The sequence below is a fragment of the Papaver somniferum genome, chromosome 4 (assembly GCF_003573695.1).
Source record: "Papaver somniferum cultivar HN1 chromosome 4, ASM357369v1, whole genome shotgun sequence".
NCBI lineage: Eukaryota > Viridiplantae > Streptophyta > Magnoliopsida > Ranunculales > Papaveraceae > Papaver > Papaver somniferum.
Genome location: NC_039361.1, coordinates 11,769,287 through 11,841,375, shown reverse-complemented (window position 1 = coordinate 11,841,375; position 72,089 = coordinate 11,769,287). Strand labels below are relative to the sequence as shown.

Here is a 72,089-nt window from a genome sequence, read left to right as displayed (position 1 = left end):
GTCACATAAATAAATAAAATATACTAAACAATATGAAATCCAATCCAGCACACGGTTAGCAATTCACATGAATTTTTACAAAGCCATGATACAACTAGTTAGATGAAACAAGCAATAAACATTCAAATCATACAAGCCGCATATCAACACACGAAACAATTTTTTACGCTCCCATTCAAGATCTAAAGCCTAGATCTCTGATACCAACTTGTAACACCCCGAGTTCCGGACCAGGGTCAAACCCATATGGAGATCCGAACTCGAAGCGTTACGGGTCGGAAAGAGACTTATGCACATATTTCTCTTAGTATATTTTTTTTTATTACAACAAATATTATTTTCAACAAATCATTCAATTCATTTGTTTAATCATGAATTCACAATGAAATATTGTTTCTAACAAATCATCTTAAGATTTCAAAACAAGACTTCACAATATTAATATTATATCAGCAAATCATCCTTCAATCACGAGTTCATAATACCAATAATACTTTCAATAACTCATCCAATTAGATTTCACACACGAATTCATAACACTATCAATATTTTCTATAAATACTTCAAATCGTATTTCAGTGCTTGAGTTCATAAAGCCAATAAGGTTTCCACAAATCAGTCAATAGAGATTTCAACAAACGATTCACAAATTAATATTGTCACCAACAAACCATGAGTTTACAATACCAATATAATTGTCAAATATTCATTCATCAATGATTTAATACATCTATTCACGTATTAATATACACAGAGAAAACATGAGTTCACTAATCATCCATTTGGGATTTAACACATCAATTCATAATTCATCCATTTAAGATTCAATTCATGAGTTCATAAAACCAATTATGTTTCCAACAAATCATTTAATCTATATTTCAACACATCTCACCAAAAAATCTTGAGTTCACGGTACGAAAACCTTGGTTCGTACACCCACCTATCGTTTAACGGCACGGAAAGCCTCCATCGATGGTCAGGAACGAAAGTTCCTATGGGGATCATACCCATTTGCTCTCAGGGATCATTACCCGTTTCATTAACAGTACGAAAACCTTGGTTCGTACACCACCTATCGTTTATCGTCACGGACAGCCATCATCGATGGTCGGGAAACCCAATTTCCCATGGGGATCATTACCCATTTAACTCCGGGGATCATTACCCGCCGTTATCATGAAACATGTTACATATAACGGTAAAACATGAACTCATTTAATTTTATAAATCATTTTTACGAACAACACAAGCAACCATGGCTTAACAACATGAATTTCTTTCAACCATTTAACCAAACACACTAATTGCAGACATTTTACATCATTGTTTCAGGTGATAACATTTCCGATCTCCCTAAATTTTTTACTGAACATTCCTGATACCATAGTGTATAACCTATCCAAATTTCACGTCAAACTAACGGCTCAATAAAAAGATAATGATTTTACAAACGCATCACAAAATCTGGGCAGATAACACCAGTTTACCATAATATTCACCATAAATTGATATTAGTCTCAAATTAAGCAAACCCAAAGTATAATGAAAGATAATACATTTATCTACAACTTTGGTTAAGACTCCAAATCATTTTAGCATCATTAAGACTACCTAAGAGCATCAAAACCACTGTAAAATGAAACTGTCCAGAATTTCAGAAACTATGATCCAAATTACAAGAAACATTCACCGTTGAATTTATGCTGGAAAATTCTCAAAATTTAACAAGAGGTACCTAATCATGTTGTCTATGAAAGGAAGATGCCTGATCATCAATACAACATATATATTTATTTAAATAATTTACAGAAACCTAATTATACAAAGACATACGAAGCAAACACCAAAGATAAACAACAAAAGAGAAAGGATCTAGCATTCTACCTCAATTGAGTTGATCCTCCACTGATTTTTCTAATTAATCTTCCTCCTCAAGAACCCTAGCTCCATCTCCTTCTCCTCTCTTTTTAGCCTTTTCTTCTCTAACCTCTAACTCTCTCTCCTAATTTTAATTATAATTATAAAACCTATACTAATACAATGTTAAAACTATCACTAATATACAAATTTATTATTTTGTTTATCTTTTCATTTTACCTTAATTTTATGTATTTATTAAAAGGACTCTATCTCCACCTATAATTTTCCTAGTTCAAGCGACTCACCTATGATAAGGCCAAAGAACAACAATCTAAATAACAAGTTCGAGGGTATAACCCGACCCGAAACCGTAACAATAATACAGGGTATTACATTCTACCACCCTTGAAAGAAATTCTGTCCCGAAATTTAGATTATACCTATAAGTTCAAAATGTCACATAAATAAATAAATACACTAAACAATATGACAATACAATCCAGCACACGGTTAGCAATTCACATGAATTTTTACAAAGCCATGATACAACTAGTTAGATGAAACAAGCAATAAACATTCAAATCATACAAGCCGCATACAACACACGAAACAATTTCTTGACGCTCCCATTCAAGATCTAAAGCCTAGATCTCTGATACCAACTTGTAACACACCGAGTTCCGGACCAGGGTCAAACCCATATGGAGATCCGAACTCGAAGCGTTACGGGTCGGAAAGAGACTTATGCACTATATTTATCTTAGTTATTTTTTTTTATTACAACAAATATTATTTTCAACAAATAATTCAATTCATTTGTTTAATCATGAATTCACAATGAAATATTGTTTCTAACAAATCATCTTAAGATTTCAAAACAAGACTTCACAATATTAATATTATATCAGCAAATCATCCTTCAATCACGAGTTCATAATACCAATAATACTTTCAATAACTCATCCAATTAGATTTCACACACGAATTCATAACACTATCATATTTTCTATAAATACTTCAAATCGTATTTCAGTGCTTGAGTTCATAAAGCCAATAAGGTTTCCACAAATCAGTCAATAGAGATTTCAACAAACGATTCACAAATTAATATTGTCACCAACAAACCATGAGTTTACAATACCAATATAATTGTCAAATATTCATTCATCAATGATTTAATACATCTATTCACGTATTAATATACACAGAGAAAACATGAGTTCACTAATCATCCATTTGGGATTTAACACATCAATTCATAATTCATCCATTTAAGATTCAATTCATGAGTTCATAAAACCAATTATGTTTCCAACAAATCATTTAATCTATATTTCAACACATCTCACCAAAAAATCTTGAGTTCACGGTACGAAAACCTTGGTTCGTACACCCACCTATCGTTTAACGGCACGGAAAGCCTCCATCGATGGTCAGGAACGAAAGTTCCTATGGGGATCATACCCATTTGCTCTCAGGGATCATTACCCGTTTCATTAACAGTACGAAAACTTTGGTTCGTACACCACTTATCGTTTATCGTCACGGACAGTCATCATCGATGGTCGGGAAACCCAATTTCCCATGGGGATCATTACCATTTAACTCTCGGGGATCATTACCCGCCGTTATCATGAAACATGTTACATATAACGGTAAAACATGAACTCATTTAATTTTATAAATCATTTTTACGAACAACACAAGCAACCATGGCTTAACAACATGAATTTCTTTCAACCATTTAACCAAACACACTAATTGCAGACATTTTACATTATTTGTTTCAGGTGATAACATTTTCCGATCTCCCTAAATTTTTTACTGAACATTCCTGATACCATAGTGTATAACCTATCCAAATTTCACGTCAAACTAACGGCTCAATAAAAAGATAATGATTTTACAAACGCATCACAAAATCTGGGCAGATAACACCAGTTTACCATAATATTCACCATAAATTGATATTAGTCTCAAATTAAGAAAACCCAAAGTATAATGAAAGATAATACATTTATCTACAACTTTGGTTAAGACTCCGAATAATTTTAGAATCATTAAGACTACCTAAGAGCATCAAAACCACTGTAAAATGAAACTGTCCAGAATTTCAGAAACTATGATCCAAATTACAAGAAACATTCACCGTTGAATTTATGCTGGAAAATTCTCAAAATTTAACAAGAGGTACCTAATCATGTTGTCTATGAAAGGAAGATGCCTGATCATCAATACAACATATATATTTATTTAAATAATTTACAGAAACCTAACTATACAAAGACATACGAAGCAAACACCAAAGATAAACAACAAAAGAGAAAGGATCTAGCATTCTACCTCAATTGAGTTGATCCTCCACTGATTTTTCTAATTAATCTTCCTCCTCAAGAACCCTAGCTCCATCTCCTTCTCCTCTCTTTCTAGCCTTTTCTTCTCTAACCTCTAACTCTCTCTCTTAATTTTAATTATAATTATAAAACCTATACTAATACAATGTTAAAACTATCACTAATATACAAATTTATTATTTTTTTTATCTTTTCATTTTACCTTAATTTTATGTATTTATTAAAAGGACTCTATTTCCACCTATAATTTTCCTAGTTCAAGCGACTCACCTATGATAAGGCCAAAGAACAACAATCTAAATAACAAGTTCGAGGGTATAACCCGACCTGAGACTGTAACTAAAATACAGGGTATTACATTCTACCACCCTTCAAAGAAATTTCGTCGCGAAATTTAGATTATACCTATAAGTTCAAAATGTCACATAAATAAATAAATATACTAAACAATATGACAATCCAATCCAGCACACGGTTAGCAATTCACATGAATTTTTACAAAGCCATGATACAACTAGTTAGATGAAACAAGCAATACAACATTCAAATCAGACAAGCCGCATATCAACACAGGAAACAATTTCTTTACGCTCCCATTCAAGATCTAAAGCCTAGATCTCTGATACCAACTTGTAACACCCCGAGTTCCGGACCTGGGTCAAACCCATATGGAGATCCGAACTCGAAGCGTTTCGGGTCGGAAAGAGACTTATGCATATATATTTCTCTTAATTAATTTTTTTTTATTACAACAAATATTATTTTCAACAAATCATTCAATTCATTTGTTTAATCATGAATTCACAATGAAATATTGTTTCTAACAAATCATCTTAAGATTTCAAAACAAGACTTCACAATATTAATATTATCAGCAAATCATCCTTCAATCACGAGTTCATAATACCAATAATACTTTAAATAACTCATCCAATTAGATTTCACACACGAATTCATAACACTATCAATATTTTCTATAAATACTTCAAATAGTATTTCAGTGCTTGAGTTCATAAAGCCAATAAGGTTTCCACAAATCATTCAATAGAGATTTCAACAAACGATTCACAAATTAATATTGTCACCAACAAACCATGAGTTTACAATACCAATATAATTGTCAAATATTCATTCATCAATGATCTAATACATCTATTCACGTATTAATATACACAGAGAAAACATGAGTTCACTAATCATCCATTTGGGATTTAACATAAATTCATAATTCATCCATTTAAGTTTCAACTCATGAGTTCATAAAACCAATTATGTTTCCAACAAATCATTTAATCTATATTTCAACACATCTCACCAAAAAATCTTGAGTTCACGGTACGAAAACCTTGGTTCGTACACCCACCTATCGTTTAACGGCACGGACAACCTCCATCGATGGTCAGGAACGAAAGTTCCTATGGGGATCATACCCATTTGATCTCACGGATCATTACCCGTTTCATTAACAGTACGAAAACCTTGGTTTGTATACCACCTATCGTTTATCGTCACGGACAGCCATCATCGATGGTCGGGAATCACAATTTCCCATGAGGATCATTACCCATTAACTCTCGGGGATCATTACCCGCCGTTATCATGAAACATGTTCCATATAACGGTAAACACATGAACTCATTTGATTTTATAAATCATTTTTACGAACAACACAAGCAACCATGGCTTAACAACATGAATTTCTTTCAAGCATTTAACCAAACACACTAATTGCAGACATTTTACATCATGTGTTTCAGGTGATAACATTTTCCAATCTCCCTAAATTTTTTACTGAAAATTACTGATACCATAGTGTATAATCTATCTAAATTTCACGTCAAACTAACGGCTCAATAAAAAGATAATGATTTTACAAACGCATCACAAAATCTGGGCAGATAACACCAGTTTACCATAATATTCACCATAAATTGATATTAGTCTCAAATTAAGCAAAACCAAAGTATAATGAAAGACAATACATTTATCTACAACTTTGGTTAAGACCCCAAATCATTTTAACATTATTAAGACTACCTAAGAACATCAAAACCACTGTAAAATGAAACTGTCCAGAATTTCAGAAACTATGATCCAAATTACAAGAAACATTCACCGTTGAATTTATGCTGGAAAATTCTCAAAATTTAACAAGAGGTACCTAATCATGTTATCTACGAAAGGGAGAAGCCTGATCATCAATAGAATATATATATTTATTTAAATAATTTACATAAACCTAACAATACAAAGACATATGAAGCAAACACCAAAGATAAACACCAAAAGAGAAAGGGTCTAGCATTCTACCTCAATTGATTTGATCCTCTACTGATTTTGCTAATTAATCTTCCTCCTCAAGAACCCTAGATCCATCTCCTTCTCCTCTCTCTCTAGCCTTTTCTTCTCTAACCTCTAACTCTCTCTCCTAAATTTAATTATAATTATAAAACCTATATTAATACAATATTAAAATATCACTAATATAAAAATTTATTGTTTTGTTTATCTTTTTATTTTACCTTAATTTTATCTATTTATTAAAATGACTCTATTTCCACCTATAGCTTTCCTAGTTCAAGCAACTCACCTAGGATAAGGCCAAAGAACAACAACCTAAATAACAAGTTAGAGGGTATAACCCGACCCGAAACCGTAACTAAAATACAGGGTATTATATGGGGTGTTACACGTTTTCCTACTAGTAAAGTATGGGTACCTGGTATGCGAACCTCAAATTCCAGCAGAAATTTTCGGAATTAAGTATGCGTATCCGTTTCCATACTTTACTGTCTTCGGTATTCGATAAAAACTTGTTTTGGCCACAACTTCTTCATCCAAACTCGGAATGACCTCATTATTTTTGCATTCTTTTCCTCTTTAAATTCTCTTCAAGATGATTATGAGAAATCCTTAATTTGAATGAGTTAAGATCGGTTTTTGGCCCATCTCTTGATTTTGAGCGTTTTCCTCCGTTTCGTCGCACTTCTTCCACTTCTCTTGGACTTGGGCGCTTGGATAATTGGAATAATTCTCTTCTTAGCTCTTTTCAGCACTTTGTAGCTCCTTTTTGGATGATTCACCTATAGAGGCAAATAAGAGAAAACAATAGTAATAACACGAAAATATGCAAGAATAATAGCTTAAACAAGTATGGAATGGACACTAAAATCATATGAATTATGCACTTATCAGAACCCAAATATATTATTTGTCTTCAAATCTTCTTTGATCTTCAATAAACACATGCACATAATCAACTTGAATCTTTTGTGATCAATCACACACAGAACGGAGTTTGTTAACAATGGATCATCACAAGACATCTTTAGAACTACAAACAGTCTAAATATCCCCGTCGAAACTTCTATCTAGTTTGAGTGAATCTTATATCAGAAGAGAAGATTCTCAAGCATAAACAAACGAGGTGCAATCAAAGTTCAACAACTATTAGTCAATCAAATCAATCGAAAACTAATAATAAACTGCAATTATCTAGTTTCCCACCAACAGTACTAATAGAGCTTCTCAGTCCCAAAGAAGTCTTTAAACCGAGCGGCCGTAAGAGATTTCGCCTAATTAGGTTACTTTCCTCTCTGAATAGGCGGCTCCACCAGTAACAACACAACTAGGTAGTTTTGCTGGCTCTGAGGATTAGTTTGCTTGAATTGCAAACTTCAATATTTATAGACCAAGGAAGTTTGGAAACCAAGGAATTTCCAAAACCGAATATTCTCAAAGATATGTAATAAACATAAAATCAGTTTTCATAATTCCTGGAAATGCTCTGTACAATTAATGACCGAAATCTCAGTAGAAAATCTCCAACTAGTAACACATTACTAATTTTTATTTCTAAAGATATGCACTTTAATTGATGGAAATTAAAAGCATATAAAAACTAAAAACCTTAATTAAAAGATTCTCAATTTATTTAGATCCGGGATTCTCCTTTAGCTATTAAGGAATATCTTTGAACCATAAATGATAAGAGTTATTGCACATGTTTAAAGTATGTCGACATCTTTACTTTGTAAATCCTTTTTCATATTTACAATCTTGGAATCGATTTTCCACACTTCCAAACAAGTTTAGAATTGGTTCATCTGACTTCCAAGAACTATGTGATTGATTAGGGTTTCAAGGTTCTACCAAAACAAGTTTCGGTTCTACCTCCATGTGGGTACTAGAATTAGTCACGTTAGTTACCAAAACTTGGTTGACTAGGTACTAGGATCGGTTCCCACATATATATGGTATCTAACTTGTATTTGTTGCACATGTTCATAGGATCGGTTCCCAATAACTAAAAACGTGTTGCACATGTTCATAAGATCGGTTCCAAATAACTAAAAATGTGTTGCGCCTCTTACAAGGATCAATTCCCCTTTTGTGATCGGTTGCACCTCTTACTAGTATCGGTCCCCCAATGTCTAGAGTTGATCATACAAATTACAACAAATCGATCATACCATCTCAGGTGATTACTTAAGATCGGTTTCACTAATAAAAGTCATACCAATACAAAAGTCAGGCCTTGTGAATAGTTTTACCAAGAACATAAGCAAGTCATGAGCGGTTATACTAAACACACATATTGCTAATCCAAAGGTTTAAAATGAATAATAATACCAATAAGCCTAGCAATTTTCCTTTCGATTCATAAAACAAGTTTATGAATTGTACTTCCTTTAAACTAATGTAAAACATTGTTTCCTAGGACGAAATCTTCACCCATACCCATACATAATCACAATAGCATTCATACGATTATGTCAATGTCTTATATACGAAGTTCAAAAGATAAGTGTTATACTTCGTATTGTATTCCTTAATACTATGTCTAACTAGAGTATAATCATTAACAGCTTCGCATTTATGTTTTCAATATGCACGACTTAAAAGATACGTTAGGGAATGAAACAGTTCAAGTCAAATATTACTAACCTCAAGTGGAAGGATGATATCGTCGTTGTAGCTCCTTACTTCTTCACATTCTTCAAGTCTTCACATAATACTTGTAATGTCTCATATCATAATACTTTTAAGCTAACTTATACGAAGTTGACTCTAGTAAATAATCAAGTGACTCTTTAAATGAGTTTTGGTTCATTAAAATATGACAACCAAACTTGACATACCAACATTTGGTGGGTTCAACCGAGCTATGCTCTAACACGAAGCTCATCAGCTTTCTTCTCTTGTTGGGACAAATGTTTCTTCTCCTCAGCAAGCTTCTTTTCGAGATCTCGAATACGAGCACCAGAACTTGTTAATTATTCACGAGGAGAAATAAAAAAGAAATTAAGAGAAAGATTCAAAAGATACTATGAAAAGAAAAGTTAAGACTCACAAATCCCATTATCAGAGCATGTTGCTGAAGAGACAGATTCAGCGAAGAATTTACTACGAAAGATTGATCCACAGCTAGGAAAGTGTTAGAGTTGAAAGAATCCAAAGACTCAAGATCAGGCGATCTAAGAGAAGCATTTCACAGAGCCGAAACAAAGATTTTCCTCAAGAAATCCATGTCAGGGATATATGCAGGATATTCCACTTCATAAACCTTCTTCTTATCCCTTTTCTTCACCTTCTCATTATTGGAAGACTTGTCCGGAGAATCTTCCACGTTGATAGTGGGAATAGAAAAGAAAGGCTTCATACTTTCTGTTGATTGGGGAGGAATAACTTCGTGAGGAAGATCAGTCGGTTGATGCTTAGGAGGAGGAGGAGTAGTAGACTGACTCGAAGCTGTTTTAGAATCCTTGACTTGGGTCAAAGCAGCTAAATCCAGGACCCGTCGTTGACGCTTCGGGCGAGTAGAAACACCGGGGGAAACGGTAGAGCCACCCTGCAAAGAGCGAAGATTAGACAACCACCTGAAGGAAAAGAGTCGTGAAATAAAGAAGATGAAGAAACCTCGCCAGTAGAAGAAGGAACCAGAGAATGAACACGCTTCTTGTGACCCTTTAGTAGACCCCGTAGCAGCTTGAGGGCCAGCAGACTCGTCATCCTACGAAGTACAAAGTTTGAAAATCATAATACAATGAAAGAAGCGAAATACAACGCCTAAACAATACCTGTTCAGAAGCAGGAGACTCAGCGGTAGCTTCCTTCTTCTTGCGATCTTTGAGTAAAACAGCAGGAGGAAGTGGATACTATAACACATAGGATAGAGTTAGAGTGCCGCAAATAAGAAGTAAGCGAGATAGAAGGAGAACATAATTTACCCCAGTTGGCATCTCAGACCATTGGAATCTCCCAGGCTCGTAAGCCGCGAAATGACTATGCTTAGAGAGAGGACCAGAGCGAGCAGAGCCGTCACTAATTAAGCCCCAGACCAAAGGACCTTCCGCGATCAAGGGGAACATCATCCAATCTTCTTCATTAGAGAAACGAAGACGGTCATTCCTCACACGACAGAACGGCTCAACATCTTGGATAAGAGCTTTAAAAGGGTCATCCATGGGTTTCCGAGCAAGCTTAACACCCAACTCTTGATATTTCCTCGTAGTCATGGTTTTATCAGTGTAGTTCACTACAATGGAATCTATTTTGTAATCTTCAGGATAAAATTCCTTCGCGACTAAAGGAATCTGAGAAGGTCCACCCTTCGAGTGTATCACGAATTCATTCGCAATACGAATTTCATTCCCACTTAACTGAAAAACACCTCGCTGGAGCTTGGTCAGTATCTCATAGAATAGGGGATTAGCTGGATCGTACAGAGGAAAGGAAAGGCCTACCTTCAGCTGACCTTACGTCATGATAATTCTGGTAGAGGACCAAGATTCCGACTGAATCCATCTGTAGTTCAACTTCATGTTCTTGGTCGTAGTAACGGTAGGAGTAATAGATGAATCGATCGTTGGGGTTAGGGTTTAACCTTTTCTCTCGAATTCTGCTTGAAATTCCTCAAGTATCTTAGAAGATGTTGGAGATGGAGTCTTCTTGGGAGCCATTGATCTAAAGTTGAGAAGTTTTGAAACTCGAAAACGAAAAGAATGTTGAAGCAGAAGAAATCAATAGCAGAAAATAAAAACTGCAGCAGTAGCAGGGAAGAAGATGAAGACTGAAAGAAAGTAAAAGAGAATCGAAGTATTTATAGTAAGACAACTAATCACCGGCTATGACGGGTCATCAAAATGTTGGAGGAAGTGGAACCGGTTGTGAGCGATTACAAAAGAACGTGGCAACGTGGATGCGAGAATGACGGAGACGTGGCGGTTACAAATTTATTACGAGATTATCTTTCCATCCTTAATCCTTGCGAATGGAACGAGAAAAGGCAAAATATAGGTACAGAAATCCTACTCGCCACGTGGTCGAACGAGGTTGCACGAAATATACGAAGTAAATCTTAAGCAGAAGATCTTTTATCAACCCGAGAATGAATGTCAGTGATAAGTCAAATAAGTTGTCAGAGTTACTTTTACGAATATTAGATCTGCGAAGTATGAATCCACTCTGAATAAGTGATCTGCGAAATACATATGGATAACCAACAGGTGAAGTAAAGATGATCGAGCAAGAAAGCAGTTAACGAAGAAACAGCAAGACGAAGTGAACAGTAGTTTCAGACGAAGATGAATTGTTGCGCAAGAAAGTCACCTAAATTATCGGCGAGAAGAATGGAATAACTTTATTGAAAATGGCTTGGGCGAAGTATAAAGCAGAATCACGTGAATTGTGTGATTGTCGGCGAAGTAAAATGATATGTACTCCACTACTTAGTTTTGCCTATAAATAGAGACCTTGGTTCATTGTAAATGGGGTTGGATATTTTGTATTGGGAGAGGTCATGTTGAGAGAAAGTAAGTTAGGGTTCTTGTGAGTTTTCATACTTGTATTATCATCATCTCAACTTATTTATAAAAGGGATTTCTATTTTGTATTCAATTACAAAGGAAGTGTTTGATCTTATTCTCATAATCTTGTCTTAGATCTTGTATAGTTCGTTACTTGTATATTTCGTTACCTGAGATCTTGAGAGGAAGTTGAAGTTTTTCTTGAGTTTTTGTTATTTGAAGTTTTAACGAGTTGTTTTTCATGAAAGTTTGATTTCGTAAACCTTGGATGTTTGGTTCTTGTTCGAGATCTGAAAAGTAGAGTAGTTTTGACTTTTATTTTGAAGAGTTCATTAAGATCTTAAAGTAAAGCTTATCTTAAAGTTTATAGCAAAGTTAACTTTATTTCATTAGCTAAAGATCATCAACGAATCGGTGAGTAGGAATTGATTCGTAGATATCAGTCGAAGTTGGTTGATGGCAAGAGTTCCAAATCGAGCAAAGCACATAATAACGTCAAGGAGAAGCAAGGGTTTAGAAGCAAAAAGAGGAAGAATAATGGAAATAGGAGAGAAGAACCAATTGGTGTGAATCAACGACAGAACGGCGGTCCTGACGGGAACAACTTTAGAGAAGGATCGATCCATACTAATGATACTGAAACAGTTGTAGGAGAAGAACCAATTGGTGAGGAAAGGGAGGAAAATGTTAATGAAGAAAATATGACGTTGGAGCAGTTGAGGGAAACGCTTCGTCAGGAAAGAGAGAGAGAAAGAGACCTAGTGGAGCAGCAAACTAAACTTAATCGTAACGAAAAACCAATCAGCGCTCGAATAAATAGATGGATCAGAAGCAAAAATAATTAATCATAACCAAAAACCAATCATCTAACAGAGTAATGTTTCGAATTGTAGTTTTAAGGAAACTTTAGTATATAACAAGAAGCAGGGATGGGGTGTTTGGAACTGAGTGCCTTAAGGTCAACCAACAAATGTCACGTATTGACCAGCCACTTCAGAATTACCCACCTGTTGGTTATCCTGCCCAAGTAGTTTTCTAGTTTCTCTGAGTATAGATGCTGCTGCTAATCCTCCCATCATTAATTAAGATGGAGGCCTTGACTGTGATCTTCTCTTATTTCTCCATTTTTTTTTTTAAATCTTCTTCTTTTGTCGATCTATGCTTTCTTGTGCTCAATTGGACATAATCCTGGATTTTGGAACTTTGGTAGTTATTTACTAAAATTGTGTTTGATTGTTTTTTTTTATACGAAAAGAAGATTTATTAGAGAAGCAAAGAATTTACAAAGAGTTCCACCAGAAGTGGAAAACAAAAGAGTTCAGAAAACAACAAAGTTACACAAAGAGAGCATCCCAATTGTTTTGAACTGTACTGGCAAAATTTAAATGAACTCTTTTACCAGCTGCTCTTGCCCAAGCTAGAATTAATGACTTCACTTCTATTCCCAGGTCATCATCCGTTTTGAAAGTGTAATTCTGCTCAAAGATGCGCTTGTTACGCTCCGTCCAAATAGTATGCACGACTGTAGCCGGGATTAGATCCCATAAAAAGTTTCCAGCAACAGAGAAGTGGACATGATGCCATCCAAAAGCAAGCATTCTTAGATTTCTTGGAATCACCCAAGACCAACAGACAGAAAGAAGAACCGAAGACCAAACTTTGTGTGCAATTTTACAATGAAAGAAGATGTGGTCCTGAGATTCTATATCATCACCACAGAGAATACAAGAGTAATATATGTCTACCCCTTTTATCTGCAGCATATCTATTGTGTTTAGTTTCTCATGCATTAAACGCCAAAGAAGAAAGTTGATCTTAGGTGGTACAGGCTTCTTCCAAATGAAATAATGTGGAAAATTATCAATACCAGATTCTGCTATGAGTTTAGAGTACAGTGTTTTGACAGTGAAAACCCCTGAGTTGTGCAGAGACCAACGCCTTGTGTCAGGAAAGTTGTCTAGAGCCGGTGGGTTACTTCCAATTACGAGGAGCATGGCAGCAAAAGTGTTGACTTCGGCACCTGTAAGATTTCGTTTGAAAATGAATTTCTAATTTCCGTCTGTAGTAACCATGTCAGCAAACTTTGAATCTTTGTCGGTGGCTAACTTGTGCAGGGAAGGGAAGGTAGATGCAAGAGAAGCATTACCCCTCCAGACATCATTCCAAAATGAAATTTCAGCTCCCCAGTGAATAATCAATGTTGAATAAGTACTCACCAGATGTGCAGTTTCGGCTATTGTTTTCCAGCAAGAAACGCCAAGCGAAGTCTTCACTTTATTTGGAACCCAGCACGAGAAGTTTTCTCTGTGTTTATCCACTATAATTATGTACCACAGTCTGTTTTTTTCCTGACCAAACCTCCAGCACCATTTCGCAAGCATGCACAGATTCATCTTTTTCAAATTACACACCCCCAATCCGCCTTTTTCCTTATGAGCGCACACTAAATCCCAATTTACTAGATGTGAAATTTTTGAAGCACCATTATACTCCCATAGGAAGTTTCGCATGTTTCTTTCTAGAATTTTGATGACTGATGCCGGTGCCTTAAATAATGAAAAGTAATAAACCGGTAGAGAACATAAGATACATTTCCAGAGTGTGAGTTTACCTCCCTTTGAGAGAGAAATTTGCCTCCAAGTGGATAGCCTTTCTTCAAACTTCTCGATAATGGAATTCCAAATTTGCTTTGAAGTTGGTTTTGCTCCCAGTGGCATGCCCAAGTAGATGAAAGGAATATTATCAGTGGTACAACCAAATTCCGCGGCCCATACTAAAATCTATGGAACATCTCCGATAGCTATAAGTCTAGTCTTCAAATTATTGACCTTTAAACCAACAATATATTCAAAGCATGTAGGAGTTAAATATCGCACACGTTAATAACTACGCGAAGTAAAGAATACAACCTGGGGGAAGGGAGTCGCACACAGCAAAGTTGAGATGACGCACCAGATGAAGTCAGCAAAGTCACGAGTAAAGTGTGAAGAATCATGCGAAGAAGTATGTTATGCGAAGATGAGCGATTGTATATGAGCGAATATGTCGCATAGTGATCCCGAAATAATGGGATTCTTAGCTGTCATCCACTATGTAAAATTCTATATAAAGGGGAAAGGTCATTGTTTCTAGGAGGATTCTAGGATAAGTATTGGAAAGGAAATAGGAAGAGAGAGAAAGTGAGCTTAGGTTTCAAGTAGAATTGTTGTAATACTTGAATCATTCTTGTAAACATTCTTAATCTTTAGTTAATAAAACAAGAATTCATGATGATCACATAGAGATTGAATCAGTTATAGTGGAGTGTAGTTGTAAGATTTCTTACAACTACATTTTTGGCGCTAGAAACAGCTCTGGATGTTAATTCCTGATAGTATATCATAGGTTTTAAGGAAAAAAGTGAGATCTAAAATTTTAGAAATGGTAAGGATCGAGTTTGTTGTTGAACAAGGAATGATAACTAGAAGAAGTAACAAACTTGCTGAACGAAGAAGAATTAAAAATCTTGAGCAACAAGAAGAAAGAATGGAAGAACATCAAAGAACAGAAATTCCAATTGGATCTCAGTGAGAAAAAGGACAGAATAATGATATAGATTATGATGGAGTGAGTGTCCATACTGCGATGACGAATTCCACAGAGGAAGGATAGAGAATTGGGAACGAAGAACCAGTTACAGCGAGTGAAGGAAATATGACGATTGAAGATCTTAGGCAAAGATTATTAATTGAAAGAAAGAGAGAAGAATAAGAGCGTGCGAATCTAATCCGTCAAAATGATGATTTACGAGAAGAGAATCTTAGACTACAAGAACAAAGATCAAGGAGAGATACACGTTCAAAGTCAAGATCCGGTAGGAGTTCTTCTAGACAGAGCCAATCTAATCGAAGAAATGATAGACGAAGGCAACATATAGAAGTCATTGAAGAAAACTCGCAAGAAGATGAAAATTTTGAAGATCAAAGGGAAAGGAGACGTGTAATTTACTTAGCAACTAATCGATATGAACACCCACGCGAACTTCTTCGTCGTGCAAATACTAATTGTGAAAGGGAAGAAGAGGATACAAGGCAAGGACAAATGATATTATATGATAAAGAATTTTGAGAGACGAATATGAGCGCGAACGAGAGATTGCATGTGCGAGAAATAAACAGAGAAGAAGGGAAGAATTAGAAGAAAGAGAGTTACAAAGCGGATTGCGTCACATTGATAATCGAGTAAGGGGACGCGAGTGTCATCGCATAGATGATATAGATCAAGGTCGAATTACTCCACAAGAAAGAGAAATATCAATACATCGATATGATCGCACATGCAATGAAGAAAGACTTGATAGAGTACAAATCGAAGCAAATACCGAAAGGCGTAGGCGAAGAAGAGATGAAACTGAACAACAGGAGATACAAGAGGCAATATGCCAAAACAATCATGAGAATAGATTGAGACAAGAAATATTAAAGATACCCATGCGAGAGGATTTGGATAAATCATTAAGCGAAGAAATTCTTAAGGAGATGGCAGAATTAAGAGAAATGATGACTACTAAGAGAAATGATGGAAGAAGACAACTAGAGGAAGCAGTGGAGGAAGCTGGAAAAACTCCATTTACAAAAGAAATTAAAAGAGCATCGATACCATCTAAGTGCAGTTTACCGGCATTTACAAGTATATTTGATGGAAGCGCATGTGCGATACAACATGTAAAAGCTTATTCTAGATGTTTATTGCGGTGGGAAAATTATGATGCAGTAATATGCAAATATTTTGCTGCAAGTCTAGCAGGAGAAGCTTTGAAATGGTTTGAAGGCCTACCTGTAGAATCCATTGGTTCATTTCATCATCTACAAAATATCTTTTTGGGGCAATACATAAGTAATAATCTATCAAGACCAGGAATTGAGACTGCATTCGGACTTCGCAGAAGAACAAATGAGAGTTTGCGTCATCTAACGAATCGTTGGAGAACAATGTGTAGTGAAATGGGAAGACGGGTGGATGAGAGACATCTTATTCTTGCATTCATTAATGCTCTCTTTGCGACAGATTTATTATATACCCAAATCTTCAGAATAAAGGATACAATAACAATGTCGGAGCTGCGCGAATTTCAAGAAGAATACATAGCACTTGAGGAAAAGCAAAGAGATATGGAATCTTACCCAGTTGCAGTATCTGATTTGAAAGTTGGAAATACAAGTCTACTTCCGAGGTTGACAAATGTTGTTGCGAGTACATCGCAGGGAACTCAAGGAAGGAATAATGCAGAGATGGAACAAAAGTTAGTGGCTATGGGAAGTGCAGATCAAGTAGAGTTTAATAAAGAGTACAGAGACAAGCAACTTCAAAATTATGGAGGTGCTGATACAGTTCAACCAGCAAGTTCTGCAGGACAGCAAACACATTATAACAAGAAAGCTGGAAGAATAGTGTGGGAACAGATAAATTTGCCGAAGTTGAACACTACAGTGGATAAAGTATGGGAAGTTGCTCTCCTAATGGATGATATTCCAGAACCACATAATGTAGGCGAAGAGCCACCACCAGGAAGGAGGAGTAAAGAATTTTGTGTCTATCATAGATTTCATGGTCACACAACAAGCAACTGTAGAAATGTTAGGAAGATTATATTGCAAATGATTGAGCAAGGAAAGTTGGACCATTTCTTACTAAAACAGCCAAGGAATTTACCACCACCACCACCTCCACCTCAAGGAAATACATATGAAAATGAGAAGGAAAGAAGTACATTTGTTATTGAAGTGGGTGCGAAGGCAAAGAATTTATATTGTAACTCGATCATACACTCTTTCAGAAACATAGAAGATTTTCATGATAATGTCTTAAGTCGAGTATATGAGAGAGATGCTTAAAGAAGGGAAATTCTTAACCTGGTAAAAATATCACCCTTGAAAGAATGGAAAAAGAAGAAAATCTCGTTCAGCGCAGATGAAACACCAGGAGGAGGAGAATCACATGAATGTCCATTGGTGGTGCGGTTGGGAATTAATATGAAGCCGTCGGAAGAAAATGAGGAAGAAAATGAGAGAAACACCTGGGCGATAAATAGAATACTTATAGATACTGGAAGTTCTGTAGATATTCTGTTTTATCATACATATAAAACCATGGGTGGAAGAGATGATGAGTTAGTCCCTTCAACATACAAAATCTATGGCTTTAATGGTTCTGCAAATAAACCAAAGGGAGAAGTGACTATGCGAATTCTTTTACAAAATTTACCAACATATATCACATTCTGTGTAGTGGATATCGAGTCGCCTTATAATTCTCTCATTAGAAGACCATGGCTGCATGGAATATTAGCTGTTGCATCAACATTTCATTAATGCATCAAGTTTCCTCTACCTGGGGGTGTTGGCATTATAAGAGGAGATACAACTGAAAGTAAAAATTGCCAAGAAATTGATGTTGACAAATGCGAAGCAAGAGAATCCAAGCGAAGAAATTTCAAAAAATATGCAACAGATAGTCGAAGAGCAGAGAGATTAATGGTTGATATTTGATGTTGTGTACAAAGTTGGGGAAACAATGATGCGAGGTGCTGGAATAGATTCTTATGCAAATAAAATTTTAATCAAGATTACCAACACAATTTCTATGGAAAGAAAAAGCATAGAGGAAAAATATCAAAAGATGGAGGGCACAATGACTTTCACACAATACCGATTGAATGGTTATGCGAATGAATATTCTGAAAAACATATGCGAACTTAAGAAAATTCAATAAAAGCATTTATGTACGAGTTAAAAGATTTGAATTAGAAACTTTAGTTTCATAAAGTAAATCCATAATAAGAAAACAAAAAGAGAAATCTTTATAATAAGACCTTTATAAAAGGCTACATAAAATGATATTTATTATCAGATTGGCTAGGAATCTGAATGTGGCGTGCACCCTAGTTCGCTCATATGCAAGAGGCAATATAGTAAGACCTATCGCACGTCATAATCGGAAAGACCTAAAAGGTGTGACTCAAGGGAAGGCTATACCGACCCAGGAACTTGAGTTGTGGAGATTTGGGGTGAGAATTACACGATAATGCCCATCCGGGAGAGATACCTTAAAATTTCAGTCTAAGATAGAAATCTTAGATTGCGAGCCTAAGGTGAGAAAGACTCTCCTAAGGAGTGCAGAAACTCGATCAGGGCACCGAAGTACACGGTTGAGTCAAGAGTGCCCGGGATGTCTGGAGCGTACCTTGCCACTCTTGACAAGTCCTGACTATGATGCACTCGGTCCGAAGATACCCCACTTAGGGTGCGATCTTGCTGCCATAAACCCTATAGGTACCATATGCGAGATTGCGAAATGAACTGGTTGTTGAAAAGCCGGATGGGAAGAGCCATAATCTTAGCACAATAGAGTTAAGCTTCCTTGAAGAGGAAGCCAGGGGGAAGATAAGGACGGCGCCCTCCATTAAGGAGATGAATTGTGTCAAAAGTCGTAAATATCACGAGGCTTTTACTCATGGGAGTATTAAGACTTGTGATATTTATCCGACAAACCTGAAGAGGAAATAATAAAAGCGAAAAAGATAAGACGAGATCAATAGGTCGGTGTACTAAAATACAAAGACTTCATGCGATTGCGTCGCATATAAACAGAGGCAATGATGTAGTTTTTAAGTGGTAGTAAAGTTCGTTCAACTCGGATTGTGTGGAATCGATTTTAGACTCAAATTAAAATATAAAACTTAAAGAGAAATTGTTATCAATATTATAAAAAGCACCGAGACTCAGGATTCCACCATTGACCAATTAAGTGATTTAATCTAATCAATATTCATGCAATTCTTTGCGTTTAAAGTGATTCTAATATATTGCCTCTAGTAGATTTTTGAAGTAAAAATTGTATACATCAAGCATGAAACATCAAAAGTCTTAAACTAAGCATGATCCATCAAAACGTATCACAATCATTCAATAAAAATCAATTTTCCTATATTAGTTCCATGCAAATAATCATAAAAGAAATTGCAAGAATTAATGAAAATAGGAATATACCACTTTTCATGGAACAATGGCTTCCTCCGTTGCCTCGGATAAAGGGTTTAGCTCCTCATATTATTCACATACTCAAAATAGGTTTTCATAGCTCAAAAGGGTGAAAAACAAGAGAAAACTAGTTAAGCAGACAGTTTGCAACAGTGTATAAGCGTTACAAACAGCTGTTACAGAAACGATATATGAAAACTGTTGTAGAAGAAACGACTGTCTCTGGGAGTAGTATGTTCTTCGTGTTCTTCCCCTACACCAGCAGAACTGAATGTCCGTAATTTTAATTTTGAGCTTTTTGTGGTTATCTAAACTACCCCAAACTGTTCGTAACCCTTCTATGACTTGCAACCAACCTATATATAGGCAACAGCTCTCAAGTAAACCCTAAACAACTCAAGTTTATCTTGATTATTCTTTCACAGCAAGTCCCGAGAATAATTCTCTCTAGCTTTCTATGCACGTGTCTTCCAAGTTTAATCCAACGTACCAGAATCTCTCAATGATGGTATCCTCAATCATATCCATCAGTATACTGTTAATACTTCACTTAACTTCCAATTATAGTTGAAGAAAATCCCGAAACTTCCTTATCCTCTGTTTAGCTTGAACTCGACTAAATCTCACGACTTTATCGAATCTGATAGACTTACCAGTCTTGTTTTATAGAAACAGGCTTAACTGAATCCAAAGCGATAACCAAATCCGATTGTATCTCAGACAAAACCAAATCCAGAAGTTTGCTACAAGCCGTGAACTTCCTACACCTATGTTTCCTTCTCCCGGCTTATTCAGCCCAATTCATTCGACCCAAACACACGTAACAACCTTGTAATGTTCTAGAAAGTCCATCCCAACAAAAATCAGACCTTGAATCTCTCTAAAACTCTGTTGAATTCCGAACCCTAATCTGTAGGTGTGTGGGTTCATTTTCCCGCCAAAAAAATCTGTTTGAAATGTGAAGAAGAAGGGTGCCCCCTATCCAGAGTAGGGGTGCCGATAGCAGGTGCCTTTGGGATGTCCTGAGGGTGCCCCTTAGTAATTAGGGTACCCGTTATCCATAGTGAGAGTACGAATAGAAAGTGTCCTCCGGGTGCGCTTTTCGACAACTTTTCGAGCCGATTTTTCCAAAAATGTTTATTGGACAAAAATACCTACACACACATAAAACACCATAATAAGTACAAAAATGAGCACTATAAATATATAGAATCGAGACAAATTTGACACAAAAATGTGTCCATAAAATACCCCCAAACTTATTATTTGCTAGTCCTCGAGCAAAGATAAAATAGAAAAATAAAATCTAACTCACTGACGCAGGCATTGTCGATTTCATTTAGCGTATGCAATAATCCTTTAAACCCCTAGGTGGCCCTAGTGGCCGAGTTATAGTCTCGAGAGGGCTTACCAGAGATATACCCACAAAAACTTTACTCCAGACCCTAACTATCTATGCAGAACCTTGGAAGGCACTAAAGAATCTCCTTGGTTGGCATAATTATTGACTACAAGAGGAAGTACCCTGATGCGAAATTCCAATTGTTGTACACGAGTTTGCACTCAAGCATACTAAAATTCATATATAAGTGACAGAGCTCTACTCAGATAGTCGCACTATGGACATCAATATCCGGAGTCAAAACTAATCACATGAATAGATCAAGAAGATGGATATAGAAAAACATAGATGGTTTTGATGTTTACTAAGTGAACGACGTTTCCCATATCTGTCTGAAGGCCTCCGCCAAAATGAACCTATCCTAATGGATTGGGATACTGGTCTGACTAATATCAACACAACTGGCATATACAAGGGAACCAGTGATCGATAATTCTAATTCTAGTTCAACACAACTGGCATATACAAGGGAACCAGTGGTCGACTTTATTCACTGATTTTTTTTTTATTTTTTTTGGTCTAATTGGTCTGGTCTTTTTTTCTTTTTCTTTGTAATCCAATCACTCTAATTCACCCTAGCATTGGTAACAACTTGAATCGTGGGCCCCACCTATTACTTAGAGAAACATGGTTTAAAAACAAAATAAAATAAAAATAGAAGTGAAAAGGACTCAACGAGATATGGTGAAACTATTATGTTATTTCTAACACCTGAGCTCTGTGCTTTTATGAATAGACTCTTCTAGATGTTTCCATCTAATCAGATTGGTTCCTCAACTCCTACGATCAAAATGCTTCCATCCACTTAGATTAGTTAGTGCAATCCCCAATAGGCATAAATTTCTAGGTTCTGGAGTTTATTTATTCATACTGCAACTAAAAAGTTTCTCCCATACCCCCAAACTTAAATCTAACATTGTCCTCAATGTTCTAAAGATAAAATTAAAAGCATGAACAAGGAGAAAACTGTTACCATTTGAAGCAAAAGAGATAAGGAAAGATATTACCATGTTGCATGAGATTGGGTTACCTCCCAAAAAGTGCTAAATTTAAAGTCTTCAGCGAGACGTCAAATACAACAATATGGATAATTACCTTTCAAATCATATATCAATAGTCGAAACAACTGTGGGTCAACAAAAGCAAATAAAATTGCCACAATTATCAGACAACTGCACCAAATCAGAAAAATGAACAGACATAGCACATCCTCATCCAAGGTTTCCTGCAAGACAACTGGGTTTTTCTGTTGTGCCCATTTGGGCTTCATATGAGTGTCTTGACAAATTGACTCATTAGAACAACAAGTCTTTAGAATTTCCTCCTGGACAATATCAGGAGGATCCGGTAGCAGAGTCGGAAGTGAATCAAGTAATACATCAGGTACACTAGGCTCGAATCCCAAGTTAGAGACTTCTAATGGGGATAATTGACCATTACTACCCCCAAACTTAGGGGTAGTCAGTATTCTCGGACAAACCTCTAACTATTGCTTGAATTTCTGGATCCTCAAATTCTTTAAAATACTCAAGAGCTTCTTCTAATTCAAAAGTTTGGTCACCTAACTGACTTAAGAGAATTTCCTCATCAAGTTCATCTAAGGAATCACCAAATAAAGTATTCCAATTATCCTGAGTTAGATCCTGAACTAAAGTGCTAATCATATTCACTTCCTCTAAATCGTCAGAAGGTTGTCTATTAACATTACATACATTTAGTTCAGTAGTCATATTACCAAAAGGAGATGTTCATAAGTCCGGTCCTACAGTTGATGACAACGTTAGCTGTGGCTAAAAATGGGCGACCTAAAATCGCCGGTATTTGAGCACTAGGATCCTGAACAGGCTGAGTATCTAGAACAACGAAATCCACTGGATAAATAAATTTATCAACCTTAATCAGAACATCCTCTATGAGACCACGAGGTACTTTGACAGACCTATCAGCTAATTGCAATGTCATTTTAGTCGGTTTCAACTTTCCAAGACCTAGCTGGTTGTATACATGATAAGGGAGTAAGTTCACACTAGATCCTAAGTCAAGCAATGCCTTATCTACTGAATAATTATCGATCACACAAGATATGGTGTGGCATCCAGGATCTTTATACTTAGGGGTTGTTTGGTTCAGAAGGATTGAACTTACCTGACCAGCTAAAATTGATTTCTTATGGACATTAAGCTTATGCTTTCGTGTACAAAGGTCCTTAAGGAACTTGGAATAAGAAGGCATTTGCCTAATTGCTTCTAATAAAGGGATGTTAATGTTTACCTTCTTAAATATCTCTAGTATTTCGTTGAAAGTCGACTCTCTCTTTGTTGGAGATCACAACTGTGGATATGGGGCTTTGGGTACAAAATGAGACCTGTCGGGAACCACATTGGCATCATTAGAAATTTTATCGGTTTCTTCAGTTAGTGGCTCCTTCTTGGGCTCATCTTGGGAATTAGAAGGTGGATCTACAGTATGTCCACTATTAGGCTTGGCTACCCTATTGTCTACCGTTTTACCACTCCCAAGGGTTGTGACAGAATTCACTTGATTAAATAGTTTTGCACCTACTTCATGAACTCCTCTAGGGTTGGGGGTAGTCTGACTATGGAGCCTTCCGTTATCTCTCTCACTTAAGGTCTTAGCTATTTGGCCGACTTGAAGTTCTAGCTTAGCAAGGCTCTGAGCATTAGTTTGAAAGTTCTGCTTGGTTTCCTGCTGAAAACTAATTTGGCTCTGTGCTAACATATCCTGAGTTTTTGCTAACATCTTAATAGATTCCTCTAAGCTAGTCGTTTTATTTTCTGGGCCTGATGAATTCTTAGTGTAACCAAAATCTAGGGGAGCATTAGAATTACTAAACTGACCTAGACTGTGGCCCTTAGACCATGAAAGGTTCGGATGGTTTCTCCAACCAGGACTATAGGTTTCTGAATATGGGTCAAACTTCTGACGGTTATCAAACCTAGTGTTATTATAGAGAGAATTGGCTTGCTCTTCATTATTCTGGCCTTCCCAAAAAGGCTCTATTCTACCACTAGTATGACCCAATTCTAAGGCTTTTAACCTTTTTGCTATAGCAGCAATTTTGGCATCTGATTCATAGCCTCCTTCTACCCTATTAACGTTTCCTCTACCTATAAGAATTGTTTTCTTGGGTTCCCTACTATATACCCATTGCTGGGTCTTTTCGGCGATTTCATTCAAAAATTTCATCGCCGCATCAACAGTTTGGTTTTCAAAACCACCAGTGCATAGAGACTCAACCATGGTTGTTGTCGAATAATCTAAACCCTCATAAAGGATTTGAACTAGCCTAACCTTTTCTAAACCATGATGAGGACATTGGGCTAATAAGTCATTGAACCTTTCCAAATACCTATATAACGATTCTCCCTCTTGTTGAGAAAATGTGCAGATTTGCGTCCTAATAGACGATGTTTTGTGCCTAGGGAAAAACTTATTCAAAAAGGAAGATGTAAGTTGTTCATATGTTTTATTGACGGAAGCCAAACTAATAGCCACGACTTGGCTTTATCTTTGGAAAAAGGGAATAACCTAAGTTTCAAAGCATCATCATCAAGGTCTCTAATTTTAGGGTACTACAAATTTCCTCAAAGTCCCTAACATGGAAGTATGGGTTTTCATTTTCTTTCCCTAAAAAGATTGGGAGCATCTGTAGGTCCCAGGCCTAAGTTCATAATTTGCTTCAGTTTCAGCTAACCTGATACAAGAGGACGAGTAGTCCTAGGGTTCAACAAAGCTTTAAAGTTGCCATTGCTGGCACTATCGGGATATTTGGGATTCTATGCAATCACAAAACAAGGCTGACTCAACCAAATCAAACCTAATTTTCTAGCAAACAAAAAGCATGATGGTTCCACTTAGATTGTTTCTAGACCAGCTTCTATTCTTTCGAAAAGGAACTCGTTACAATCTGAGCAAACCCCTCTGGAATCAATCCGAGTCAAAGTAAGTTGAATCGAGGCGAGGGAAGCTCAGTGGAGCTTTGATACCCAAGGCCTCACCGGTTACAAGGCGGCGCAGTCACGCATTCAACTCATAGAAACCATCATGAACTTCGAAGTATGCTCAAAAGAGTAACCAATATTTTTCGAACGACTTTCCTATTAAGCTCGTTACCCTATAGGTCTCGTTCTAGTCAAAATTTTAGGCTTAGGTTCGCGTTTGGTTTCGTTTTCCTAAGGCGGGCAAGAAGAGAACGGTGATGAAATCCGATCCCTTATCTTGTATGTCCAGTCCTTGCCCTTTACTAGGAAATTAAAGCAGCCGTTTTCAAGTCCTCATCATATATGCAAACGAAGGAATACAGTAAACCCGCTGACAGGGGATTCGCGGGTGTTTCGAAAAACTTACCTCCCGTACCAGACGGGCAAAGAACCGCTGAAGTCGACTCGGGCCACGACTCCTATGTCATGTACGAACCCGAGGGGCCGAGGCGATATCGTAATCACCGTCCTTCTATGCACACAATTTTTTATTTAAACCAACCCTTCCTTAGGGTTTAAAAATGATAATGTCCCAGTCCAAAAATAAAGTCCAAAAAGTGTCCAAAAATAAAAAGAAAAATTACAAAAAATAAAACCCTATTTATAGTTTCTAAAAATAAAAAAAAAATAACTATATACAAAATCTTCTTCTTCACTCCTTTCGGATTCCTCTTTGCTTTCCTTCTTTGGCGATGCTTTCCTTTTATAGCACTTTTTCTTTCCTTGTAGCTTCGCTCGAAATCTGAAAAGAATCAAAAAATACCAAAGGCGTAAAAAAGAACAAAAATAAAAATAAATCTAAAACCTAAAACCTAATATAAATCCGCGTCGGCGGCGCCAAAAATTGATGTGGTTTTTTATGTTGTTGTAGATAGTGGTAAAAGGTTGTCGTTCACTCAGACTTGTGAAGATTTGTTTTAGACTCAAATTAAAATAGAAAACATAAAGAGAAATTATTATCAAGATTATAAAAAGCACCGAGACTCAGGATTCCACCATTGACCAATTAAGTGATTTAATCTAATCAATATTCATGCAATTCTTTGCGTTTAAAGTGATTCTAATATAGTGCCTATAGTAGATTTTTGAAGTAACAATTGTATACATCAAGCATGAAACATCAAAAGTCTTAAACTAAGCATGCTCCATCACAACGGATCACAATCATTCAATAAAAATAAATTTTTCAATATTAGTTCCATGCAAATAATCATAAAAGAAATTGCAAGAATTAATTAAAATAGAAATATACCACTTTTCATGGAACAATGGCTTCCTCCGTCGCCTCGGCTAAGGGGTTTAGCTCCTCATATTATTCACATACTCAAAATAGGTTTTCATAGCTCAAAAGGGTGAAAAACAAGAGAAAACTAGTTAAGCAGACAGTTTGCAACAGTGTATAAGCGTTACAAACAGCTGTTACAGAAACGATATATGAAAACTGTTGTAGAAGAAACGACTGTCTCTGGGAGTAGTATGTTCTCCGCGTTCTTCCCCTACACCAGCAGAATTGAATGTCTGTAATTTCAAATTTGAGCTTTTTGAGGTTATCTAAACTACCCCAAACTATTCGTAACCCTTCTATGACTTGCAACCAACCTATATATAGGCAACAGCTCTAAAGTAAACCCTAAACAACTCAAGTTTATCTTGATTATTCTTTCACAACAAGTCCCGAGAATAATTCTCTTTAGCTTTCTATGCACGCGTCTTCCAAGTTTAATCCAACATACCAGAATCTCTCAATGATGGTATCCTCAATCATATCCATCAGTTTAACTTCCAATTATAGTTGAAGAAAATCCCGAAACTTCTTTATCCTCTTTTTAGCTTGAACTCGACGAAATCTCACGAATTTATCGAATCTGACAGACTTACCAGTCATGTTTTATAGAAACAGGCTTAACTGACTCCAAAGCGACAACCAAATCCGATTGTATCTCAGACAAAACCAAATCCAGAAGTTCGCTACAAGCCGTGAACTTCCTACACCTATGTTTCCTTCTCCCGGCTTATTCAACCCAATTCATTCGACCCAAACACACGTAACAACCCTGTAATGTTCTAGGAAGTCCAGCCCAACGAAAATCAGATCTTGAATCTCTCTAAAACTCTGTTGAATTCCGAACCCTAATCTGCAGGTGTGTGGGTTCATTTTCCCGCCAAAAAAATCTGTTTAAAATGTGAAGAAGAAGGATGCCCCCCTATCCAGAGTAGGGATGCCGATAGCAGGTGCCTTTGGGATGTCTTGAGGGTGCCCCTTAGTAATTCGGGTACCCGTTATCCATAGTGAGAGTCCGAATATCAAGTGTCCTCCGGGTGCGCTTTTCGACAACTTTTCGAGCCGATTTTTTCAAAAATGTTTATTGGACAAAAATACCTACACACACATAAAACACCATAATAAGTACAAAAATGAGCACTATCAATATATAGAATCGAGACAAATTGGACACAAAAATGTGTCCATCAGGCAACATAAGACCTTTACATAGGAAGGCAAAAATAAGACCTTATAGAAATTATTCATAACATTTAAAATATGCTCACACCAAGAGAAGTTCATGGTAAAGGATACCAATCATATTTGGTCTATCAAAATCTACCAAATAACAAGAGGCAAGAATGGGAATGCAAAAGAAGTGTTAATTGCCCCATTTTGATAGTCTTATATGAATATGAAGAAGTCATAAATTTGAAGTGAAGAAAAGAAGAATCATATTAAAAAGATAAATGAATTTACAAGAATTTACAAGAATTATCAAAACAATAAGAAGCAATCAATTTTCATCTCCCTCATTTCGCTCAGTCTCAGAATCACTAATTTCTTCTTCAGAATCTTCTTCTCCATCAGTAACTTGGATATCAGGAATGGGTACATTTTGAGGAATTGCTGGAAAGTTGTATTTCGACAAAGAAATACCATTCTCAAGACAAACTCTTTTAATAGCAGCCTCACGAGAACGATTAGCATCGTTACTATTGTTTTGGACTAAATTAAACCAATTTTCCTTCAATTGCTGATACTTTTAGTTACGAGCAGATGATTCTTCTTCTTTAGCATCCAAGTGAGTTTCTAGCTCTGCAACTCTCTTTTGATATTCCTTCTCTTTCTCTGCGAAGCATCAACAAAAGAGTTAAGATAACAGACAATTATCCCCAAAGAATATAAATGAAGATCAAAGAACAACAAATGACCTTCATAATTGGAAATAATGTACGAAACCAGTGTAGAATGTTTAGTGTGAAGGTTAACATTCACACCTAGATTATTTCTAGCATCGTTCAGAATTCTAGCAGCCCAGTTAAACTCAGCTTCACTTTCTATAAGGAGTTGAGATCGAATTAAATTTCTTTCCTCAATAAGAATGTCCCTCTCACGACAAGGTGAATTACGCTCTATCTTAACCTCAATAAGGGATTCTTGAAATTTTTCTAGTGTTTTCGCACCCCTAAGAGTGATCTTATCTTTTTCAACAATAAGTTTGTTCTTCTTCACCTCCAATACCTGAATTGTTTCTCTCTCCTCATAAAAACGTCGTTTAAAACTATTGGCAGTGGATAATGCACTTTTATGGCGTTCTCTAAGAGTAGTATATTTTGATCTTAACTCTTATAAGCTGAGGTTTTCAAATCCTCGAGTAGGATAATTATTTAAAGAGGAGTTGAGATGCTCTAAAAGAATTTCAGCATCGGGAAGATTAGCCGCTTCATCTGAAAGGTCATACAGGTCTACAAAGATAATTAAGTAAGAAGTGCGAATGATCGCATAAAAGAAAAGGAGTACGAAAATATAAGTTGCATACCAATGAGTTCTTTGTTTCTTTCTCGAGTTCGGAGAACCAATTGAGTATTAGTTAAATTCTCTTTTTTAAGTTTCGTATTCTCGCCTGTAAGATTCGCATTCGCATCCGAAAGAATAGATTTCTCTTGTTTCAGTGTGGCATTCCCATCTTGTAACTTGCGAAGCTTTCTTTCATTGTCTAAAGAAATCGCATAAGATATGCGAGCACTCTGTGAAATGTAAAAGAAGCATTATAAGAAAAAGAAGAAATAATAAGGAAAAGATAAAAGACAAATGTTGCAGAATATTACCAAGTCGTTCATCGCAAATTGAAAATCTAGGTTTATCGCAGAGGCAGCTCCACGTAGAGATCGATCTCCCCAATATGAAGTAGTACAGATCCTTGAGATCATCTTGAAGGCATGATCCATTTAATCATCCCCAAGAGTAGCAAGAGCATCTCCAGAAAAAAGATCAGACAACTTCTTTCGATACGAATCAATCGATACCTCTTCCTCAGAAACAAAAGTATCTCTATCTGAAGATTCTGAACTTGAAGAAGAATCATACCTCGCACGCTTTCTAGAGATATCATCTTTTAACAAGGTTTTCTTGGATTCAGATTTTGATGCGCGTTTCTTAGGAGTTCTCTTGCTTTTGCCTAAAGTTTTGTCGTTCAAAGGATTCACCTACGCGAATAATCAAGATAAGAAACAGAGGCAACAATATTGTTCAAAATAGAAAGTGTGTTTCTTACTTCCTTATTCTGCGAAGATGATATTTTGCGCGAAGTACTGACCTTTTTGGCATCCTGCGAAAGAGAAGAAATAAGATATAAGAAGGAAAGTTACGAGAATTTACAAATCGAATTAAGAGGATCACATACCGCTACTTTATTTTCCTCATTTTCAAATAATTTAAATTCCAAAGGCTGGTAAAGAGGAAAATCTTCGGGCAGAGGATTGTCAGAACCATCTGCAGCTTTACCAGATACAAAGGATCCTTCCAAGATGACAGGGAAATTAAGCCAACTAGAATCATTGGATCTGCGAGCAGTACGATTAGAGTTTGAATTCCAATCAACGTCTCGCATAATTTTTTCATCTTCAGAGATACCATCTACTCTCGTTATGCGAACAGCCCACTTAGTCACGTTACTTTTCATAACAACGATGTAATAATTCTTAAAGAAATTATCAAGAGTATACTCAACAGGATCTATAATTTAATCACGATGATCATCTTTTCGCACTTCATCAGGATAAGAATTTCCAAGACCAGCTGCGCGACGAGCATACTCGAATGGTATCCTGATAGCATCACCACTCAACTGAAATATTCCTCGTGCGAATCTTTCATCAGTGAGAATTCTATAGAAGAGAGGAATCTCAGGGTTATATAATGGAATTGGTAAAAATTGAAGTTGACCTAATGTAACGATGATTTTTTTATTATTCCACTGATCAGATTTGATTAGATCAAGGTTAAGTTTGGATGCGAAATTACATGAAGATGGAAGAGAGAGTTCATAACCCCTCTGATTGAAGTCAGTTTTCACTCTGTTAAATTCGATTTCCATATTTTTACCAGCAGGAGCCATTGAAGAATGGGAATGAGGAGTATAAAATTGCAGAGAAGGTGAAGAAGAATGAAAGAAATAAAAGGACAAAGGTATAAGAGAATATATAGGAGAGAGCGACCCGTTTTTCAAGATTTATTCTCATTAATGCGAAGAAATGAACGGATAAAAACGTACGGTTAAAAAATGACGTGCCGAAGGATGAATGGTTAAAAGGACACGCGTACATGAGGAGAGCTTAAGATAGGGAAAATTGTCGGCATAGTAAAATGAGAAAAGACAAGCATGTATGATTTGCAAGAGGAGAATTTCACATACCGCTCACTCTGAAGAATAAGCAACATGAGAAGAGACAAATGTAGGAGTTAAATATCACACACGTTAATAACTACGTGAAGTAAAGAATACAACCTAAGCGAAGGGAGTCGCACACATCAAAGTTGAGATGACGAACCAGATGATGTCAGCAAAGTCACGAGTAAAGTGTGAAGAATCATGCGAAGAAGTATGCTATGCGAAGATGAGCGATTGTATATGAGCGAATATGTCGCATAGTGATCCCGAAAATAATGGGATTCTTAGCTGTCATCCACTATGTAAAATTCAATATAAAGGGGAAAGGTCATTGTTTCTAGGAGGATTCTAGGACAAGTCTTGGAAAGGAAATAGGAAGAGAGAGAAAGTGAGCTTAGGTTTCAAGTACAATTGTTGTAATACTTGAATCATTCTTGTAAACGTTTTTAATCTTTAGTTAATAAAACAAGAATTCATGATGATCACATAGAGAATGAATCAGTTATACTGGAGTGTAGTTGTAAGATTTCTTACAACTACAGCATTTGAGTGCTGAGAATAAATTGTGAAGTTCTTCTTTGCAGTTATCAATGAAGAATATGGTGTCGTCAGCATAGTGCAAATGGTTTACCGTAATACTGGAAGGAGACACTGAAAAACCACTGAACAAGTTAAGGTTTGAGGCTCTGTCCATATATCTTGAAAAAACCTCCATGGCTATATTGAATAGTATAGGCGAGACTGGACATCCTTGTCTAACACCTCGAGAACTAGTAAAATAACCGAAAAAAGAGTCATTAATCAACACAGAGTAGGTAGAAGTTGAGTAACAAAACCGTAGTCACTTGCATAACTTTCTTCTGAAACCCATTTGGTTTAGAACAAACTCCAAGTATTTCCAATTAATTCATATCGATTAATAATGACCATTAGAGTTCAGTTTTTCTCATTTTCTATGCATAGGTGCTCTGACACCGGAGCACATCATCAAACATATATAGATAAGAATCCCTTTCTGTCACCTTTCTGTTAAGAGTTGGGTTATTTCTGAAAAAGAACCCTTATCAACTGATCGACTGTAAAGTAAAATAATGCTATCTCAATTAGAGGATAATCCACTTTCACTCGATCTAGAATATTTTCACTGTATAGTAAATGTAACAAATATAAACACGAGGATTTTGTCTACTGATCAAGAAAACCACTTGCCTACTGGCACCCCGCCACTGGTTTGTGGGTTAGGTGGAGCTGACAGTTGTGATCTGTCGTCCAGATTACAATTGCATGATATGATATAGAATTGGCGTTTATCAAGAAAGTACAAGCAATATTTGGGCATGAAAAAAATAAAAATTTGGGCATGAAAAAAATAAAAATAAAAACCAATCAGCTAGAGCAATAGCAATATCAAATATCACAATATAAGAGATATGTATTAGCTGATAGCCCATGTAGGACTATTAGTGCACCATACCTGGCAGATAACCTAGCAGCACCTAGCACCTTATTACCTAGCAGGACAGGTATAACAGAGCAGTAAAAGTAATCTAGGCACATAGCAAATATATCCATCCAAGCAAGGGTTGGGGTTGGCTGATAGCTCATGTAGAGCTATTAGGATGAGCATACAATTCATAGCTGATTGGCGATAAGCTGTGCAACTCTAGCTTACTATACACACGATTACCATGATGGCCTTCTCTGGTGTGGGACTATTATTTTCAAGTGATAACTAGAAGCTAGGTAATTGTTTAGGCAATCAGAACAATGAAACCAAATCCATTAACGCATAAAAGAGGGAACTCTCCATGCACGATCATATTTTGTGCACGATCAAATTTTTGTGTTTTACATGGTTGAAAATTTATTAGACTCTCCATGAGAAAAGCAAACTTTCTTTAACGTCATCTCGTCATGGATATCAGGATATGTCAAAACTACCAGCTTACAAATTATGTATGTGGCTGGTTACCTGCGCCTACAAAATACACGGCAATCTAGCTAAAACATTACATTATCTACAAACGATTTACTGAAAGAATCTGTATTATGTAAAAATTAACTTGTTTTTCAAACAAAAAGACAAATAATATATGTGAACAAATGCCTTTCAAGTTTATATATCAAACTGTTATGCTAGTAATATAAAGTGATCCAATGTACCTACTTGCATCTTGGTTCTTTGGTGGTAAGTTTGAAAAATAAACCAAGAGAATAACCAACATATGCGTGTGCGTTGGTCCCGTCAGTGGATATTTTGAATAAGTAAGTTAAGACAAAAAAAAATTATAAGAAAATTGTAGAAAGCAGCCGTAAGCAACCTGAAGCTTATAAGAAAATTGTCACACCAAAAACAATTATGAAAAAAGAAATAACAAATGATGAAGCTTGTGAAATCTTTCCCACCTATACATGAAGTCATCGAAGGTGAAACACCTCAGCTCCTTGTACATTGATGCAACAACTATAAATTGTTGGCTTGACTTGCTAAAGAGCCTTTTATTTCTCTCTGCCTTTCCAATGACACTTGTGAAAAGCCTGAAATGAGAACATAATGGAAATCTTAATACATAACCAATTAATAACCAAAAGGAAGTAACTTAATATGCGTGCATGTCAGCAGTACTGCATAGAGCACAGCCCGCCAACGACCCTCAAGAAGGTTACAAAAATTACTGTTAGGCTTCGAGTAAACATGGAAATATGTGCACATATACATCGAGAAATGACAGTTACCTTAATCTCATAGTGCTTTCCATCCCTAATGCTTCTGTAAAGGACCTGTTGCACGGAAAGAGAGTTGAAAGTTCCGCATTTGGAAAATGAAAAGAAGTAGGAAAACAAAGTACGTTAAAGCCCTATTTACATATTCGAACATACTCGGTCACCATTTTGTCTCCGTTTTCATTCTTAGCATGCATGCATTCAAATTAAATTTTACTTTACCCTTGTCGAGACTCGGATTGTACGTCTGAAACCTACTACGTGCATGATTTCAACTAAGTTCGCAAAATGATTCTAATTTATGACGTTGCACCGAAAAAAAAATGATCGACAATCTATTACGGAATCATAAACATGGAGATAACTGCGGTTCCTCATCAGAAATTTAAAACAAACACAAAAAGTCAATGATTCAATTGGTAAGGAACTAAAGAGAACATACAAAATCATTGATAAATCAATCGGTGACTCTTCTGATGTCTCTTTGTTTTGAATGTCCTCAATGCCCTGCCACATGGCACTCTAAAAATTCTATGGTGCCGCCACGTCAGCCTCAACGTTCCCCTTTATACAAAAAAGTGTTGATATGATTTCTGAATGCAGTGGTGTCTTAATCTTTATTACTTGGCCAGTGGAACTCTCTCAAATGAGGAGGGTGTTGCTGACTTAGCCTGGATGGATGGTAACATTCTGCTATCTTTTTTTGTTACTTACAGGAAGTGTTCGTTTGATGAATACGGGGATGATATGTCCATCATACAGCCAGTTGCTATTGTCCGTAAGGTTTGTTTATACAGTAGGTATCATTAGTATAATTATATGGGCGGGCAGAGTCTTATGTTTTTTTCCTAAATCTGTTAGCTGACATAAATTACAGGAAGAACTACTTTCCGATGGTCATAAGCTCATGATTCGGGATTATCTCCCAGTTATCTACACTCTTGCAAAAGGAAGAACTACTTTGAGTTCTTATGTTCTTAGCTTATAAGATTGTTGCGGAAAGCTTGATATGAATGAAACTAAGAAGTCGCTCTTGGTAATTCTAAAATTAGTAATCAGGGTAGTCAGCTTGTATTAGTGACCAGAGAATGCAAAAATAATAAAACCAAAACTTAAAAACCAATCAGCTGTGAATGTAGAGGCCCCCTCTGAACCACATTCATCAACTCATCCACTCTTTTCAACCTTTCGGGGGTGTTGGCCGATAGCTCATGTAGAGCTATTGGGTTGCACACATGCATGCCTTCACCTCAACTCATATCAACATCAATTAATCAAGTAGTCAGCTTTTGGTAATTCTAAGAGCAACCACAGTCATGAGACGGACCAAATACCAAAAGCCAGACTAAAAACCAAAAAAATTTGGTATTTTGGGTGACCCAAGCGCAGTGGGATAACACCAAATTTGGTGAAGCGTAACTTACACTAACGCCCGATGCCGGACGTAACTTATACTCACGTCTGTTGATGAAGCGGATTTTTATTATGCGTTTGAATGAAACGGAGGTATAATGCCCGCTTGATTGAGGCGCAGGTATAACTAACGCCGGATATGGGACGGCGATGGAAAGTGCGTCTACTGGGACGGAGATGAAAAGTGCGTATCACTCGTACGGAGATATAAAGTGCGTATGTTTCGGGCGTTAATGGATTATGCGTATGTTTCGGGCGTTAATGGATTATGCGTCTGGGTGAGACGTTTATAGAAGAAGCGTCTGAGTGGAGCGTGCATTTAAGAAGCGTCTGGTTGGGGCGTTTAAAGAAGGAGCGTCTGAGTGGGACGTTTGTAATACCTGCGTATATGTGGGACGTTTGTAATACGTGCGTGTGAGAGGGACGGTTGTAATACGTGCGTCTGAGTGGGACGTCTGTAATACATGCGTCTGAATCAAGCGTTTGTAATACGTGCGTCTGAGTGAGGCGTGCACGGAAAATCCGTCTGGATATAGACGTGATTATCTCTTCTTCTCCTCCTCCTTTTACATAAACAGTTTTTACAGAAGAAAAAAAAAAGACGAAAACAGACGAAAAATCTAGGGCAAAACCTAAATCGAATGTGACGGAAATTTGATTGGGTGCGGGGAAACGAGTTCTTGCGAAAGAAACGAGTAATCTTATTCGTTAATTGGGTGCGGGGAAATTTGATTGAAGATTAAAGGTATGATTTGTTTTTGGGTAATTTGTTTTTGGTTGGATTGAAGATTAAAGGTATGATTAAAGGTATGATCAAACGGTCGGAAAATCAGAAAACCAAAATCAGAATTCCAAAATATAACCGTTGGCGCACGTAATACATGCGCCTGGTAACAGACGCTCGTAATACATGCGCTCCGAACAAACGCTCATAATACGAGCGTCCGTCCCAGACGCTCGTAAAACATGCGCCCACTCCAGATGGTCCTAATATATGCGCCCATCCCAGACGCTTCTAAAACATGCGCCCACTCCAGACGGTCGTAATATATGCGCCTCACTCATACGCCCATAAAACATGCGTCTCACTCATACGCCCATAAATCATGCGTCTCACACAGACGTTAATAATACGTCCGTCTCCCGCATACGGTCATAATACATGCGCCTGGACCAGGCGCTTTTAGTAACTGCGTCCAAACCAGGCGTTTTTAATAACTGCGTCTGCTATGGGGCGTAGATTTTATCTACGTATGGCCCGGCGGTGTTTATAATAACGCCTAACTCAAACGCTCTATATACATCCGCCCCATTATCATACGTTATTTATACGTACGCCCGATGTGGAGCGTCCACTATACTTCCGTCTGAAATCATACGCCCACTATACTTCGGTCCCACTATTAGCAAAACTAAAAACCAATCAGCTATGAATGTAGAGGCCCCCTCTGAACCACATTCATCAATCAACTCATATCAACATCAATTGTTGTTTAGCTTGCTGATTGCCCATGTAGGGTTATTCGAGCGCGCGCACACACACACATGCCTCACCTCATCTCTTTCTTTTTCAAGATTTCGGGGGGTTGGCTGATAGCTCATGTAGAGCTATTGGGTTGGGCATACAATTCAAAGCTGAATGGCGATATGTAAGGCAAATCTAACCTATTATATACACGGTTACCAAGATCGCATTCTCCAATGTGGGACTATTAGTTTCAAGGGATAGCGGTTTTAAGGAATTTCTAACGCTAGCACAAATTGTTACCGCAATCAGAACAAGAAACCAAATCCGTTAACGCAGAAAAGAAGGAACTCAATGTCATCTTGGGCGTCTAAGTTTGACAAGATTTCTGAAGCAAAAGTCGTGTGCACGATCAGATTTTTGTTTTTACCAGCTGGTTGAAAATATATCCAACTCTCTGTGAGAAAAGTAAACTTTCTTTTATTCCCAGAGCTTAATTTGTGAGCAGGATGACTTTATCAACCGATATATGTCCTATACAAGTAATTCTTTTTTTTTTCTTTCTTTTTTACATTTGCTCGATAAATAAACCTTAAGGTTTTATTTACAAAGGTGTGGAGCCAAGTAATGGCTTATGAGGCAGTTACCCACCTATATATATTTGCCAACGGACTCTCTGCCCAGATTACCTGCACGCACTTCCTATCATGTTCTCCCCTCGGAATCATCCATTTTCAAATCTCTACTTTTATCATTTTTTCTGTCATACGATGCCAACTTCAAGTCCTTGTTGAATAGTATATCACCATTCTCAAAACACCGTACCGGTTTCGGAAGTCCAAAGCCGATCATTGGTTCTTGGGTAGTGGTGATACGTCTGGTCCAAGAATTGTTCAGTCCGTATTTTTGCATCACCCATATATCAAGACGTACAAAAGGTACAAGCAATATTAAACTTAAGCATTCTTCAATCACTCCGAGACGTTTGAACGAAATATCTTCTGCCTCTTCTGAATATGAACTCAATTCCTTACTTATACTGAAACATAGTATTACTTCAGAGTTGGTGGCAGTAGTGACCAACCAGTGAAGTGCTCCGTTAAATGGCAAGCCGGGAGATCTATGTGCAACCTCAATGTTGCCGTCGTAACCAACCCCGTACCTGACATTGTAGCAGTGCTGATGGTTATCAAATACTAGGAATTACCTATAGGTACTAATATAGTGGGTTTAGTTAGTGGCAGGTCCACCCATTAAGAAACCATAATGGGAGGTCCAAAATTTTAAAGAAATAAATAATTGGACCAGTTTTTTTTAATTTCAGGTCCGTCACACATGCGGGACCAATTACGTGTAATTCAAAAATTCCAGAAATAACCTTCCTCCTTTCTTACAGATATTTCAACTTTTCTAAATTCTTCTCCATTAGTTTTTTTCAGATCCGAATTCTACTCTCTCTCATCTTTCTGCTTCTGGATTTGTCGACCTAGAATTTCTGCTGATTCTTTTTGGTTTTCAGGTATGTTGTGTGTTAATCTTCCTTTCTTCTTTCTCCTATTGCTGATATTTTTGTGTTTTTGATTTGTTTTCAACTCAGTCTTGACGATTAGATCAATTTAGTGATGTTTTAGGTTTGTTTTCAATTGATTTCACGATGATCACGATCATGATGTTTTTGTAACTCGATTTCATTATTTTAGTAATTTTTAAGTTAATTTTTTTTCTCGTGTTTTGTTTTTTTTGTTCTTTAATGAATCTTGTTTGTAATTATTTGATTTCTTTGTTAGATTATTATGTTTTTAACTTATTTTAGCTTTCGATTTGATTATATTTTTATTTTAGTTTTTGCTTTTTTGGCAAAATGATGCTTGTTTGTAGTTACAGATTGTTTGATTCAGCAGTACATATATGGTGTACTGACAAAAACTGCTTTATTTTTGTTAAATTCATAGTTTTAGTTACTTTTTTTGCTTGATCCAGAAGTACATATATGTAATACTGAGATATAACTGTTTTGATTCTGTTGTATTCATAGATTTATACATTTTTTTTTATATGCAGTTGATTTTTGGTTATGAATCAAAGGTACATATATGGCGTACTTACATTTTGGATCTAATGAAAGCTGATGATTCTCAGAGAAGTATTGCAGATGGTTTTTGCAGCTTCATTTGGTATAATTTGGCAGTGCGTAAATGTTGCACTGCTGAAAAGTCACAGTGTACATACGTTACACTGACGAGAAATCAGTGTATAAATGCTGCACTCTGTTAAAATCAAAGTCTACACTTCATAGAACATCACAGTAGCTGCTGGTTTTTGCTGCATAACTAATGAACAAAAAGAACGCTGGCCAAATGTGAAAGTGAAGTTCTTTTTCCTACTAGTTGGTTTTTTTCGAGCCACACAAATGATTTTATTACTTTCTTATCTTGCTTTAAGTTTGGTTAACTATTATTTTGCACTAAGCATAACCAAGTAATCCGCTTGTGTTTTTTATACATTTTCTGATCATCTCAGAAGGGGGAACGAACATGACGTGCCTGTTGATCTGGTTGCACAAAATCATTCGTACAAGCAGAGATTGGTACACTTTACTAACACAGCTCTGTAAGACTCTTGCTTAAGTTTCTTTTCGCATAGAGGAATACCAAAAAAAAAACTTTTAAACGTTTTATTCCTTGTTATACTTTTTTGCTCTTATTACACTAGGACCATCGTCTATCCGTTGGACAAACCATAATGATTTTAGTTCTAATTTTGAAGTATATTCACTCTATAATTTACCCAAGTTGGACTAAGTGAAGTATTGTTCATTATGGGAACACTGATAGAATTTTTTTTTGCTGAATCTGTCTACTACCGTATCATGCTCTCACTTTATTTTGTCTTTTCTTCCTGTACATATTGACTGCACATTCATTGTTATTGTCATATACAAGCCTTTGGAAAATTATCAAGGATCCTTTCTTGAAATTATAAAGAAACCAAGCATGTGTAATCTCTAAATTATAACTTGTTTAAAATTGAGATTAGTTTCTTCTCATTGCATATGACACAATTTGGTTTTAAATATGGTTGTCTGAATGCTATTTGAAGATCCAAGGTACTTCAAGCTGAAATTATGAGTGTAGCCAGTATGATTTTAAAATGTTCCCATGCTTAAAATCTTGTGAAATTATGAGTGTAGCCAATATGTACTGACAATTGTGAAAGGAAAAATTGCTTTCTTAGCACTATGCATAGGTTTTGGATGGAATTATCCGTCTTTTCGAATTCAATCCATGTTATGATGCTTAAAATCCACTGAAGATATGCGTATATCCAATATGTACTGATAGTTGTGATACGAAGAATTGCCTTACTTAGCATTATACATAGGTTTAGATGGAGTGTGCCCAATGGAATTAGTTGTCTTTTGTAATGCAATCCCTGTCATGGTGCTTAAAATCTGCTAAAAATATGAGTACAGCGAATATGTATTGACAGTTGTGAAAGGAAGAATTTTGTTTCTTAGCATTATGCATTGGTTGTATGAACAATACCGGTATTGTACTATGAAATAGTGTATATTTCTATCACATTCTGTGAATCGAGGAATAAAAACTTTGAGTACATAAATGACGCACTCTGGAAAATTCAGAGTGTAAATTATGCAATCCAGAAAAATCACAGTACATGTTGCACTCTGGAATATCAGTGCATAAACGATGTACAAATACCCTGCACCGTGGATAACAAGGATATTATTTTGTAATTCTAGGTATGTTGTTCTATAGTTGGCTCATTCAGACACTTGTTTTACTTTTAAGATATAGGTGCACAATCATGTAGTCATTTTGATCATTTGCTCACCTTTGGGAGAAAGACTATATTTATGAGTTCGAACTTGGGACAATTTTTACAACCATTATATTTCTTGTGATGGTATCTTTTGATCTTGTATGCTATTTTTAACCATAAAGTCATATGTACAGTCTCTGCTGATGATTGCAATCATGGGTTGGTAGTCGTCCTCGTATCCACAATACAAGCCTTTTGGGATGGTTGCTCAAATAGTTCAAGGTGAAGGTGTACGTGCTTTGTAGAACAAGGTTATTCCGAGTGTAGGAATAGTCTTCATGACTGATCTGTAATCTTTGTTGATTCATTTTTTACTATATATTTTTTGTATCTTATGTACTATTTTTCTTTGTAATGAACTGTATCAGAAGTTATGGTTTGGATTTGACAAATTCGACTGAGTTGTTTTAATCGTATGCTCCTACTTAAACTGGACATATGTTGTTGCATATTGTCTTACTAGGTCTCTTGTATCCCTTTGCTTTATAACATTTTTGTAGCAGGATCTTTGTAATCTCTACTATCTATCAAGTTTTTCCAGTACATATGTTATATACTGGTTTATTGATTGGAGTAAATTTAGTTTCTTAACATATCATTCATTCAGTGGTTTTCCCTTTTGCGGTTTATTAGCATTGACATTGAATTTTACATCAGTTTTTTTCAGTGCAGCCTTTATGCACTGTTGTTTTCTCGGTATATATTAGATATACTGATCTTTTTTAAATACCTTTAATTAACTTAAAGGGTATAATTCATCATTTAATAAGTTGAGAAATAAATACTTGAGAATTCATCACATACATTTACATAGATGCACTGAACAACATAGGTTTCTCAAAGACTAAAAGCAGTCTGAAAATATTGCAAGTAGAATCTTGTTCAGGTGATTTTTACCTCTATTTAACAAAGGAAAATAAAGCATGCAACCCTAATCTTTGTACGCCCTATTTCTTGCAGACAAACTCCAACTTTGCAGCTGGTCAAGAAAGGTCATGGACCTGTTGGGACAATTACAAGTCAATCAGTATGAAAGTCATGTGATGCAAGTTCATAGTGCCTAGAACAAATATTTTCATAAATAAAAGCATAAAAAAGCTTATTTCATAAGTATTAGAGATACATACTGGTGGATCATTATCTCATAAACCAAAAATGAAAAGCAACATAATGATTCTGGGTACATAAATATTGTTTTTCACCAGTATGACAGTTATGTACTGCTGGATCATTGTCTTGGAAACAAAAACAACAAGTTGTATGTTACTTCCTCGTGATTTTTTCTAGCATAAACATAGTTTTTCACCAGTATGGCAGGTATGTACTGCTTGATAACAAGCCGCATGTTACTTTCATCAGTATAGAAGATATGTACTGCACTTTTCTAACCAAACAAAAAAAACATTGGTATAAGAGCATCTTTTTTGTCAAAATAAATAGTTTCAACAACATCTTCTAATTTTTCCCAGTGACTTTCTGCATACTTAGTGTTCCACAACATTAAGAATACCTAATCATATGGAGGATTCACCTATCTTGTCTTACAACGCATCATTGAAAATATATCGACTCGATTTTTATCTTACTGACAAGAGAATGTAATGTTGGAAAACCAAATCTATACAACTTCCTACGACTTTTTGTCACAACCTTACCTGCAAGATTAAGTAGTTTTGTTTCAGTACAGTATCTATGCACTGCATATGAAAGCATAAACATGGTTATTAATCAGTATAGGAGTTATGTACTGCAAGTATATAGTGCCTAAAACACACAAAGTCACATATGAAAGAAAAATAATGGTTATTTAGTCAGTATGGGAATTACGTACTGCAAATTCACAGTGCCTTAAAATAAATAATGATCTATGAAAGCATAAAAAAGCCTATTTAATCAGTAAGGGAGTTATATGCTACAAGTTCATAGTGCCTAAAACAAATATTGTCATAAATGAAAGCATAAGAAAGCCTACTTTATAAGTATTAGAGATACGTACTGGTGGATCATTATCTCATAAACCAAAAAAAAAAAGTAACGTAATAATTCTGGGTACATAAATACTATTTTTCAGCAGTGTGGCAGTTATGTACTGCTGGATCATTATATTGGAAACAAAAACAACAAGCTGATGTTACTTCCTCGTGATTTTTTCTAGCATAAACATAGTTCTTCACCGGTATGGCATGTATGTACTGCTTGATCATTGAGTTGGAAACCAAAAATAACAAGATGCATGTTACCTTTTCATATTTTTCTAGTATAAACAATGTTTTTCACCAGTATTGCAGATACGTACTGGTGGATCATTGTCTCATAAATAAAAATTGCTATCAAAACTAAAATTACAAACAAAATTGATCAAGCAGTAATACCTTTCTTCTTTGATGTCGGTTTTGTTTTAGGTCCTGATGAATCTTCAAAGTCGTCTTCTTCTGACCTGGGAGTAATGCTATCATCGTTTATTACTTTTTTTCTTCTATAATTCTTCTACTGATCGTTCTTCTTGTTATCACCATATCTCTTCGTAGATCTATAAATCAATTTTGCAGATTTTAGTTTTGATTTTTCTAAAATTTAGAATCCAGGGTTTTTCTGTTTTTTGTTTTGTTTCTCCGAAACAAAATCAGTAGATGGATATTTTGGGGTTTGATTTTCTGATTTGGATTAGTAATTTTCATAAAATTTTGATCCCTGATCTTGTTTGTGCTCTGATTTTTGTTTTTCTAATGAAATAAATGCGTTTTTTTTTTTTTTGCAGTTGGTTCAGTGAAAGTGGAAACGGTTTCTCCACACGTGTTTGAAGTAGGGTAGAGATGTCTTTTCCATATTTTAAAAAACTTTGGACCAAATAATAACTATAAAATTCGGTTGGACCCTAATATAAATAACCTTATGGGCTTAGGACCAAACAAGAAATTTTCCTATCAAATAATGGTGCCATTGGTATACTATTATTATACTCGCCTGTTGATGGGTTCCAAAGGAAAACGCTACAATCTTGACTAATACTAGTACTTCTACCACTATTACTAAGTGAAAACTACAGTCACACCCATTTTTCAGATTTCTCCCACAGTGAAACCCATGCCCAAAAATCTAAAGGTGCGCACCCATTTTTTAGGGAAAAATTATTGTCGGACCCAAAGTTATTGAAATTAAATTTTATATGTTCATCGTACTCTTCTTCTTTCTTCTCTCTCTTTCTCCTCCATCTCCAGATCCAATCTACAAAAAAAATACCTCTGAATGCATTATTTATCTGAAAAGAAACCAGTCGACTCTGTTGATATACTCGAGAGATGGAGAGGAATTCGAGCACCTGCTGATGATGAAATTGAATCGAGTTATGAGTTCTTAAACAACATAGAAGAATGGTGTCAGCTGTGGATTTTGGGTATGCGAACAAGACAAGTTGGAGATCAACAGATCGATGGGTTGATGGCGCTGTTGGTGGGCAAATCCACGGGAAAAGGATGGGGTTGAGTTCATCTGAAGATGGAACTAGAGATTGATTCTGAGATAGAGTTACTGGTGATTGAAAGGATGGGTACTCACTTGAAATCGAAATCGACAGTTTGTCAAGATCGGATTTCAGATTAGCTTTTGATTCTGAATCAGTAACAAGACGGCAACTGTTGATTTCAGTTTCGATTGATTTTTTAGATTCATAAAATCGATCTGTAAATGATTTAGTGGATTCAAAAGCAGGCAAATCGTTTGAATCAGACTTTGTGAGATAGCTTGTCGAAGAGGAGAATGGTGGAGATTTGAGAGGCGTTCGATCATTGAAGCATGTTTCTTTTGAGCAAATATATCTTGGGGTTTCTCTGAGGTTTCTGATTTATTTCTTCCATGGGGTTTCTCATCAATTAGTCGCATAAGGTCGAGTCATGATCATAAATGTATCCGACTTGGTCTATCTCCCTGATTATGGATTATGCAGCTAGTTAAATCTTTCCCAAATGTTAGATAGAGACGAAGTATTAAACACATGATGCTTCGTGAGTAAATCTGCAGATTATTCTCGGCCATGATCCTCAAGCGTTCTATTAGCACTCTCTCTCAGTTTTTTAAACTACACCTAAGTACAAATTTGCAGTACAGCTTTCTACGTTTGCACTAAGCATATTGTTTTTCTATGAAATCTGCAGATTTTTCTATCAGGTTTTTGTTTACAATGTGAAACTCCAGTTTGGGTTCAAAGTTTTTGTGCTCTACTAATCATCCTTTTGTTCTTCTTTCTGATAGGATGATTTAGCGTTTTGTTCTGGAACTGTATAAATTTTTGAATCTCTTCCTCTGTTACAGAGTTGGCTATTATTTCCTGGAGTGTGGAGTGTGACCCATTACCCAAAGGTAGACTATAGGTAGACGATGCTGATACTGATATTTGTGTTTGTAGTTCATGGTGGTAACTGAAATAGGAATGATGGTGTTGTTGTTGGTTTGGAATGGGTGTGTGCATAATGGGTGTTTGCAGGTGGAGTAGTGGATGCATAACCTGTTATGTAGTTATGAAAATGGATGCATAATTTGTTATGCAGCTGTGGAATTGGTTGCATAACCTGTTATGCATCTACAAAATTTGTTGCATAACTTGTTATGTAGTCCAGAAAACGGTTGCATAACACGTTATGCATCAACTTTTTCGTCACTATTCAAACCAACAAAAACAAAGACTGCACAACTTGTCATGCACCTACAATAATATCTGCATAACATGTTATGCAGTCGTGAAAATTGATGCATAACCTGTTATGCATCCGAAAATATGGCTGCATAATGCATTATGCATCGAGAAATTTGTTGCACAATCTTTTATGCATCGAGAAAATAGATGCATAACCTGTTATGCATCCGAAAATATGTTTGCATAATGCATTATGCATCAATTTTTTATGTACGCACTAAAATCAACCAAAACAATGGCTACATAACTTGTTATAGATGCATAACTTTGTTATGCAGATGCATAATTTGTTATGCAGTCGAGAAAATGGTTGCATAATTCGTTATGCGTCTGCAGAATGTTTAATGCATCTTTTTTGGTGGCTGCATAATGGTTATGTAGTCAGTTTTCGAAATTTTGCCTAAAATGATGATCACCTTCGATTTTTTCGTGAAAAACAAAAATTTAATATTGTTGTTTGTACTCGTTGCGTAGCTCTCTTAAAAAGATTTCCAACGATATAAAATTTGTAAAATTCCAAGGCGCGGATTTTTAGATATGTTATATCCAAGTTGCGTTGCCAATTATACACTGATGCATAACCCGTCATGTGGATGCATAATCCGTCATGCATACATTTTTAATAATTTCATATAATTATGGGTGTCACGGTACCTAAAATTAATTATGGGCCTGAGAATGAAAATATTCTTTTTTTTGGATCTCCCCCTAATTTCCCCTATTACTAATGCCCAAGCATATCAAGCCATTACAAGAGCCCAAAATTTTGAAACGAAGCGACTTATCCTGGAATGGACATTACATCAGTACTGCTTCATTAATAGAATAGATTCACATGATATCGCAGCATAATCTATGGAATAAACCCCAGGTACCTTGAAAACCAGCTTTTTGTAATGTTTAAGGAGGAACATAGGGTTGTTTTTCTGGATACTATGTTGGAGGTGATACTCAACAAATTTAGAGCTAGAAAGTAGATTACTCCATGGTTTGCATACGGACCTACACTTCACAGGTAACCTAAGAAATATATCTTCTTGAATTTCAACTGGAAGGCTCAACATGACTTCTTTTGCTCCAACTGAATCTTCTCATGAAGCAAAACCGAGAGCAGAAAATTCTCAAAATTTTGACAATACGAGAGAATTGCATGACGCAGTCTTTTCAAGGTTACTAGGTTTTTACGAACCACCTAATGAACCACTTTCATCATAGTAGAATATGGAAACATGTACAGAATAGAAGTCCTTGCATGTTCAGAACTCTTTGGTATAATGGGCCAAGTCTAGAGCTCAGACAATATCTTGGATTAAGCCCCCGACATGGCTTCTGTGTGTGTTGAGCTAAGCCAGTATGGACGAGGGAGGGCATCTGCTGCTGGTTTTTAAAACCAGACTGTCAGTTATGTGGAGCTGAGATCTGTGATTTGCACAAGTTCTGATGGTCGGATGGTCATTGTTACAGTGGCTAATATGAAAGAAAAAAACTCGGTTGTATGAGTATGACAGAAACTGAAATAGAGATATAAAACAGGGGAGTTATTTCTGCAACAAGCTAACCATTAACGAAACGAGAAAATGCGAAGAAGTACTCAATACTAAAAGAATGAACACTTTCTATTTGTTAAATGCCTGACTAAGCAAGTTTTATTTTCCAGACTTTTCTATTTTCCTGTGATTCTAATCAGAACTCACATTTCACAATTGTTAATATAAGAAAGAATTGTGAACAATTTATAACTTAAAAACTCTAAAAAAAAGGAATAAAATGAAGTTAAGTAACCTCATTACTTGTCATATGTCTCATGAGTTTGCTTAAAGTTTCCCTAGTTGCAACTGTATCAGGATGATCTTCGCCACAAATTGAAGTTCTTATAAATAAAGATTTGCGAATTAGATCGTCTCCTAAATCATACTGACCTCCTTTTAGCATTAACTTAGCTCTTGTTTCTATAATAGTAGCTCTCATTAGAGCTAGTTCCTGCCAAAGTAACGGATTCATTTGAGCCGTACTTTGGACTGATCTCCAACAAAAGGGTTTATCCAACCACTTTTCAACCCTTGAAACCAAGGTTTCTTCAGCAGCTTCTAATGCATCAGTGCAGAGCCGAAGGAGTTCAAGGGACGCATTACACCTGGAGTATGTCATGAAGGTTCGAACTGCAAGAGGCAGAATGACTTTCTTAACACACGGTATCAAGTCTTGAACCTTCAACTGAATGACAGCCTGATTGGTACCGAACCCAAATAATAAGAAAGAAGCTGCCCACAAATGCTCCAAATCCTGGGGAATAAACCCGCGGTTGCTAATTGCTTCCACCATGGCGTAAGAGACTCCAGGGATCTCCCTCTTTCGAGAATAAAGCTTGACAATTTCATGGAAATGGATACAATCTTCATTACTGCCGCTTCTCCCAATACCAAACCTGAGCAACATGGAAGAAGCTTCTGATTCCGATCGTTTTGTATGTGATCCCTTGAAACCACAGGTTACAGCATACAAGCACTTCTTCCATAAATGGGCCTTTTGGAGCTTCTCTGGAATTTTATTCGCTGCCAACGCAAGTAGAGAAACTGGAACTGATGAAGGACCAAAAAATCCACATACCTGAACCATCCTAGTAGCCAAACTGCTTGGTCCATCTGCATGATCAAATATCGAGAAGCAAACCTCTAAAAGTTGTACGAGGAAAGCCTGTTGACTCAATGTAGAACCCTCTCTACGACTCAATTTCAGGTCCCGTAAAGGCATTCTGTTAATTGTGTCAAGAAGTCTGGTTGGATTTATAGGAAGCTCGTTGAGAATGGCACCTACAATACCAAGACCCAATGTAAGCCTGCCAAGTTTCTCCTCAATAACCTTGAGTGCATCGATTTCTGTCAATGAATAGTCTTTGATTCCCTTCATCAGCGTCATGGCTTCAACTCCAGATAAGTAAGACAGTTTCAGTGGTTCCAAGTTCATGATTCTAGGAAGACGGGTTGAGATTATAATATGGGTTTCCCCACCAAATCGGGGTAAAAGGTCCATTATAGTTTTCCCATCCCACCAATCTTTCTCACTCTCCAAGTTATCGATTATAATCAAAAATGGAATATCCCGCATGAGCTCCTTTCTCAATTTGTGAACGGCAGAAGCTTCCTGCTCCTCGAAGCTTTTGTTTTTCCGCTTTTCTAGCCATCGGTTCTCGATTCCCACATCAACATCTAAAAATGGCGAGAGATTCAAATAGTTTTGACGAATATACCTGGTTTCTCCTCCTACCCACAACACCATCTTGTATCTCTGAGCATACCTGTAAGCAAATTCTAAAAGAAGCTCTGTCTTGCCAATTCCAGAGTCGCCAGTAACACAAGCAACACCTTTACCATACACTATCTTTGTAGGTTTTCTTCTCCTCCTGTGCTTTCCGCCATTTCTTGTGTGTGTTTGAGGACTACTCGTACTTTGCATCTCAATTTCCTTCTCAGATTCCTTCCAGGTTATTGGTTCTTTCCCTTTGCCACTAATTATTTCTTTTTGTCGGTCCAGCACTCGTTCTTCTATCTTGATGCCCTCGAACCGACTAATCAGCAAGTTTTTCCGCCGATGTCTAGTCTTGAGTTCAAAAAAATCTCTTTCTGCATCCCCACTAAAATCACCAAACAAAATGAGTTCTAGTTCACTGAGCTCTTTTTTCCTTCCGATGAAATTTTCATTTCTTGGATAAGAAAACTCTTCTCTATCGACCTTCTCCTTCCAAATATTGACCCTGTCGACTACACTTCTCCTTCCTAATCTTGTTGCCAAAAGAATAACGGTCTTCAATATACAATCCCTCCAGTTACCATCTTGAGCCTCCAATTTCCACTCATCCACACGAGAAATGCCATTTACCGCTTCCCTCCACTCCATCTCTGAACCTTCATACAACATCCATAGTTCGCCCCCATGGTTCTCCCACACTTCTCCTCTTTTCTCAATTATATCTCTGGCGAGGCAATCTCCGGGACCCAAATCAAAGAATATTGGAACCAAATTCTTTTTACCCAGAAAATTTGTTATCTCCATAATGCTGTAATGATTCCCAAAAGACTTCCTAGAGAGAATCACCACCCCGAAAGTGGAAGTGTTCATTGCTCTCTCAACAGTACTAGAGCTCCGAGAACTCTTACACCGAGCTCTATCAGCTGAGAAACAACTGACCCCTTGCACCTCCAGCTCTGAACGTAACCACTTGGTGAACCTCAGTAAAGAAGGCTTATGTCCATGCATTCCTATGTATACGTCAAAACTCCTCTGCCTATTAGATGAGAGAGCAGGTGTTGAAGTCTGCACAAATGAGAACCTGCCCTGGTTTCTCCCCCATTTTCTGTGTTTTTCTTTATTCCTTGATAGACCATCGTTTTGGATGTAACTGGATGAATTGCTATTGCATCTCGCAATGGAGGAAGAAACATGGTCAAGAAGTGACGGTTGCTGGAAATCTTCCTCAATAGATACACCTATAGTAGATGAAATACTCTTGGAAGAAACTCCACCACCAGGTAAAGGTTCTAGCTTTGTAATTGCAGTGCTGGAATTAGGAGTGTCAGCACTTACGATCGAAGTGTTGGAAGAAAATGGAATGTCAGACCTAACTGATTCTGATCCTTGATAACTTGGAGATCTAGGAGAGAAGAATGGGGATTGATTGGCAGACACGAATGCAGAGGACGAAGATGAGAGATTTCTTGATATTGAGGTAGACAATGTTCTGAGCTTGGAACTGTCTTGCGGAAACTCCATATATCCATCTTCATAAAACCTCAACACCCAACACCCAGATAAAAGGACTTCCCGTGCATCCTACTTTGTGGAGACCACACTGCAATGAATAAGTAATTTGTTTTAGCTTCAGCAAAGCAGCATTCTAAAAAGAAACATTTATAACCAAGCTTGACTATTCGTTGGAATTCAACAATATCTATAAAAAAAATGTTCTAACTGATAACATAATTTTCTGAAATAAAAGCAAAAATAGTAAAAAGAAAAACAGCAAAAGAAGGCTAGACATCTTATAACAAAATGAGAAGCACCAAAGATTTTGTAACTTAATGTTTACGCACTATACGTGGATCTAACATATAATCTGAGCACAATTAGGCACAAGTGCACTAATATCTTAACTCTATGACTACGCTACAGCTTGCATCTATGCTCGTGACGACAATACAGCCCACGTGTCCTAAAGCAGAAATTATTTCCAATTGGTCTTTTTAGCTGAACAATACATGTCTGTCAATAGACAACGCAGATTCGGTTTCTCAGCTAAAAAACCATAATTCTGCTTACCATTATTCAGTTCAGTTTCTAACTGAATGTCATCAAAATTTGGATAAGACACTTCCAACACCCAATAACAGACTACACGTGCTACTTACATATGCTGTAGCGCACATTTAGGCACAAATGAATGTATCAGGACTCCTTAACTATATCAGCAGCTTACAGATTTTCAGGCACAACTAAAGCCACCTGTCCTAAAAAAATACTCTATGGCTACATTAGCAGATTTTTCTCATAATTACAGTTAAGCCTCCGCCATGCATACTAAATTAGGAATCTATTTTCAGTTGCTCCATTTAGCTCAACAATACGTCATACCGTTAATGGATGACGGACTTTCACTTCTCAGCTATTTATTAGCACAACATCGTTCAATTCAATTTGGAAAAGACAGTTCTCAACCGTAACGACTAACTACACATGATTTTAACATTGCTCTACCACAATTACACCAAAATATATTGAATCAGGACTACGTACTAAGTCAGTATCGTGCAGATGCAGGTAAGCTATAACAATTAACAGACAACAGCTTACCTCTATGCATGCAGCCACAATTAAGCCCACGTGTACTAAACTAAGAATCTATTTCAGTTGCTCTCAGCTATTAATACACCGGATCTGATCCATAATCTAGCTCATTCATTCAATACCCAATTCAGTTACTAATCGAACAATACCAAAACACAAACAAAACACTTCTCACCCCCATGATAACTCAAATACACACAGAATTCTTCAACAAACATACCCAAAACCAAAAATCACTTCAAGTGTCACATTCCCCTAACTTCCAATACAAACAAGATCACTACAGATACTACCTATATCACCATCAAAATGCTACTGAATTGGAAGTTAAACATATTCATGCAATTAGCATCAGACATAACTAAACAAACAACAAAACACTGTAATGGAAACAAAAGTTAAAACAATCAATGGGTCCTACAAGAATTGAAAAAGATAGAACTGAAATTCAAACAATCAAATCAAACCTAGATAAACTCTAAAACAATCCCACCTTTTTATAAAAATCCAATGCAGAAACCCAGTTTTATTCATAGATCCATACACAACCATTCAAGAATATAAACCTAAAAAATCAAACAAAAACCCTATTTCACAAAAAGGGGTTACTTAAAATCACCTCAAAACCCCAAAATAATACATACTTCAAACTAAAGATCTACTAAAAATCAAATGAAACACAAGTACTACTAATGGATTCAAAATTGAAAATTTGATTTTTCACATACCTCAATGTAATAATCAAAGTTACTTCCTTTTCTTATAAAACCACCAAATCCACTGCCTTTCAGAATCCCAAAACCAGAATCCAAAGCTTTAAGATTTTGATTACAGAAGTGAAAAAACCAATGAAGAAGAAGAAGCAGAGAAAAACTGTTAAAAAGAGTTAATTTTTTATTTCTTTCTCTTTTTTGGTTTTTAAGAAGAGAAAAGAGGGAGACGGGAAATGACCGATATACCCTTTTCTGTGACTAGAATGCCCCTTGTTAATTAATGCTGGTCCACCTATACCATTTTCAATCGTATTCACACGTTGTTTTCATAATGATTTAGTGTGACATAAGGGTATCCAATTTATGTGTCTTAATGATGTGATAATGTTGATGTTTTTGATTTTGATCGTTTGATTAAGATGGGAGTGTATATTGGTCGTTGGATCTGGATAAGTGGTTTTGTTTAAATGGTGAAATTGGTTTTTGGATTTGGTATTTATTATGTTGTGAAAATAGCAAAATGCAATAAATAGAGGTCAAGGGTGATTGAACTTGTACATGATGACCTTTTTTGATGGAGTACATGATGACATAGGAACGGCTAAACTTGCACTTTGGAACTATAAAAATGTACAAGATTCTTTTATATTGGGGAAGGATTCATTGACAATGCGCTGAAACTCGATCAGAATACAAATAAACGATCAGAGAATTTGTTATTTATTTTATTGTTCGATTTGCTAAAGATCGTACATTGTACACTTGTAATGGAAATTTTAACCAAGAATAGTGTTACAAAAGAAAAATATCAAGCAAATGGACTGTTATATAACAAAACTTGTTACACACTGTAAAATTTAGACTTGCAATACGAAATTTTAATCAAGAACGGCGTAACAGAAAAAAAAAAAATATTAAACGAGCAGACTGTTATATAACGAAACTTGTTACATATTGTAAATCTTAGACTTGCAACGCAAAATTTAATCAAAAATTTTGTATCAAAACAAAATATCAAGTGAGCAGATTGTTATATAATGGAACAACTGGAATTCGAACCAATCTTGTCTCAACGATAATTTTTTGCCCTAATTTTGGGTGTTTTACAGGTTGATCACGCTTCCTTAATTGATTTTATAAAATTATCATACATATGATTGATGTTTACAAAAAGAAATCCATCTGGTTCAACACATTTGAAAAAGATGATGTTATTTTTCTCAATATATTGTCCCTCGTTTAACTTAGTGATTGTGGTGGTCGTAACGAATTGGTGGTGGTGGTGGCGACCGCGATGAAAGCTTCACTAAGCTCCGAAGGGGATATGATGAATTTTTTTTGAGTGAACGTCATGTAATAATCTTGAACCGGACAAAAGATCACTAAATACTAAACGGAAGCGATGAACCCTAGAAGGTGAACATTATATAAAAATTTTGGACCCTTAAACCTAATATTTGGGAACAATTAGTTAATCTTGATATAAAAACCCACGTGTATTGAAATTTTAGTGTCAATATTAACTATGAACAAAAACGCAAATTGCTAGAGAAGTGACCATTTTGTAAAGAGTTTATAACAATTTTATGACCCTTTTGCGGATCGGATTAATAAGTGTGGCTGTTTTGGATAATATCTTAATTTTTATGAACCTTGCTAATTGACATTTAAACTTTTGATTTACATTATAGGAAAGAAAAAAAAAAGATTAGTGAGTGAGTTTATGTTTGTTCTCCGCCATTTGGCTACTAAATGAGTGTTATCAAAGTGTAAACAGTAAAACTAACAAGACAAGAGAGTTGCATATTTTCGAAAGCAGAAAAACAAAATCCAGGACAAAAATTGTGTTGTCTGTGAATGTGATGTATGGATTTAAGACCAGCCTGGTTAAAAACCAAATCATGAGTAAATTAAAAAATAAATCGAGTTCTCAATACTAATAAAAAAATGAAGGCTCAAAAAGTAGGGCTACGGTTGGATACGGATTGAACGTGGGACCCACGAAAGGATCCAGCCGGTGTTTAGGAAAAAGTTTGACTTAAATAATCGTGAAATGGGTGTGTTCTTCTTGAAGTCCACACCAACATCAAAACAACAGCTAGAGGACCACTCTTTTGTTGACTTCTATGACCCTTCCTCTTCACATTAGGAGGAGCCCAATCCCAAAGTATATGTACACTAGTACTAAGTTTTTGGTTGATAAAATGGAACCTCTATTCAATGTTTTAATAAATTTAATTTGAGTTTTAATTCCGTATTTATTATGGTATTATCTTTGTACGAAGAATAAAAATAAACCCTAATGTATTTTGAATTTAAGCTTACTGTATGAAATATCACATTCAAGATGATCGTGTACAATGTACGTTGTCATTGTCGTTGTTTCCACACTTGTTTCTTTTGAAATCTGATACTTAGATATCATACTTCATATCCAAGGTGGAACTGAGTCATGGGAAGTCCTATACAAGCTCTCAAGAAAAGAAAAAAATCTCGAGAGCTGCATGGCTCCACAGAGTAGAATTATGAACCCGTTAATTACCAATCAGATCAGAGAAATATAGTTGTGAATCTTGTGATCTCTCAATGTAAAGATGAAAATGGATTGGAAATTTGGAGTTGTCTTGTTCAACGGGAACAAAGAAACCATCTGATGAAGGTTGACAACAAAAGTTCAAATCACCAAACCACTAACCATATCCAAACAACATTGCCCTACAAATCCACTTCAAAATATCTTTCTAGGTTTTATATTTTATTTTTTGGGTGACGCAAATGGTTTTCATTTTTGGCTAAACATATACCAGACACTCCATTACTTATGATATGTCCCAAATTAAATGGATCTGCAGCCCGGGATAGGAACAAAAACACAACCGATCGAGGTGTGTGCAAAGTTAGTGCTGATATTACACGACAATTTCAACACTATTCTCTCCCTCCGTTCAAGTTATATAGGCGGAGAAACCTATTCACTTTGATTAAGAAAAGTTTATGAGTTTTACAAATGTACATCATTTTTCTCATTTTACTCTTTACTTTTTATGAAAACTAGAAATATTAAAATAGTTTTTGTGTAATATTACCATCATTAATAGGAGTATAGTTGTAAAGAGTTGTCTAGGAAGTTGAAGTATGCCTATATAGATGGACAACCAAAAATTGATTCTCCGCCTATATAACTTGGAAGGATAGAGTATATCTTACAACGAAGTAGAAGCTGTCGACACTGTTGTTAACATTTCCTTTTTTCCCCTAAGATAAGAGAAATGTATTAAGGGGATGACGTCAGTTACAAGAAATCTCGGTTACCAGATCATCATGGTACACAAATGAAATGGTTCTAGAAGTCAAGCGAAGAATGCATGAAATTCTACAAAGTACTATTCAACATAATTACAGAGAAGAAAACCAAGTGACAAATAGACTAGCGAATCATGCACAGATGGAAGTCGGTTTAGAACTTTCCCAATTTCTTGAAAACTAACTAAATTAAGTGTACGAGTAAATCCAAAGTTATTTAGTCGAAACTGAGTAACCAGCTTGGACAAGAATGCATTGTAGCATTTTATAGCAAAGTCTTAGCTATTGTTAGAGAATAGGTTTGTGCTTGTGTCAAATATGTGTGAGTGGTCTGTGCGTGTGTTGAGTGTAGTATGAGAACCTGCAGGTGATAGTTATTTTGTATGTTGGTAACCGGAAGTGAGAATCAATAATCATGTATGTTTAACAGACTGACTCCTTTACTTTTAGTAACGAGAATTGAAATCAAAAGTTTATTGAAATGAAATCAGAGAGTTTGTCCAGCGATATAATCTAAACACACGGCTTTATAACCATTAAACCTCTAACCAAATTATCAATCTCAAATTATTCTTTATGGAAATCTCAAATCATACCTCTACTTCGTACTTACAATCTCTTCAGATTTGTTGATGGCTCGTTTCAAGGTCCTATCACGTATTATCAACGTAGTTCTCTTGTTGGTGTTGCGATCATAGCTGATCCTTCATTTGTTAATTTAGATCCTGAAAATGTATTCGTTCGTGATCATGGTTGCAATTATTGGATTAATCAAAATTTGGTTATTTTATCTTGGTTATTTTCTGCTTTTAATGAAGAGGTACATTCTTCTGCTTGTACTGAAGAAAGCAACTATATCACAACCACGAAATCACGGTTACTGCACCTCAAGACAAATCTAGGATCGTTGAAGAAGATTTCAGATTAAATTTTGGTCTACTTTAACAAGGCACGATCAATTCTTATCAATTAGCACAAATTGATAGAGCAATTTTTATGAAGATCTAATTTTACATATCTTACAAGGATTGTCGTCTGAATTCAACGCTTTCAAGACCTCTAGCTGCACTCAACAACTCAAGAATGAGAATCATGTTAAAGCACTGCTTGGTCGAACTCGCAAGTGTTGCTATCTCAAATTTAGTTGATCAAAACTATATACTTGATTTCTAGTCTGCTTATAGCTATGTATCGGATTAGGATAGAAGTGTCTTTGAGCATTAGACTTCACGGCGTTCACCAATTGAAGAAGAAGATCTACTGAAGAGCTTGGAGGAACTTCATCAACAAAAGGTATGTGGAGACTAAAAGTAATCTATCACTCAAAAGTCTATTATATTCTATCTTCTAAAGATAATAAGTTGTATAACTATATAAACTTTTACATTATACACATTTGAAATCTCAAGCTGAGTTTATCTCGTTTATATATATTTCTCGAAATACGTATTGGAAGCTTTTTATCTTTAGCTAAACTTCATCATCTACTTGACGAGTTTAGTTTTTGACAATTCATTTGTTGGTAACTAAATACTAAGTCAAGATGATCATGTGAAAATTACCTTGAACATCTTACATGATTTGTTTGAGACAAGCATTTGATGTTAACTTGGGAAGTTCCGTATTGATCGATTAATCACTTGAAAATTACTTCAAGCTAGTGGTATGTGTAAGATTACCATTGTTGTCTTATAAGGATGTTTCAATGATTAAATGAGAGTTTTAGAACTATTACCAATGCCTAGGTATAACACAATATGTGTACTTAATATGAGAAATGTGAATGCTGGTTCAGGTCCGGAACTCTTGTTTGCTAACGGGTTTAACTGTCAAAGGTCCGGAGCTATGGTTCATGTACTCTGTTTACGAACGGCCAGACTAGGCTAATTCCGGAGCTGTGGTTCGCGTACTCTGTTAGCAAATAGCTAAAACTAGGTAAGTCTGGAACTGTGGTTCCCATACTCTGTTTGCGAACACAGTGGTTAGCTTCTAAAATCGGTAAGTATGAAATACATACTCATGAACTCAGGTTCGTTTGCGAACTAAAGTCCCTGGAACTTTAATGAAATAAGGGATGCGAACTTGTTTTGCAAACCATGGCATTATGTTCATGCAATGGTTCTTGTATAAGTACTTTGTACAATTACAAACCAAACCGAATATGTTTCAAATGGTTCATATATATTTCTATGAGACGATGAACATTTGAACAACTCTCTTGAAACACAATTAGATTTATTTGATTATGTTTCATGATTGATTGATCATCATATTTGATCTAGAGGTGTTAAATGAATATGGCTAAACTATAAGTGTTCATGTGGATAACTTCGGTTAACTATTATTGAGCCAACGGTTATACACGTTTAGGTACGGTTCATCCATATCTAAATATAAGTATAATTCATTTGTGTGCTCAATTTAATACCATCTAATGATGGAGATTGATTGCTTAATTTATAAGAAGACTTAGCTTCAATCTTAAACCATGAGTTTATCTAACGGTGAATATCAATTGCTTTATTATTAATGTTAGAGCACTGCTCGGTCGAACTCGCAAGCGTTGCAATCTCAATCTTGTTTGTCAAGTTTGGTTGCCAAAACTATAAGTCTTGATTTCTAGTCCACTTATAGATAAGTCTCGGATTAGGATAAAAAGTGTAGTTGAGCATTAGACTTCACGGAGTTCATCGATTGAAGACGAAGAACTACTAAGGGGAGCTTGTGGAACTTCATCAACAAAAGGTATATGGAGACTTGAACTCATTTATCACTGAAAAGTCTATCTACTCTATATCCTATTAGAGACAAAAGTCATATAGCTATATAGACTTTAATTATGCACATTTGATATTTCGAGCTGACTTTAACTCGCTTACATATTTCTCGAAATATGTGTTGGTAATCTTTCGCTTTAACCAAGTTCATCTTATATTCTTGACGAAGGTCAAAAGATGATCATGTGAAAATCTCTTTGTAACACCTTACATGATTCGTGTGAGACAGTCATTTGATGTAGACTCGGAATGTTTCATATTTGATCATTTGATCACTTGAAAATTGCTTTGAAACTAATAGTTTGTGTGAGACAGTTATTGTCGTCTTCCGATAATGTTTCAACGATTGAAATGGAGTTTAGAACACTTAACCATGATTGGATTTAAGCATAGTATGCGTACTTACATATATGTGATCCAAGTACGGGAACCATAGTATGCATACCCGTATGCATAGTGGTTGGTTAATGAAAGTCCGGTAACCTTGTACGCATACCGATACGCGTACTGGCATGAGGTTCAGGTCCGGGAATTTCTACTGAGTTTGGTGGTATGCGTACCCGTTCGCTTACTGGCGAACCCAAACTTAGTCCGGGTACTTAGGTGTGCGTACCCGTATGCATACCTGAGTAAGTTAAGCTTTAAAATCGGTTTGTTCATGAACTAATACATTTATATAATAAGGAATGCAATCTTTTGCAAACCGTGGCTATAATGTTCATGATTTTATTCAAGTGAATCAGAATCGATTTTTCTTCAATTGTGTCTTGTATACTTCTATGAGAATATAAATAATTGAACAACTCTAGAACTAGTTTCATTTGAATCATTTGAACTAGTTATGGTTAAGATGAATAAGGTTGATATGAAAGTGTTCATATGGCTAACTTCGGTTAACTATTGTTGAGCCAACAAAGGTGTACACGTTTAGGTATGGTTACTCATATCTAAAGAAAGTGACTTTTCATTTGTTTGTAACAAGCTAAGTTCGATCTGACGGTTGAAAGATATTAGCTTGAGTCTAATCAGTTTTTCATCTAACAGTGAATATTGAAGGCTTTGTTACCAAGGTAGCATTGATTGCAAATCCTGATTTGAAGACTATATAAAGGAGAACTCTAGCAACTGGGAAACTTAATCCCCACACCTCATGTGTGATACTAGTTGCGACTAGAGTCGATTCTCCTTTAACCTTAGGTTTTCCACGAAACCTTGTAGGTTAACGACTTGAAGACTTTATTGGGATTGTGAAGCCTGATCCAACTATTTTCTCTGTAGTTGCAAATGTTTTGATCTTGTTGTTTTCTATCGTGATTGAGTATTATCTTCTCTAATATTTGCTCGAGATTTAATCTCCAATAGGCAAGATAAAAAGTAGTCACAAACATCTTCGTCTCATCGTTTGTGATTCCACAATATCTTGTTTCCCTACCATATGATTAAGATTGTTGTGAGGTGATTGATATTTCTAGGTTGTTCTTCGGGAATATAAGTCCGGTATATCAATTGGTTCCTGTTCACCTTGATTTATCAAAAGACGGAACAAAACTCATAGGTTTATCTGTGGGAGACAAATTTATTTATTCAACAGACTTTTCTGTGTGAAACAGATTGGTTTATCAAGTAGTCGACTTTGGGTCGTAGCAACTCTTAGTTGTGGGTGAGATATGCTAAGGGAATTAAGTGTGTAGAGTCCTGCTGGGATTCAGAGACGTAAGGAGCGCAACTGTACCTTGATCAGTGTGAGATTGGTTAGGGCTCAACTACATTCCAGTCCGAAGTTAACTTAGAGTAGGCTAGTGTCTATAGAGGCTTAATACAGTATGGTGTTCAAATCTGGACTAGTTCCCGGGATTTTTCTGCATTTGCGGTTTCCTCGTTAAAAAAACTTCTGGTGTCTGTGTTATTTCTTTTCCGCATTATATTTGTTTATATAATTGAAATATCACAGGTTGTGCGTAAGTTCAATCAATTGTGAATCCAACCTTTGGTTGTTGATTAAATTGATTGGCACTTGGACATTGGTTTTTGACACCGTCCAATTTATTTATTATATTCAATCGGGCTCGAAAATTCCTACTTATTTGATTGCGGATTGTACTGAGAAATTGAGATACAACTCTTTGATATATTTTCCTTAAGATTGAGTCTGAATGCATAGTTGATTCTCTTGAAAGTATATCGGAGTTAGTCCACACAGATTTCTAAGCGAAATATTGGGTGTGGTTGTTAGACCCCCACTTTTTCAATTGGTATCAGAGCAGGCAAACACGTTTAAGACCTTATAAGTCTGTGTTAGTAGCGATCTGACTCTATGGACAGAAGTGTTATCTCTATAAATGTATCGCCAGTCTTCGACGGCTCGAATTACTTGTGGTGGAAAATTTCTATGTGTGCCTTTCTTCAAGCGCGTGATTTTCAATCATGGGTTTATGTTGTTAGTGGCTATGATCCTCCGTTTATTACAATAGGCACTGTAACTGTTCCAAAGGATATTGGTGATTATGATGCTGTCGAGATTCTTGCTGCAAAGAAAAATTCTGACGGATTGAATGCAAGCATCCATGCCATTACCCCGGATCTTCAACGCCATGTGACTATGTGCACTCGGTCTAAAGATGCTTGGGATATTTTAGAAACCATATTTGAAGGGAATACCTGCGAAAAAGAAGTTAGGCTTCAAAACCTAAATTCTGATTGAGAAAACCTTCGTCTGGCAGATGAAGATTCATTTGATGAGTTTAATCACAAAGTGTCTGAAATTGTTAATGCATCTCTTGCATTAGGTAAGACTATTCTTGAAATGGACATTGTGATGAAAATTATCAGATCATTCCCATCTAGATAAGATTCTAAGAAACATGTCATCGTTGAAGGAAATAACCTTGATGTGCTTTTCAGAAATACTCTCGTTGGGAAGTTAAAGATCTTTGATCATGAGCATGTATCCAAATCTGGAAAGGATATTTCTTTCAAAGCACGAAAGAACACTAAATTACTTGATAAAAGTAAAAGTGTTGGCATCTCTGAAGGTGATCCTTCTGAGACTGATTCATCAGATGAATATCTTGACAAGTCAGTCTCTTTGATCTTGACAAGTCAGTCTCTTTGATCACTAGACAGTTTAGAGATCTTCTTTTGAAGAGAAGTAAACGGTTCACTACAGATAAACCTAAGTCATCAGTTAAACCTCATAATTGTGTTCCTCTTAAAAACAGGGATACTGAAGATACTGATGACGAGGATATGCCACAGTGCTTCAAGTGTAAGGGTTTTGGTCATTTTGAAAATGAGTGTCCAAATCGTAGAAAATACACTGGAAACAAAGGTCTTGCTGCAACTCTTGATGAAATGTCTGATCACTATGATTCTAATGAAGACGAAAAATCAAGTGTTGCACTCCTCTGTGAAAATATTGATTTTGACAATTGTAACAATACGTACATCAATCTCGATATTCTTCCGGGAGAAACTTCAACCACCTTGGAGGATTAAATGGATTTCTCCTTGTCTATTAGAAATTCTGTCTCTAATTTTTCAGGTTCCACCATTTATCTAGTAGCCTGCACATCCATGACGTCTGAACCATCCTCCACACTGAACTCTCCAAGGGTCATGAACTCTCCAAATGTTTCAAGTACAAACATAAGATAAGATATGTCAACAAACTTCAACAAAGAGCAAATCGATTAGCAAACAAGCTCAAACTTGTTCAGAAATCGTCTGAGGTATGTAATCTCATTTCTTCCCCGAAGAAGTTAATTTCCAAAGAAAAAATTAGACCACTAGAGAAAAGAATACGGTCTAAACAGTCTGTGAAACAGGGGTCTATGAATTCCATTCAAGAAGGTTATGGTGGACAGATTATTGTTTACCCCAACACAACTTAACTGTATTGATTTTGTATCTTGTCTCATGTGCCTGGTTCAAAAAGAGAAAAGAGCTTGCACACTGCATGCTTTAGGAAAAGAGAAAATGTTTTTTTTTCATATTTCTTCTTTTTGGTCTTGCTTTCACCTTTTTGGAATTCTTCCATCTTTTCATATCTAATTGATATTAAAAGGACTTTACTCTGTTTGAGCAACAAAAGAAGGTTAAAATCGATAATTCTGCCTTCTTTAGGGTTGTGAGTTATGCATACGTGAATCCTTTAGTGTGTAAAGGTTCTGTAACCCTACATTCCTTTTTCCTTCTCTGAAAACTCTTTTTATCACAAGATTGCTTGTTGAGTCTGATTTGTGAATTCCTCTCACAATCTCATACTAGTATGGAGAATCCAAGCATTATGTCTTATGATGGAAAAGATGTTAATATGATTGTTAAGCCATCAATCATGAAGGAAAAAGATAAATCTCTTGTACCTTCAACTTTGAAAAGAAAAAGGAGGAATGTGAGGAAACCAAGAACTGTATCTTCTAATCTACAGAAGTTTTTTGGGGATCTTGAAGAGTTGAAGGAAATAAGAAAGGATATTCAACAAATAAAGTCCATTATTTTGAGGACTCTCGAAATTCAGAGGGCCCTAGTTCGGCATCAGTCTAGAAGGTTTGTTGGAATTGACTCCTTTCTTCATGAACCTTATGTTCCTATGGTTGTTGACGACAAGGAGTTCGAGGACAATAAAGAATTTTTTAGAGGCCTAAATGTCTAGGAAACTTCTTATGAGAATTTATTCTTGTGTTTTAAGAAGGATAACTAGGGTTAGGAATAGCAATTATTGTGAGTACGCATAGATATTTCCAATGACTTTCATCTTGCAATGTTTTTAGATTTATTTACTTAAATTCTAAAGTTTATTTGTAAGATGATTTTTCAGTATTAATCTTTATGGTTTTATATATTGCAACTTGTTATGAGATATGTGTGTTTGCGTCCGTGAACTATGATTGTCTCATATTTGCTCAAAAGTTAAGTCTATCACATGTCTTTATTAATAAAAGATAGAATGAATTTTTGCAAAAAAAGTTAAGCCTATTATGTCGTTATGCAAATATTGATGGAAGATAGGATGAACTTTTGTTTACAAATATTAAGTCTATTACATGTCTCTATGCAAATATTGATGAAAAATATAATATATCTTTGAATATTCCGTAGTATTGGTCTTTCCCTGATCTACATCTTTGTGTAAATACTGGGCGGCTCCATAAGTTCTTTTATGTGAGCATTTCCGATAAAATTAATCATGGGTTCTCTTGTGGTTAATTTAATTGGGTATTTTGGATACAAATTCATGTTTCATGTGATTTGTTAATGTCCAAAGAAATCCTTTTTTTCTTGAGAAAGTAATATCGCTCTTGTTGTTCTATCGAGAATGACATTTTATGGGGGAGAGTTCTTAATTAAACTTGTGCTTAATTGTCAAATCTTTGTGGGGAGTGCGGCTGTGGAATATTGTAGGAGTTTTCTTGTATTTTTATAAACTCCTTGATGAATACACTAGTTTCGGCTAGGTTAAATCATCGAAACAAAGTTGATATATTCTCTTTTGGTCATAAAGTATCTCTATGGAAATTTCATTAGGATCCCACTAGTTTCCGTACCTTTGCCAATTTATATTGACAGAAAGGGGGAGAATTAATGTGTAGTTCACACTAGAAATACATATGGTTTATGGATCATTATTTAAGGGGGAGTGGTTTTCATGTGAGATGAAGTATTGACTAAGGGGGAGTGATACATATCATCATAGTATTGTGGTCAAAGTTGTGATACAATTGGACTTTGATGTTGTGTAATAACTCAGGGGCGGATCCAGGATTTAAGAAATGGGTGGGCAAGCTATCAATCAACGCATGTTTGAGGGGGTCAAAAAGGGTTAAAATGACTAAAAATTGGATAAATATAGCTCAAATTAGCTTAGGAGCTCACATTTGAGGGGGTGCAATTGCAAACCCACCTCTCCATGTGGCTCCGCCCCTGATAATACTATGACACTGTATAACAATGACTGAGAGCAACTGCTTTATCATTGTTATAGCTACAGATCTTCAACAACTATGATGCTGAGTTGAAAATGTTCAGAATCACTAGAGTACTTGGAAGTGACGAAGATTTCGAGTAATGTTGAAGAACCAAGGAAATCAAGCATTTTGATTGAGAGCTACAAAGTTTATTTATTTTGTAATCCATATGTATTAATAGTTTTGTCACTAAAATTGACAAAGGGGGAGATTGTTAAAGCACTTTTCGGTCGAACTCACAAGCGTTGCTATCTCAAGCATGTTTGTCAAGTTTAGTTTCCAAAACTATAAGTCTTGATTTCTAGTCTACTTATAGCTAAGTCTCGGATTAGGATAGAAAGTGTAGTTGAGCATTAGACTTCACGGCGTTCATCGATTGAAGACGAAGAACCACTAAAGGGAGCTTGTGGAACTTCATCAACAAAAGGTATGTGGAAACTTGAACTCATTTATTACTCAAAAGTATATCTACTCTATCTCCTATTTGATACAAAATTCGTATAGCTATATAGACTTCAATTATGCACATTTGATATTTCGAGCTGAGGTTAACTCGCTTACATATTTCTCGAAATATGTGTTGATAAGATTTCTCTTTAACCAAGTTCATCTTATATTCTTGATGAAAGTCAAAAGATGATCATGTGAAAATCTCCTTGTAACATCTTACATTATTTGTGTGAGACAACCATTTGATGTAGACTCGGAACGTTTCGTATGGATCATTCGATCACTTGAAAATTGCTTTGAAGCTAATAGTTTATGTGAGACAGCTATTGTCATTTTCCGAGAATGTTTCAACGATTGAAATGGAGTTTAGAACACTTAAGCATGATTGGATTTAAGCATAGTGTGCGTACTTGCATATATGTGATCCAAGTCCGGGAACCATCGTATGCATACTTGTATGCGTACTGGTTGGTTGATGAAAGTCAGGGAACCTTGTACGCATACTAGTACGCGTACTGGCGTGAGGTTCAGGTCCGGGAATTTCTGCTGAGTTTGGTGGTATGATTACCCGTTCGCATACTGGCGAACCTAAACTTAGTCTGGGTACTTAGGTGTGCATACCCGTATGCATACCTGAGTAAGTTAAGTTTTACAATCGGTTTGTTCATGAACTAATACATTTATATAATAAGGAATGCAATCTTTTGCAAACCGTGGATATAATGTTCATGACTTCATTCGAGTGAATCAAAATCAATTTTGCTTCAATTGTGTCTTATATACTTCTATGAGAATATAAACAATTGAACAACTCTAGAATTAGTTTCATTTGAGTCATCTGAACTAGTTATGGTTAAGATGAATAAGGTTGATATGAAAGTGTTCATATGGATAACTTCGGTTAACTATTGTTGATCCAACAAAGGTGTACACGTGTAGGTAAGGTTACTCATATCTAAAGAAAGTCACTTTTCATTTCTGTGTAACAAGCTAAGTTCGATCTGACGGTTGAAAGATATTAGCTTGAGTCTAATCAGGTTTTCATCTAACTGTGAATATTGAATGCTTTGTTACCAAGTGTAGATGGGGAAAAACGATTTGCTGGTTTTCACGGGATTGAGGAGACGACCGTACGGGAGGAGACTCCTTGAACTGAGCGAAATGTTCAACCTCACACAGATGCACTGCAAGAAGGGAGTGCTTTGAATTCGAGAGATCAATCTGTAGTACTCCGGCCTAAACCAAGGCAATGGTCGTTCCGGAGTAAATTCAGTCACAACATAGGATGGGTTGATCTGTAGGAGGGAAGCTGAGAAATGTGTGGAATCAATGGTAATCAAAGATTGTGGGCGTGTTGTGTATTCTGAATAAGATAAGTTCTGAATGATTGAAGTTTCTCAGTTGAGAGTAATTGTTGAATTGATGAGGTGTTGATATCGTGTTGTCTGTGAGACGTGAGATTCTTGTATATTCAATCATGATTTCAGAGACTTATTTATATTGCTGGAATTGTAGACACCATGATCCTATGAAGTGTGCCAGTTGATGGAATCAAAGAGTGGGGAAATGGAAATCGTGTTTGAAACCAGTTGCTCATCGTGTGGAGACTTAGTTGATTTTCCATCCAATACTTTGTTAACTCCTTCAACTGAGTGCACGACTTGCTCACATTCCATCGTATGTATGAACACACGTGTCGTAGACCGCCAGACCAAAACCCTAGTTAATATCCCCCCCACCCCCATGTGACACGATTGACGTCTCGTGGTTAATTAGTCAGTTGTTGACTTCATGACTTTATGGGACGATGAGTCCATGTATTTGCTGAGTTGAACATGATTTTGCAAAATGTTCTGGAACTCATGAATTGAACGTGTCTGTTGAGACAGAGGTATAATTCTCACGTTGATAGTTGAGGCGAGCAAGTATTGCTCATTCGATGAATTGTTGAATATTGATAGTTGAACCAATATTCTTTGATTTGAGCAAATATTGCGTATCTGAGCAAGTGTTGCTCGTCTGATGAATAAAATATTGGTAGAGTGACCAAAATAAAATATTAATTAGAATACTGGTAGTTGAACCGAGCATAATTAATAAGATTACTGATCATGAGATCATCGTAAAGTTATTAGTGTTCGAATCTGGAATTATGATCCTTGGACTCAGAAACCCTAATTTTATCAATTGATGACCAATTGATGGTTTATTTAAAAATCAACCATGGAATGAAGGAGGGATCGGCTACATGGGATCATGGATCGACCATGTAGCGCCCATATGCTCATGTGAGAAAATACCAAGGTCTCTTAAAGAGTTGGTGAATTGTTGATGAAAGAATGATTAAATGCTGGTTTAATCATTTATTCGAAAAATGCTCGTCCGAGCCTTAGGTGATAAAACCTAATTAATTATGGAGAGGTGAGAGACCGACCAAGGGGTGATGAAACCGTCCCTAGATGGTCGTGGGATCGAATGATGATCACTTTATGAAATTCCAAAATTATTTGGAAGAGTTTTGGACCTAATACGTGCAATTGCGCAAATTAGGTCAAATCGTGAAAATATGTGGGACCGGCTTCTTGCAAGCCAAAGAGCCAACCTTGGTCGGTCAAGGTAACATGCTCACATCGCCAGGGTGTCCGTGTCTCAGACCTGAGAATTTTGATATTTTTTGGCGTGCGTTTGAGCAATCATTTGAGAAAATATGACAAAATCAGGGTTTTGTTGAAACTGAGGAAACTTCATGAGATGAAGGAAAATAATTATAAAATGAAGGAATAATGAGGCGTGGGACCGCTGAAGCCAAGGCATGGTTTTCCGGCTAGTGACCACAGTCCCATGGTATCTTTTTATAATTTTATAATATTTTTCATGATTTTATGAAAATATCATGAAATCAAGTAATTTTGTTGAAATTGAGGAGTTTCCTTAAAGTGAAGGAGTTTCCATGTTGGACCGGCTAGGGCATGGCTTGGCCGGCTTGGGCACGGTCCCACGAGTTTCCCTAATTTTTATGTATTTTTCGTGTATTTTTCCTTGATTTGAAGGAATTTTCCTAATTTTAGAGAAATACCATGAAATTAAGGAGTTTCATGGGATGAAGGAAACTTTAAAATAATAATAAAAAAATAAAGGGGCGTGTGGGACCGGCTGGGCATGTCCGGTCGGCTGGGGCCCGGTCCCACGAGTTTCCCTAATTTTATATTATTTTTCATGGATCTGTGAAAATACCATGAGATGAATGAGTTTTCATGAGATTAAGGAAATAATAATAAAATAATGAGGAACCATGAGGCGTGGGGCCGGCCGGGATCAAGGCATGGCCGGTTGGCCAATAATCAAGGCCCCACAATGTTTTTCCCAATTTTATATTATTTCCTTGGTGCGAAGGAAACACCATGAAACTGAGGAGTTTCTTCAAAACGAAAGATATTTGTTCAAATGAAAGGATTTTCATAAGATCAAGGAAAATAATAAAAAATATGATAAATATATAAAACTGGCGTGGGATTGGCCGCGACATGGCCGGCCGGTCGATGAGCCCAATCCCTTGGCGCCTTGGTCAATATTTTAATTATTTATTATTTTCTTTCATATTTTGCATAGATTCATCGTTTCGTCGTATTTTGAAATACTCGTTCGTGCGGTGATTGCTAGTGTATCATCGTTGAGTACACTTGCACCTTTTGAGCGGGGCTTACTCAGAGGTAGCTCAGATGCCTGTGCGTTGAATATTTAATACTAACCCATGGAATTCTGCTGGGAAGAACCATAGATTGAAGTAATGAAATACTGCGAAAATATTTGAATATATTCGGAAATTCAGTGAATGAATCCAAGAATTTAGGAATAATTAACTTATGGCTCTATACTAGCAGAGCAAGCTATCTAGGAGCATTAATTATTCTGACATGAGCTTGCTGGAGCTTCATATCCTTTATATAGTCAGGAAAACTCGTTGTTTGTATCCTGAAGACGTTATCGCTCTATACTAGCAGAGCAAGCTGTCTAGGAGCCGTCAATCTCGTGATTATATATAGAAATAATTACTGAAGTGTTCAGTATTCATAAGATATGTCGTTGTCCAGCCGAGAGACTACATATCTGCATGTACTCTGAGAGAAAGTATTCTCAGTCAGAGGATTCGATGAGAGACTTGTGTTTCAATACTCACATCTGATTGCTGGATCAGGAGTTCGTATAATTATGGTTTTATGATTTTAGCCTTTGTCGAAAATCCACCATCTACATTAAGTCCTCTGCTTAGTGAGGAAAGCCGTGTTCCTCAGTCAGCATTGAATGGTGATTTTCCGGTCATAAACAATATAAGTAATTGAACTTAGTCGTAAGTTAAGACGTTACCAGATTTTGATAGTGCGAGCATACCATGAATTGAATGAAGATCTTAGTGGCATGATAGAGCATCGTTTGAGGATCATAAAGTGGTAGCACCGCTGATTTGGTGATGGAACCTTGGTCGTTTAGGATTCGCGGGTCGGGCCCAAGAAAGGAATCTGTTTTAGCACGGACGCTCGTTCGTTCGTTAGTTTAAGAAACAACAAAATAGACCTGAGTCTAATGATAAAAATTTTGTCTATGAGCTTTCACGAAAAACAAAATTTTATTTTTTAAATATGTGAGATTTCACAAAGTGGAATAAACTCTCGTTTCAAAGGTGGATGCTCGAACGAGAGAAAAAAATTTATCCCGAGCTTTCAGAAATCTTTGAGAATATACTCTTGCTTCAGAGACAGATGCTCGTGCGAGGGAGCAAAAATATGTAGATATATTTTCCAAATTTACATGAGTTTCACGTTAAATATTTATATAGTTTGTAAAATCATGTTTTGATTTTGAACAACTGTTGAATGTAGACCATTATATATGGTAAAATAATGTTTATATGTGAGTTTTCACAATCGTAGAATGGACGTCTGTCCAGATTTTGAGAAACCAGTGAATGTTCACATTGTAAAATTTACGTGGGTTGTTCAAGGTTTTATGAAAATCATGTCAGAATTTTGCTCGTCTTAGAAGGTTTGAAGGAACGAGCAATATTTGAAGTATTAACTCATGTATTGTTAGTGGAATCGTAAACATGTAAGAGTTGAAAGTTACCATTTTTGCAGACGCTGATGTGAGCATCTTTATTCCATGATTCGTTGTTTTTTTGAATCCTGCGCTTTGAATGATGCGCTGAATGTTGTGCATCTATCAGAACCACTTTGCAAGATGACTGACTCCCATGAAGACACTTTCAAAGACTATGTTTCCAGGGATGACATATCCGCGGGTGCAACTTCAAGAAATGGTACTTCTGGGACCTCTGAGTGATGGTGAGAGATCCTTCATACTGAGTTGTACTCCTGGTTATTTCATCAACTATACCACAGGATGATCGTGTAGTGAGGTTTCAGATCAATGTAGACTCCTCGGAAATGGAAGAAAGTCTTCGGGGCGGAGCACCCAGAAGTAATGACTACAGGATGTTAGCAAATGACGTGCAGTCCCCAGCCGTTTCTTTGGTGAGTTGTTAGCGCTCCTTGTGTCATGACTTTTTCCTTCTCGTGCAATTAGGATCACAAGACCAAGGTTTTATTATTTCTTTTCAGACCTTTTCTCCATCGATTGACGGCCTTCAACTTGTTCCCAGGCGAACAATTCAGGAATCCAGTACTGATGAAGAAGTCGATGTAAATATCTCTTTCCTGCAGGTGATCGCGGCATCTCCTTGAATACAATAATAATAATTTTTGTTGATGAATCCAGGAAGAAACCATTTTATATAAGAAGCATGTTGATGAAGCGCACTCTTCTTTGGGACATGAGAATCTGGAGAATTCCCGATATCCCGAACCGAATGGAGATAGCGGTGTTGTCAACGGAGATTCTGGCATTGCCGAGGCTTCAAATGATTTAGAGACTCCCTTAGTAAGTATATCTCCTGTAATTTCTTCAAAGAAGTATGATATCGCTGATTCGTGAATGAATGAATGAAAATCCGTGTGAATTGATGGATAACTTTGCCGAAATACGTCACCAGAAAATTTCAGACTTCAGATTTTACTAGAAATGGTGTAGAATCCTCGTCCGAAGTCATATTTTCTCGTTTTGCATATGTATCTTCAAGCCCAGGAAATTTCCAAGATTTAGAAAAGAAGATCTTTGAAGTTTGAACATGTTTAGGGAATGAAAAAGGCGAAATAGTGAACTTCCAGGAGACCTTCAGAACTTTTCCAGATTGCATGTTGTCCGATGTTTTGGCCACATCTGTTAGCTCGTTCATCCGATTGCTATGAAATTTGATATGTTGTAGTCAACATCCATACAAAGAGAATGGTATATGACCCAAACTTAAATTCCTTATCAATTGCTCCCAGTTCTCTTTTGAATACATGGCAGTGTAAAATCTCTTCAACTGAGCTTGTTTGAAAACGTGTTTCATGACTTCTACACTATTTGTGCATATCTTGGGTGCATAATAAGGAACTTAGATGATGTTAGTTCACTTACATTCTGAGTTTTATGGTTTTGTTGGGTTTCCACGCTTGAATCATTCTAATCCCATGTAATCTTCACATTAGGTGACAAATGCTGAATTTGGGAATAATGGATCCAACAATGATGACTTGAGCAACCATGGAGTCGTTGATAATGATACCTCCATACTTGTACCTCAAGGTCATGGAAAGATTGTTGTTGATGACGTGGAGGTGACTGAAACTACAATTTTGCGTGAGATGGTGGAACCCGAATCGAGAATGGAAGAAGCTGCTTCAACCGAAGTTGTTCCTATGACTGCTGACGCTGCTCCAGCGACTGAGAACCGGATAATAGTGCATGAGTATCCCAGCGCAGGGACTGCTTTTACTCCTCCATTTGGTGAGATACTCCCATATCGCAGGTTTGTTGGTGGATTTAGCGTTCCCATTAGATATGCTGCTATGTACAAGAAACCGTGGAAGACGTATGGGCACATCGTCGTTACCAAGGATCCGGAGCATAGTTATTTCTTGACGAGGAAAGTAGAAGCCATCTTGCGTGTTATAAATGACATCCGCATCACAGCTGGAAATACTGTCACCCGAGATTTACTCTTTGATTGGGAGTACAACTTGAAGAAAGCTGAAGAACTTGCCTTTAATCTGAAATGGCTTCGTCAAAAGATTGATGCTATCAGGAAAGCAGTGGAAGGTTACGCTCCTTTCACCACCAGTGATGCCGTGTTGAAGAATATGGATGAAGTTGCTGAGCTGACCAAGAAGCTGGAGGCGGAGAAAGCTGCTTTGCAAGTCTTGGAGGATGCAGAAAAGCAGAAATCTTATTTTGCTGACTTTCTTTAGTTTTCTTTCCATGATATCTTGAACCTTGGACTTCTGAGAGATGTGAGGTTTTATTCTGGTCTTGATTTCTTGGTTGGTTTTGGATTGTGAAATCGATCGTCTTGACCAGTGGACCGTCAATCCCCAGTATTTTGTTGAATCTCTCTCTTTCGTTTTCCCTTATTGTGGCAGGACCTAAATAGAGGGTCCGAGTAAAAAAATTGATGTAAAGACCAAGGTAGTCGAAATTGGAGGTACCTTGATGAAGGACTTAGCGAAAAGACCCGGTGGACACCGATCGACTGTGGAAGTCATGAATCCCGTCTAAGAACTGTTGCTTGCATGTTGTATGCTCAAGAAGCTGTAGGAACCTCATACGACGTCGGAATCTGATGCTTGACGCCAACTTTTGAATCTACAAGACTGAGTTATCACATGAGAAAAGAATCACTCAATTCGGAGTTGTAGAGGTCAGCCAACG

At 36.4% G+C, this 72,089-nt stretch overlaps 2 protein-coding genes across 2 annotated transcripts; both read right to left on the bottom strand.

The window, feature by feature from the left end:
* Positions 1 to 13,359: 13,359 nt before the first annotated feature.
* Positions 13,360 to 14,742, bottom strand: LOC113272005. The gene is made up of 2 exons (XM_026521922.1): positions 14,637 to 14,742; positions 13,360 to 14,045 (listed from the first exon to the last, which is right to left on the bottom strand). The coding sequence occupies exons 1-2, from the start codon at positions 14,740 to 14,742 to the stop codon at positions 13,360 to 13,362; spliced, it is 792 nt and encodes a 263-aa protein (XP_026377707.1).
* Positions 14,743 to 46,844: 32,102 nt separating this feature from the next.
* On the bottom strand, positions 46,845 to 51,945 carry LOC113274744. The gene is made up of 2 exons (XM_026524132.1): positions 51,806 to 51,945; positions 46,845 to 50,085 (listed from the first exon to the last, which is right to left on the bottom strand). The coding sequence occupies exon 2, from the start codon at positions 50,004 to 50,006 to the stop codon at positions 47,013 to 47,015; it is 2,994 nt and encodes a 997-aa protein (XP_026379917.1). The 5' UTR covers positions 50,007 to 50,085; positions 51,806 to 51,945; the 3' UTR covers positions 46,845 to 47,012.
* Positions 51,946 to 72,089: the final 20,144 nt, after the last annotated feature.

Bases quoted from the DNA above. Each gene is read 5' to 3' on its own strand.
- LOC113272005 (XM_026521922.1), bottom strand. From the start codon at position 14,742: ATGCCACTGGGAGCAAAACCAACTTCAAAGCAAATTTGGAATTCCATT. The intron at 14,046-14,636 runs GTAAACTCACAC...GAAATCTTACAG, and splicing joins AATTTCTCTCTCAAAGGGAG to GTGCCGAAGTCAACACTTTT.
- LOC113274744 (XM_026524132.1), bottom strand. From the start codon at position 50,006: ATGGAGTTTCCGCAAGACAGTTCCAAGCTCAGAACATTGTCTACCTCA.